This window comes from Schistocerca gregaria, unplaced genomic scaffold, assembly GCF_023897955.1.
Source record: "Schistocerca gregaria isolate iqSchGreg1 unplaced genomic scaffold, iqSchGreg1.2 ptg000387l, whole genome shotgun sequence".
NCBI lineage: Eukaryota > Metazoa > Arthropoda > Insecta > Orthoptera > Acrididae > Schistocerca > Schistocerca gregaria.
Window position 1 is genome coordinate 1,442,798 of NW_026061829.1, and position 72,089 is coordinate 1,514,886.

Sequence of the window (72,089 nt, forward strand, 5' to 3'; positions counted from 1 at the left end):
ATTCTCCCGTGCAACTCGGCTGCAAGTCCTCCTTTCATGCAGATTCTTAAGGTCCTAGCTCATGTCCAAGGGATCAAAGCCAGCTAAAAAGTCAATAATCAATACTTAAGCTTGAATTCTACTATTTCTTACTGGCTATTACATCAAATTAGAAGCTTCATCTGTGTTCTACTGTGGTGGTTTTAGTGTCTCCGCCTCCCGCAGCATACGACATAGCTTTGCAGACGATAAGTACAACCGTTTCAGAGAGAAGAGCGGCCAATGTGACGATCTGGCTTTAAGTCGATTCGATAACAAATGACGAAAACGGACGGATTTCTCTGGTTTTTATTACATATGAACACTTTTCACATTCTCCTGTGCAACTCGGCTGCTAGTCCTCCTTTCATGCAGAATCTTAAGGTCCTAGCTCATGTCTAAGGCACCAAAGCCAGCTAAAAAGTCAATAATCGATACCTAAAACTTGAATTGTACTACTTCTTACTGGCTATTACATCAACTTAGATGCCTCATCTGCGTTCTACTATGGTGATTTTAGTGTCTCCGCATACCGCAGCACGCGACATAACTTTGTAGACGATAAGTACAACCGTTTCAGAGAGAAGAGCGGCCAATGTGACGATCTGGCTTTAAGTCGATTCGATAACAAATGTCGAAAACGGACGGATTTCTCAGGTTTTTACTACATATGAACACTTTTCACATTCTCCCGTGCAACTCGGCTGCTAGTCCTCCTTTCATGCAGTATCTTAAGGTCCTAGCTCATGTCCAAGGCACCAAAGCCAGCTAAAAAGTCAATAATGAGTACCTAAAACTTGAATTGTACTACTTCTTACTGGCTATTACATCAACTTAGAAGCTTCATCTGTGTTCTACTATGGTGATTTTAGTATCTCCGCATACCGCAGCACGCGACATAGCTTTGCAGACGATAAGTAGAACCGTTTCAGAGAGAAGAGCGGCCAAGTGACGATCTGGCTTTAAGTCTATTCGATAACAAATGACGAAAACTGACGGATTTCTCAGGTTTTTACTACATATGAACACTCTTCACATTCTCCCCTGCAACTCGGCTGCTAGTCCTCTTTTCATGCGGAATCTTAAGGTCCTAGCTCATGTCCAAAGCACCAAAGCCAGCTAAAAAGTCAAAAATCGATACCTAAAACTTGAATTGTACTACTTCTTACTGGCCATTACATCATCTTAGAAGCTTCATCTGTGTTCTACTATGGTGATTTTAGTGTCTCCGCATACCGCAGCACGCGACATAGCTTTGCAGACGATAAGTACAACCGTTTCAGAGAGAAGAGCGGCCAATGTGACGATCGTTCTTTAAGTCGATTCGATAACAAATGACGAAAACGGACGGATTTCTCAGGTTTTTACTACATATGAACACTTTTCACATTCTCCCATGCAACTCGGCTGCTAATCCTCCTTTCATGCAGTATCTTAAGGTCCTAGCTCATGTCCAAGGCACGAAAGCCAGCTAAAAAGTCAATAATCGATACCTAAAACTTATATTGTACTACTTCTTACCGGCTATTACATCAACTTAGAAGCTTCATACGTGTTCTACTATGGTGCTTTTAGTGTCTCCTTATACCGCAGCAAGCGACATAGCTTTGCAGACGATAAGTACAACCGTTTCAGAAGGAAGAGCGCCAATGTGACGATCTGGCTTTAAGTCGATTCGATAACAAATGACGAAAACGGACGGATATCTCAGGTTTTTACTACGTATGAACACTTTTCACATTCTCCCGTGCAACTCGGCTGCTAGTCCTCCTTTCATGCAGAAACTTAAGGTCCTAGCTCATGTCCAAGGCACCAAAGCCAGCTAAAAAGTCAATAATCGATACCTAAAACTTGAATTGTACTACATCTTACTGGCTATTACATCAACTTAGAAGCTTCATCTGTGTTCTACTATGATGCTTTTAGTGTCTCCCCATACCGCAACACGCGACATAGCTTTGCAGACGATAAGTACAACCGTTTCAGAGAGAAGAGCGGCCAATGTGACGATCTGGCTTTAAGTCGATTCGATAACAAATGACGAAAACGGACGAATTTCTCAGGTTTTTACTACATATGAACACTTTTCACATTCTCCCGTGCAACTCGGCTGCAAGTCCTCCTTTCATGCAGATTCTTAAGGTCCTAGCTCATGTCCAAGGGATCAAAGCCAGCTAAAAAGTCAATAATCAATACTTAAGCTTGAATTCTACTATTTCTTACTGGCTATTACATCAAATTAGAAGCTTCATCTGTGTTCTACTGTGGTGGTTTTAGTGTCTCCGCCTCCCGCAGCATACGACATAGCTTTGCAGACGATAAGTACAACCGTTTCAGAGAGAAGAGCGGCCAATGTGACGATCTGGCTTTAAGTCGATTCGATAACAAGTGACGAAAACTGACGGATTTCTCAGGCTTTTACTACATATGAACACTTTTCACATTCTCCCGTGCAAATCGGCTGCTAGTCCTCCTTTCATGCAGAATCTTAAGGTCCTAGCTCATGTCCAGAGCACCAAAGCCAGCTAAGAAATCAATAATCGATACCTAAAACTTGAATTGTACTACGTCTTACTGGGTATTACATCATCTTAGAAGCTTCATCTGTGTTCTACTATGGTGATTTTTGTGTCTCCGCATACCGCAGCACGCGACATAGCTTTGCAGACGATAAGTACAACCGTTTCAGAGAGAAGAGCGGCCAATGTGACGATCTGGCTTTAAGTCGATTCGATAACAAATGTCGAAAACGGACGGATTTCTCAGGTTTTTACTACATATGAACACTTTTCACATTCTCCCGTGCAACTCGGCTGCTAGTCCTCCTTTCATGCAGTATCTTAAGGTCCTAGCTCATGTCCAAGGCACCAAAGCCAGCTAAAAAGTCAATAATGAGTACCTAAAACTTGAATTGTACTACTTCTTACTGGCTATTACATCAACTTAGAAGCTTCATCTGTGTTCTACTATGGTGATTTTAGTATCTCCGCATACCGCAGCACGCGACATAGCTTTGCAGACGATAAGTAGAACCGTTTCAGAGAGAAGAGCGGCCAAGTGACGATCTGGCTTTAAGTCTATTCGATAACAAATGACGAAAACTGACGGATTTCTCAGGTTTTTACTACATATGAACACTCTTCACATTCTCCCCTGCAACTCGGCTGCTAGTCCTCTTTTCATGCGGAATCTTAAGGTCCTAGCTCATGTCCAAAGCACCAAAGCCAGCTAAAAAGTCAAAAATCGATACCTAAAACTTGAATTGTACTACTTCTTACTGGCCATTACATCATCTTAGAAGCTTCATCTGTGTTCTACTATGGTGCCTTTAGTGTCTCCGCATACCGCAGCACGCGACAAAGCTTTCCAGACGATAAGTACAACCGTTTCAGAGAGATTAGCAGCCAATGTGACGATCTGGCTTTAAGTCGATTCGATAACAAATGACGAAAACGGACGGATTTCTCAGGCTTTTACTACATATGAACACATTTCACATTCTCCCGTACAACACGGCTGCACGTCCTCCTTTTGATGCAGCATCTTAAGGTCCTAGCTCATGTCCAAGGCATGAAAGCCAGCTAAAAAGTCAATAATCGAAACCTAAAACTTGTATTGTACAACTTCTTACCTGCTATTACATCAACTTAGAAGCTTCATCTGTGTTCTACTATGGTGCTTTTAGTGTCTCCGCATACCGCAGCAAAGCGACATAGCTTTGCAGACGATAAGTACAACCGTTTCAGGGAGAAGAGCGGCCAATGTGACGATCTGGCTTTAAGTCGATTCGATAACAAATGACGAAAACGGACGGATTTCTCAGGTTTTTACTACATATGAACACTTTTCACATTCTCCCGTGCAACTCGGCTGCTAGTCCTCCTTTCATGCAGAATCTTAAGGTTCTAGCTCATGTCCAAGGCACCAACGCCAGCTAAAAAGTCAATAATCGATACCTAAAACTTGAATTCTACTGCTTCTCACTGGCTATTACATCGACTTAGAAGCTTCATCTGTGTTCTACTATGGTGATTTTATTGTCTCCTCATACCGCAGCACGCGACATAGCTTTGCAGACGATAAGTACAACTGTTTCAGAGAGAAGAGCGGCCAATGTGACGATCTGGCTTTAAGTTGATTCGATAACAAATGACGATTACGGACGGATTTCTAAGGTTTATACTACATATGAACACTTTTCACATTCTCCCGTGCAACGCTGCTGCTAGTCCTCCTTTCATGCAGAATCTTAAGGTCCTAGCTCATGTCCAAGGCACCAAAGCCAGCTAAAAAGTCAAAAATCGATACCTAAAACTTGAATTGTACTACTTCTTACTGGCTATTACATCAACTTAGAAGCTTCATCTGTGTTCTACTATGGTGCTTTTAGTGTCTCCGCACACCGCTGCACGCGACATAGCTTTGCAGACGATAAGTACAACCGTTTCAGAGAAAAGAGGGGCCAATGTGACGATCTGGCTTTAAGTCGATTCGATAACAAATGACGAAAACGGACGGATTTCTCAGGTTTTTACTACATATGAACACTTTTCACATTCTCCCGTGCAACTCGGCTGCTAGTCCTCCTTTCATGCAGTATCTTAAGGTCCTAGCTCATGTCCAAGGCACCAAAGCCAGCTAAAAAGTCAATAATGAGTACCTAAAACTTTAATTGTACTGCTTCTTACTGGCTATTACATCAACTTAGAAGCTTCATCTGTGTTCTACTATGGTGCTTTTAGTATCTCCGCATACCGCAGCACGCGACATAGCTTTGCAGACGATAAGTAGAACCGTTTCAGAGAGAAGAGCGGCCAAGTGACGATCTGGCTTTAAGTCGATTCGATAACAAATGACGAAAACGGACGGATTTCTCAGGTTTTTACTACATATGAAGAGTTTTCACATTCTCCCGTGCAACTCGGCCGCTAGTCCTCCTTTCATGCAGAATCTTAAGGTCCTAGCTCATGTCCAAGGCACCAAAGCCAGCTAAGAAGTCAATAATCGATACCTAAAACTTGAATTGTACTTCTTCTTACTGGCTGTTACATCAACTTAGAAGCTTCATCTGTGTTCTACTATGGTATTTTTAGTGTCTCCGCATACCGCAGCAAGCGACATAGCTTTGCAGACGATAAGTACAACCGTTTCAGAGAGAAGAGCGGCCAATGTGACGATCTGGCTTTAAGTCTATTCGATAACAAATGACGAAAACGGACGGATTTCTCAGGTTTTTACTACATATGAACACTTTTCACATTCTCCCCTGTAACTCGGCTGCTAGTCCTCCTTTCATGCAGAATCTTAAGGTCCTAGCTCATGTCCAAAGCACCAAAGCCAGCTAAAAAGTCAATAATCGATACCTAAAACTTGAATTGTACTACTTCTTACTGGCTATTACATCATCTTAGAAGCTTCATCTGTGTTCTACTATGGTGCTTTTAGTGTCTCCGCATACCGAGGCACGCGACAAAGCTTTCCAGACGATAAGTACAACCGTTTCAGAGAGAAGAGTAGCCAATGTGACGATCTGGCTTTAAGTCGATTCGATAACAAATGACGAAAACGGACGGATTTCTCAGGTTTTTACTACATATGAATACTTTTCACATTATCCCGTGCAACTCGGCTGCTAGTCCTCCTTTAATGCAGAATCTTAAGGTCCTAGCTCATGTCCAAGGCACCAAAGCCAGCTAAAAAGTCAATAATCGATACCTAAAACTTGAATTGTACTACTTCTTACTGGCTATTACATCAACTTAGAAGCTTCATCTATGTTCTACTATGGTGCCTTTAGAGTCTGCGCATACCGCACAACGCGACATAGCTTTGCAGACGTTAAGTACAACCGTTTCAGAGAGAAGAGCGGCCAATGTGACGATCTGGCTTGAAGTCGATTCGATAACAAATGACGAAAACGGACGGATTTCTCATGTTTTTACTACATATGAACACTTTTCACATTCTCCCGTGCAACTCGGCCCCAGTCCTACTTTTGATGCAGAATCTTAAGGTCCTAGCTCATGTCCAAGGCACCAAAGAGAGCTAAAAAATCAATAATCGATACCTAAAACTTGAATTGTACTACTTCTTACTATCTATTACATCAACTTAGAAGCTTCATCTTTGTTCTACTATGGTGCTTTTAGTGTCTCCGCATACCGCAGCACGCGACATAGCTTTGAAGACGATACGTACAACCGTTTCAGAGAAAAGAGCGGCCAATGTGACGATCTGGCTTTAAGTCGATTCGATAACAAATGACGAAAACGGACGGATTTCTGAGGTTTTTACTACATATGAACACTTTTCACATTCTCCCGTGCACCTCGGCTGCTAGTCCTCCTTTCATGCAGAATCTTAAGGTCCTAGCTCATGTCCAAGGCAACAAAGCCAGCTAAAAAGTCAATAATCGATACCTAAAACTTGTATTGTACTACTTCTTACCGGCTATTACATCAACTTAGAAGCTTCATCCATGTTCTACTATGGTGCTTTTAGTGTCTCCGCATGCCGCAGCAAGCGACATAGCTTTGCAGACGATAAGTACAACCGTTTCAGAGAGAAGAGCGGCCAATGTGACGATCTGGCTTTAAGTCGATTCGATATCAAATGACGAAAACGGACGGATATCTCTGGTTTTTACTACATATGAACACTTTTCACATTCTCCCGTGCAACTCGGCTGCTAGTCCTCCTTTCATGCAGAATCTAAGGTCGTAGCTCATGTCCAAGGCACCAAAATCCAGCTGAAAAGTCAATAATCGATACCTAAAACTTGAATTGTACTACTTCTTACTGGCTATTACATCAACTTAGAAGCTTCATCTGTGTTCTACTATGGTGCTTTTAGTGTCTCCGCATACCGCATAACGCGACATAGCTTTGCAGACGATAAGTACAACCGTTTCAGAGAGAAGAGCGGCCAATGTGACGATCTGGCTTTAAGTCGATTCAATAACAAATGACGAAAACGGACGAATTTCTCAGGTTTTTACTACGTATGAACACTTTTCACATTCTCCCGTGCAACTCGGCTGCAAGTCCTCCTTTCATGCAGATTCTTAAGGTCCTAGCTCATGTCCAAGGCATCAAAGCCAGCTAAAAAGTCAATAATCAATACCTAAAACTTGAATTGTACTACTTCTTACTGGCTATTACATCAAATTAGAAGCTTCATCTGTGTTCTACTGTGGTGGTTTTAGTGTCTCCGCCTCCCGCAGCATACGACATAGCTTTGCAGACGATAAGTACAACCGTTTCAGAGAGAAGAGCGGCCAATGTGACGATCTGGCTTTAAGTCGATTCGATAACAAATGACGAAAACGGACGGATTTTTCAGGTTTTTACTACATATGAACACTTTTCACATTCTCCCGTGCAACTCGGCTGCTAGTCCTCCTTTCATGCAGAATCTTAAGGTCCTAGCTCATGTCCAGAGCAGCAAAGCCAGCTAAAAAGTCAATAATCGATACCTAAAACTTGAATTGTACTACGTCTTACTGGGTAGTACATCATCTTAGAAGCTTCATCTGTGTTCTACTATGGTGATTTTAGTGTGTCCGCATACCGCAGCACGCAACATAGCTTTCCAGACGATAAGTAGAACCGTTTCAGAGAGAAGAGCGGCCAATGTGACGATCTGGCTTTAAGTCGATTCGATAACAAATGACGATAACGGACGGATTTCTCAGGTTTTTACTACATATGAACACTTTTCACATTCTCCCGTGCAACTCGGCTGCTATTCCTCCTTTCATGCTGAATCTTAAGGTCCTAGCTCATGTCCAAGGCACCAAAGCCAGCTAAAATGTAAATAATCAGTACCTAAAACTTGTATTGTACTACTTCTTACCGGCTATTACATCAACTTAGAACTTTCATCTGTGTTCTACTATGGTGGTTTTAGTGTCTCCGCATACCGCAGCACGCGACATAGCTTTGCAGACGATAAGGACAACCGTTTCAGAGAGAAGAGCGGCCAAGTGACGATATGGCTTTAAGTCGATTCGATAGCAAATGACGAAAACGGACGGATTTCTCAGGTTCTTACTACATATGAACACTTTTCACATTCTCCCGTGCAACTCGGCTGCTAGTCCTCCTTTCATGCAGAATCTTAAGGTCCTAGCTCATGTCCAAAGCACCAAAGCCAAGTAAGATGTCAATAATCGATACCTAAAAATTGAATTGTACTACTTCTTACTGGCAATTACATCAACTTAGAAGCTTCATCTGTGTTCTACTATGGTGCTTTTAGTGTCTCCGCATACCGCAGCACGCGACATAGCTTTGAAGACGATACGTACAACCGTTTCAGAGAGAAGAGCGGCCAATGTGACGATCTGGCTTTAAGTCGATTCGATAACAAGTGACGAAAACGGACGGATTTCTCAGGTTTTTACTACATATGAACACTTTTCACATTCTCCCGTGCAACTCGGCTGCTAGTCCTCCTTTCATGCAGTATCTTAAGGTCCTAGCTCATGTCCAAGGCACGAAAGCCAGCTAAAAAGTAATAATCGATACCTAAAACTTGTATTGTACTACTTCTTACCGGCTATTACATCAACTTAGAAGCTTCATCCGTGTTCTACTATGGTGCTTTTAGTGTCTCCGCATACCGCAGCAAGCGACATAGCTTTGCAGACGATAAGTACAACCGTTTCAGAGAGAAGAGCGGCCAATGTGACGATCTGCCTTTAAGTCGATTCGATAACAAATGACGAAAACGGACGGATATCTCAGGTTTTTACTACATATGAACACCTTTCACATTCTCGCGTGCAACTCGACTGCAAGTCCTCCTTTCATGCAGATTCTTAAGGTCCTAGCTCATGTCCAAGGCATAAAAGACAGCTAAAAAGTCAATAATCAATACCTAAAACTTGAATTGTACTACTTCTTACTGGCTATTACATCAAATTAGAAGCTTCATCTGTGTTCTACTGTGGTGGTTTTAGTGTCTCCGCCTCCCGCAGCATACGACATAGCTTTGCAGACGATAAGTACAACCGTTTCAGAGAGAAGAGCGGCCAATGTGACGATCTGCCTTTAAGTCGATTCGATAACAAATGACGAAAACGGACGGATATCTCAGGTTTTTACTACATATGAACACTTTTCACATTCTCCCGTGCAACTCGGCTGCTAGTCCTCCTTTCATTCTGAATCTTAAGGTCCTAGCTCATGTCCAAAGCACCATAGCCAAGTAAGAAGTCAATAATCGATACCTAAAACTTGAATTGTACTACTTCTTACTGGCTATTACAGCAACTTAGAAGCTTCATCTGTGTTCTACTATGGTGCTTTTAGTGTCTCCGCATACCGCAGCACGCGACATAGCTTTGCAGACGATAAGTACAACCGTTTCAGAGAGAAGAGCGGCCAATGTGACGATCTGGCTTTAAGTCGATTCGATAACAAATGACGAAAACGGACGGATTTCTCAGGTTTTTACTACATATGAACACTTTTCACATTCTCCCATGCAACTCGGCTGCTCGTCCTACTTTCATGCAGAATCTTAAGGTCCTAGCTCATGTCCAAGGCACAAAAGCCAGCTAGAAAGTCAATAATCGATACTTAAAACTTGAATTGTACTACTTCTTACTGGCTATCACATCATCTTAGAAGCTTCATCTGTGTTCTACTATGGTGCTTTTAGTGTCTCCGCATACCGCAGCACGCGACACAGCTTTCCAGACGATAAGTACAACCGTTTCAGAGAGAAAAGCGGCCAATGTGACGATCTGGCTTTAAGTCGATTCGATAAAAAATGACGAAAACGGACGGATTTCTCAGGTTTTTACTACATATGAACACTTTTCACATTCTCCCGTGCAACTCGGCTGCAAGTCCTCCTTTCATGCAGAATCTTAAGGTCCTAGCTCATGCCCAAGGCACCCCAGCCAGCTAAAAAGTCAATAATCGATACCTAAAACTTGAATTGTACTACTTCTTATTGTCTATTACATCAACTTAGAAGCTTCATCTGTGTTCTACTATGGTGATTTTAGTGTCTCCACATACCGCAGCACGCGACATAGCTTTGCAGACGATAAGTACAACCGTTTCAGAGAGAAGAGCGGCCAATGCGACGATCGGGCTTTAAGTCGATTCGATAACAAATGACGAAAACGGACGGATTTCTCAGGTTTTTACTGCATATGAACACATTTCACATTCTCCTGTGCCACGCGGCTGCTAGACCTCCTTTCATGCAGAATCTGAAGGTCCTAGCTCATGTCCAAGGCACCAAAGCCAGCTAAAAAGTCAATAATCGATACCTAAAACTTGAATTGTACTACTTCTTACTGGCTATTACATCAACATAGAAGCTTCATCTGTGTTCTACTATGGTGCTTTTAGAGTCTCCGCATACCGCAGCACGCGACATAGCTTTGAAGACGATACGTACAACCGTTTCAGGGAGAAGAGCGGCCAATGTGACGATCTGGCTTTAAGTCGATTCGATAACAAATGACGATTTCTCAGGTTTTTACTACATATGAACATTTTTCACATTCTCCCGTGCAACTCGGCTGCTAGTCCTCCTTTCATGCAGTATCTTAAGGTCCTAGCTCATGTCCAAGGCACGAAAGCCAGCTAAAAAGTCAATAATCGATACCTAAAACTTGTATTGTACTACTTCTTACCGGCTATTACATCAACTTAGAAGCTTCATCCGTGTTCTACTATGGTGCTTTTAGTGTCTCCGCATACCGCAGCAAGCGACATAGCTTTGCAGACGATAAGTACAACCGTTTCAGAAGGAAGAGCGGCCAATGTGACGATCTGGCTTTAAGTCGATTCGATAACAAATGACGAAAACGGACGGATATCTCAGGTTTTTACTACGTATGAACACTTTTCACATTCTCCCGTGCAACTCGGCTGCTAGTCCTCCTTTCATGCAGATTCTTAAGGTCCTAGCTCATGTCCAAGGCACCAAAGCCAGCTAAAAAGTCAATAATCGATACCTAAAACTTGAATTGTACTACATCTTACTGGCTATTACATCAACTTAGAAGCTTCATCTGTGTTCTACTATGGTGCTATTAGTGTCTCCGCATACCGCAGCACGCGACATAGCTTTGCAGACGATAAGTACAACCGTTTCAGAGAGAAGAGCGGCCAATGTGACGATCTGGCTTTAAGTCGATTCGATAACAAATGACGAAAACGGACGGATTTCTCAGGTTTTTACTACATATGAACACTTTTCACATTTTCCCGTGCAACTCGGCTGCAAGTCCTCCTTTCATGCAGATTCTTAAGGTCCTAGCTCATGTCCAGAGCACCAAAGCCAGCTAAAAAGTCAATAATCGATACCTAAAACTTGAATTGTACTACGTCTTACTGGGTATTACATCATCTTAGAAGCTTTATCTGTGTTCTACTATGACGATTTTAGTGTCTCCGCAATCCGCAGCACGCAACATAGCTTTCCAGACGATAAGTAGAACCGTTTCAGAGAGAAGAGCGGCCAATGTGACGATCTGGCTTTAAGTCGATTCGATAACAAACGAAGAAAACGGACGGATTTCTCAGGTTTTTATTACATATGAACACTTTTCACATTCTCCCGTGCAACTCGGCTGCTAGTCCTCCTTTCATGCAGAATCTTAAGGTCCTAGCTCATGTCCAAGGCACCAAAGCCAGCTAAAAAGTCAATAATGAGTACCTAAAACTTGAATTGGACTACTTCTTACTGGCTATTACATCAACTTAGATGCCTCATCTGCGTTCTACTATGGTGATTTTAGTGTCTCCGCATACCGCAGCACGCGACATAGCTTTGTAGACGATAAGTACAACCGTTTCAGAGAGAAGAGCGGCCAATGTGACGATTTGGCTTTAGTCGATTCGATAACAAATGACGAAAACGGACGGATTTCTCAAGTTTTTATTACATATGAACACTTTTCACATTCTCCCGTGCAACTCGGCTGCTAGTCCTCCTTTCATGCAGAATGTTAAGGTCCTAGCTCATGTCCAAGGCACCAAAGCCAGCTAAAAAGTCAATAATCGATACCTAAAACTTGAACTGTACTACTTCTTACTGGCTATTACATCAACTTAGAAGCTTCATCTGTGTTCTACTATGGTGCTTTTAGTGTCTCCGCATACCGCAGCGCGCGACATATCTTTGCAGACGATAAGGACAACCGTTTCAGAGAGAAGAGCGGCCAATGTGACGATCTGGCTTTAAGTCGATTCGATAACAAATGACGAAAACGGACGGATATCTCAGGTTTTTACTACGTATGAACTCTTTTCACATTCTCCCGTGCAACTCGGCTGCAAGTCCTCCTTTCATGCAGATTCTTAAGGTCCTAGCTCATGTCCAAGGGATCAAAGCCAGCTAAAAAGTCAATAATCAATACCTAAAACTTGAATTCTACTACTTCTTACTGGCTATTACATCAAATTAGAAGCTTCATCTGTGTTCTACTATAGTGCTTTTAGTGTCTCCGCATACCGCAGCACGCGACATAGCTTTGAAGACGATACGTACAACCGTTTCAGAGAGAAGAGCGGCCAATGTGACGATCTGGCTTTAAGTCGATTCGATAACAAATGACGATTTCTCAGGTTTTTACTACATATGAACACTTTTCACATTCTCCCGTGCAACTCGGCTGCTAGTCCTCCTTTCATGCAGTATCTTAAGGTCCTAGCTCATGTCCAAGGCACGAAAGCCAGCTAAAAAGTCAATAATCGATACCTAAAACTTGTATTGTACTACTTCTAACCGGCTATTACATCAACTTAGAAGCTTCATCCGTGTTCTACTATGGTGCTTTTAGTGTCTCTGCATACCGCAGCAAGCGACATAGCTTTGCAGACGATAAGTACAACCGTTTCAGAAGGAAGAGCGGCCAATGTGACGATCTGGCTTTAAGTCGATTCGATAACAAATGACGAAAACGGACGGATATCTCAGGTTTTTACTACGTATGAACTCTTTTCACATTCTCCCGTGCAACTCGGCTGCAAGTCCTCCTTTCATGCAGATTCTTAAGGTCCTAGCTCATGTCCAAGGGATCAAAGCCAGCTAAAAAGTCAATAATCAATACCTAAAACTTGAATTCTACTACTTCTTACTGGCTATTACATCAAATTAGAAGCTTCATCTGTGTTCTACTATGGTGCTATTAGTGTCTCCGCATACCGCAGCACGCGACATAGCTTTGCAGACGATAAGTACAACCGTTTCAGAGAGAAGAGCGGCCAATGTGACGATCTGGCTTTAAGTCGATTCGATAACAAATGACGAAAACGGACGGATTTCTCAGGTTTTTACTACATATGAACACTTTTCACATTTTCCCGTGCAACTCGGCTGCAAGTCCTCCTTTCATGCAGATTCTTAAGGTCCTAGCTCATGTCCAGAGCACCAAAGCCAGCTAAAAAGTCAATAATCGATACCTAAAACTTGAATTGTACTACGTCTTACTGGGTATTACATCATCTTAGAAGCTTCATCTGTGTTCTACTATGACGATTTTAGTGTCTCCGCAATCCGCAGCACGCAACATAGCTTTCCAGACGATAAGTAGAACCGTTTCAGAGAGAAGAGCGGCCAATGTGACGATCTGGCTTTAAGTCGATTCGATAACAAACGAAGAAAACGGACGGATTTCTCAGGTTTTTATTACATATGAACACTTTTCACATTCTCCCGTGCAACTCGGCTGCTAGTCCTCCTTTCATGCAGAATCTTAAGGTCCTAGCTCATGTCCAAGGCACCAAAGCCAGCTAAAAAGTCAATAATGAGTACCTAAAACTTGAATTGGACTACTTCTTACTGGCTATTACATCAACTTAGATGCCTCATCTGCGTTCTACTATGGTGATTTTAGTGTCTCCGCATACCGCAGCACGCGACATAGCTTTGTAGACGATAAGTACAACCGTTTCAGAGAGAAGAGCGGCCAATGTGACGATCTGGCTTTAGTCGATTCGATAACAAATGACGAAAACGGACGGATTTCTCAAGTTTTTATTACATATGAACACTTTTCACATTCTCCCGTGCAACTCGGCTGCTAGTCCTCCTTTCATGCAGAATGTTAAGGTCCTAGCTCATGTCCAAGGCACCAAAGCCAGCTAAAAAGTCAATAATCGATACCTAAAACTTGAACTGTACTACTTCTTACTGGCTATTACATCAACTTAGAAGCTTCATCTGTGTTCTACTATGGTGCTTTTAGTGTCTCCGCATACCGCAGCGCGCGACATATCTTTGCAGACGATAAGGACAACCGTTTCAGAGAGAAGAGCGGCCAATGTGACGATCTGGCTTTAAGTCGATTCGATAACAAATGACGAAAACGGACGGATATCTCAGGTTTTTACTACGTATGAACTCTTTTCACATTCTCCCGTGCAACTCGGCTGCAAGTCCTCCTTTCATGCAGATTCTTAAGGTCCTAGCTCATGTCCAAGGGATCAAAGCCAGCTAAAAAGTCAATAATCAATACCTAAAACTTGAATTCTACTACTTCTTACTGGCTATTACATCAAATTAGAAGCTTCATCTGTGTTCTACTATAGTGCTTTTAGTGTCTCCGCATACCGCAGCACGCGACATAGCTTTGAAGACGATACGTACAACCGTTTCAGAGAGAAGAGCGGCCAATGTGACGATCTGGCTTTAAGTCGATTCGATAACAAATGACGATTTCTCAGGTTTTTACTACATATGAACACTTTTCACATTCTCCCGTGCAACTCGGCTGCTAGTCCTCCTTTCATGCAGTATCTTAAGGTCCTAGCTCATGTCCAAGGCACGAAAGCCAGCTAAAAAGTCAATAATCGATACCTAAAACTTGTATTGTACTACTTCTAACCGGCTATTACATCAACTTAGAAGCTTCATCCGTGTTCTACTATGGTGCTTTTAGTGTCTCTGCATACCGCAGCAAGCGACATAGCTTTGCAGACGATAAGTACAACCGTTTCAGAAGGAAGAGCGGCCAATGTGACGATCTGGCTTTAAGTCGATTCGATAACAAATGACGAAAACGGACGGATATCTCAGGTTTTTACTACGTATGAACTCTTTTCACATTCTCCCGTGCAACTCGGCTGCAAGTCCTCCTTTCATGCAGATTCTTAAGGTCCTAGCTCATGTCCAAGGGATCAAAGCCAGCTAAAAAGTCAATAATCAATACCTAAAACATGAATTCTACTACTTCTTACTGGCTATTACATCAAATTAGAAGCTTCATCTGTGTTCTACTGTGGTGGTTTTAGTGTCTCCGCCTCCCGCAGCATACGACATAGCTTTGCAGACGATAAGTACAACCGTTTCAGAGAGAAGAGCGGCCAATGTGACGATCAGGCTTTAAGTCGATTCGATAACAAGTGACGAAAACGGACGGATTTCTCAGGCTTTTACTACATATGAACACTTTTCACATTCTCCCGTGCAACTCGGCTGCTAGTCCTCCTTTCATGCAGAATCTTAAGGTCCTAGCTCATGTCCAGAGCACCAAAGCCAGCTAAAAAGTCAATAATCGATACCTAAAACTTGAATTGTACTACGTCTTACTGGGTATTACATCATCTTAGAAGCTTCATCTGTGTTCTACTATGGTGATTTTAGTGTCTCCGCAATCCGCAGCACGCAACATAGCTTTCCAGACGATAAGTAGAACCGTTTCAGAGAGAAGAGCGGCCAATGTGACGATCTGGCTATAAGTCGATTCGATAACAAATGAAGAAAACGGACGGATTTCTCAGGTTTTTATTACATATGAACTCTTTTCACATTCTCCCGTGCAACTCGGCTGCTAGTCCTCCTTTCATGCAGAATCTTAAGGTCCTAGCTCATGTCCAAGGCACCAGAGCCAGCTAAAAAGTCAATAATCGATACCTAAAACTTGAATTGGACTACTTCTTACTGGCTATTACATCAACTTAGATGCCTCATCTGCGTTCTACTATGGTGATTTTAGTGTCTCCGCATACCGCAGCGCGCGACATATCTTTGCAGACGATAAGGACAACCGTTTCAGAGAGAAGAGCGGCCAATGTGACGATCTGGCTTTAAGTCGATTCGATAACAAATGACGAAAACGGACGGATTTCTCAGGTTTTTACTACATATGAACACTTTTCACATTCTCCCATGCAACTCGGCTGCTAGTCCTCCTTTCATGCAGAATCTTAAGGTCCTAGCTCATGTCCAAGGCACAAAAGCCAGCTAGAAAGTCAATAATCGATACCTAAAACTTGAATTGTACTACTTCTTACCGGCTATCACATCATCTTAGAAGCTTCATCTGTGTTCTACTATGGTGCTTTTAGTGTCTCCGCATACCGCAGCACGCGACATAGCTTTGAAGACGATACGTACAACCGTTTCAGAGAGAAGAGCGGCCAATGTGACGATCTGGCTTTAAGTCGATTCGATAACAAATGACGATTTCTCAGGTTTTTACTACATATGAACACTTTTCACATTCTCCCGTGCAACTCGGCTGCTAGTCCTCCTTTCATGCAGTATCTTAAGGTCCTAGCTCATGTCCAAGGCACGAAAGCCAGCTAAAAAGTCAATAATCGATACCTAAAACTTGTATTGTACTACTTCTAACCGGCTTTTACATCAACTTAGAAGCTTCATCCGTGTTCTACTATGGTGCTTTTAGTGTCTCTGCATACCGCAGCAAGCGACATAGCTTTGCAGACGATAAGTACAACCGTTTCAGAAGGAAGAGCGGCCAATGTGACGATCTGGCTTTAAGTCGATTCGATAACAAATGACGAAAACGGACGGATATCTCAGGTTTTTACTACGTATGAACTCTTTTCACATTCTCCCGTGCAACTCGGCTGCAAGTCCTCCTTTCATGCAGATTCTTAAGGTCCTAGCTCATGTCCAAGGGATCAAAGCCAGCTAAAAAGTCAATAATCAATACCTAAAACTTGAATTCTACTACTTCTTACTGGCTATTACATCAAATTAGAAGCTTCATCTGTGTTCTACTGTGGTGGTTTTAGTGTCTCCGCCTCCCGCAGCATACGACATAGCTTTGCAGACGATAAGTACAACCGTTTCAGAGAGAAGAGCGGCCAATGTGACGATCTGGCTTTAAGTCGATTCGATAACAAGTGACGAAAACTGACGGATTTCTCAGGCTTTTACTACATATGAACACTTTTCACATTCTCCCGTGCAACTCGGCTGCTAGTCCTCCTTTCATGCAGAATCTTAAGGTCCTAGCTCATGTCCAGAGCACCAAAGCCAGCTAAAAAGTCAATAATCGATACCTAAAACTTGAATTGTACTACGTCTTACTGGGTATTACATCATCTTAGAAGCTTCATCTGTGTTCTACTATGGTGATTTTAGTGTCTCCGCAATCCGCAGCACGCAACATAGCTTTCCAGACGATAAGTAGAACCGTTTCAGAGAGAAGAGCGGCCAATGTGACGATCTGGCTATAAGTCGATTCGATAACAAATGAAGAAAACGGACGGATTTCTCAGGTTTTTATTACATATGAACTCTTTTCACATTCTCCCGTGCAACTCGGCTGCTAGTCCTCCTTTCATGCAGAATCTTAAGGTCCTAGCTCATGTCCAAGGCACCAGAGCCAGCTAAAAAGTCAATAATCGATACCTAAAACTTGAATTGGACTACTTCTTACTGGCTATTACATCAACTTAGATGCCTCATCTGCGTTCTACTATGGTGATTTTAGTGTCTCCGCATACCGCAGCACGCGACATAGCTTTGTAGACGATAAGTACAACCGTTTCAGAGAGAAGAGCGGCCAATGTGACGATCTGGCTTTAAGTCGATTCGATAACAAATGACGAAAACGGACGGATTTCTCATGTTTTTACTACATATGAACACTTTTCACATTCTCCCATGCAACTCGGCTGCTAGTCCTCCTTTCATGCAGAATCTTAAGGTCCTAGCTCATGTCCAAGGCACAAAAGCCAGCTAGAAAGTCAATAATCGATACCTAAAACTTGAATTGTACTACTTCTTACCGGCTATCACATCATCTTAGAAGCTTCATCTGTGTTCTACTATGGTGCTTTTAGTGTCTCCGCATACCGCAGCACGCGACATAGCTTTGCAGACGATAACTACAACCGTTTCAGAGAGAAGAGCGGCCAATGTGACGATCTGGCTTTAAGTCGATTCGATAACAAATGACGAAAACGGACGGATTTCTCAGGTATTTACTACATATGAACACTTTTCACATTCTCCCGTGCAACTCGGCTGCTAGTCCACCTTTCATGCAGAATCTTAAGGTCCTAGCTCATGCCCAAGGCACCAAAGCCAGCTAAAAAGTCAATAATCGATACCTAAAACTTGAATTGTACTACTTCTTATTGTCTATTACATCAACTTAGAAGCTTCCTCTGTGTTCTACTATGGTGATTTTAGTGTCTCCGTATAACGCAGCACGCGACATAGCTTTGCAGACGATAAGTACAACCGTTTCAGAGAGAAGAGCGGCCAATGTGTCGATCGGGCTTTAAGTCGATTCGATAACAAATGACGAAAACGGACGGATTTCTCAGGTATTTACTACATATGAAGACATTTCACATTCTCCTGTGCCACGCGGCTGCTAGTCATCCTTTCATGCAGAATCTTAAGGTCCTAGCTCATGTCCAAGGCACCAAAGCCAGCTAAAAAGTCAATAATCGATACCTAAAACTTGAATTGTACTACTTCTTACTGGCTATTACATCAACTTAGAAGCTTCATCTGTGTTCTACTATGGTGCTTTTAGTGTCTCCGCATACCGCAGCTCGCGACATAGTTTTGAAGACGATACGTACAACCGTTTCAGAGAGAAGAGCGGCCATTGTGACGATCTGGCTTTAAGTCGATTCGATAACAAATGACGAAAACGGACGGATTTCTCAGGTTTTTACTACATATGAACACTTTTCACATTCTCCCGTGCAACTCGGCTGCTAGTCCTCCTTTCATGCAGTATCTTAAGGTCCTAGCTCATGTCCAAGGCACCAAAGCCAGCTAAAAAGTCAATAATGAGTACCTAAAACTTGAATTGTACTACTTCTTACTGGCTATTACATCAACTTAGAATATTCATCTGTGTTCTACTATGGTGCTTTTAGTGTCTCCGCATACCGCAGCACGCGACATAGCTTTGAAGACGATAAGTACAACCGTTTCAGAGAGAAGAGCGGTCAATGTGACGATCTGGCTTTAAGTCGATTCGATAACAAATGACGAAAACGGACGGATTTCTCAGGTTTTTACTACATATGAACACTTTTCACATTCTCCCGTGCAACTCGGCTGCTAGTCCTCCTTTCATGCAGAATCTTAAGATCCTAGCTCACGTCCAAAGCACCAAAGCCAGGTAAGAAGTCAATAATCGATACCTAAAACTTGAATTGTACTACTTCTTACTGGCTATTACATCAACTTAGAAGCTTCATCTGTGTTCTACTATGGTGCTTTTAGTGTCTCCGCATACCGCAGCACGCGACATAGCTTTGCAGACGATAAGTACAACCGTTTCAGAGAGAAGAGCGGCCAATGTGACGATCTGGCTTTAAGTCGATTCGATAACAAATGACGAAAACGGACGGATTTCTCAGGTTTTTACTACATATGAACACTTTTCACATTCTCCCGTGCAACTCGGCTGCTAGTCCTCCTTTCATGCAGAATCTTAAGGTCCTAGCTCATGCCCAAGGCACCAAAGCCAGCTAAAAAGTCAATAATCGATACCTAAAACTTGAATTGTACTACTTCTTATTGTCTATTACATCAACTTAGAAGCTTCATCTGTGTTCTACTATGGTGATTTTAGTGTCTCCGCATACCGCAGCACGCGACATAGCTTTGAAGACGATACGTACAACCGTTTCAGAGAGAAGAGCGGCCAATGTGACGATCTGGCTTTAAGTCGATTCGATAACAAATGTCGAAAACGGACTGATTTCTCAGGTTTCTACTACATATGAACACTTTTCACTTTCTCCCGTGAAACTCGGCTTATAGTCCTCCTTTCATGCAGTATCTTAAGGTCCTAGCTCATGTCCAAGGCTTGAAAGCCAGCTAAAAAGTCAATAATCGATACCTAAAACTTGTATTGTACAACTTCTTACCGGCTATTACATCAACTTAGAAGCTTCATCTGTGTTCTACTATGGTGCTTTTAGTTACTCCGCACACCGCTGCACGCGACATAGCTTTGCAGACGATAAGTACAACCGTTTCAGTGAAAAGAGGGGCCAATGTGACGATCTGGCTTTAAGTCGATTCGATAACAAATGACGAAAACGGACGGATTTCTCAGGTTTTTACTACATATGAACACTTTTCACATTCTCCCGTGCAACTCGGCTGCTAGTCCTCCTTTCATGCAGTATCTTAAGGTCCTAGTTCATGTCCAAGGCACCAAAGCCAGCTAAAGAGTCAATAAAGAGTACCTAAAACATGAATTGTACTGCTTCTTACTGGCTATTACAACAACTTAGAAGCTTCATCTGTGTTCTACTATGGTGCTTTTAGTGTCTCCGCATACCGCAGCACGCGACATAGCTTTCCAGACGATAAGTACAAATGTTTCAGAGAGAAGAGTGGCCAATGTGACGATCTGGCTTTAAGTCGATTCGATAACAAATGACGAAAACGGACGGATTTCTCAGGTTTTTACTACATATGAACACTTTTCACATTCTCCCGTGCAACTCGGCTGCTAGTCCTCCTTTCATGCAGAATCTTAAGGTCCTAGCTCATGCCCAAGGAACCCAAAGCTAGCTAAAAAGTCAATAATCGATACCTAAAACTTGAATTGTACTACTTCTTATTGTCTATTACATCAACTTAGAAGCTTCATCTGTGTTCTACTATGGTGATTTTAGTGTCTCCGCATACCGCAGCACGCGACATAGCTTTGAAGACGATACGTACAACCGTTTCAGAGAGTAGAGCGGCCAATGTGACGATCTGGCTTTAAGTCGATTCGATAACAAATGTCGAAAGCGGACGGATTTCTCAGGTTTCTACTACATATGAACACTTTTCACATTCTCCCGTGCAACTCAGCTTATAGTCCTCCTTTCATGCAGTATCTTAAGGTCCTAGCTCATGTCCAAGGCTTGAAAGCCAGCTAAAAAGTCAATAATCGATACCTAAAACTTGTATTGTACAACTTCTTACCGGCTATTACATCAACTTAGAAGCTTCATCTGTGTTCTACTATGGTGCTTTTAGTGTCTCCGCACACCGCTGCACGCGACATAGCTTTGCAGACGATAAGTACAACCGTTTCAGAGAAAAGAGGGGCCAATGTGACGATCTGGCTTTAAGTCGATTCGATAACAAATGACGAAAACGGACGGATTTCTCAGGTTTTTACTACATATGAACACTTTTCACATTCTCCCGTGCAACTCGGCTGCTAGTCCTCCTTTCATGCAGTATCTTAAGGTCCTAGCTCATGTCCAAGGCACCAAAGCCAGCTAAAGAGTCAATAAAGAGTACCTAAAACTTGAATTGTACTGCTTCTTACTGGCTATTACAACAACTTAGAAGCTTCATCTGTGTTCTACTATGGTGCTTTTAGTATCTCCGCATACCGCAGCACGCGACATAGCTTTGCAGACGATAAGTACAACCGTTTCAGAGAGAAGAGCGGCCAAGTGACGATCTGGCTTTAAGTCGATTCGATAACAAATGACGAAAACGGACGGATTTCTCAGGTTTTTACTACATATGAAGAGTTTTCACATTCTCCCGTGCAACTCGGCTGCTAGTCCTCCTTTCATGCAGAATCTTAAGGTCCTAGCTCATGCCCAAGGCACCAAAGCCAGCTAAGAAGTCAATAATCGATACCTAAAACTTGAATTGTACTACTTCTTACTGGCTGTTACATCAACTTAGAAGCTTCATCTGTGTTCTACTATGGTATTTTTAGCGTCTCCGCATACCGCAGCACGCGACATAGCTTTGAAGACAATAAGTACAACCGTTTCAGAGAGAAGAGCGGCATATGTGACGATCTGGCTTTAAGTCGATTCGATAACAAATGACGAAAACTGACGGATTTATCAGGTTTTTACTACATATGAACACTTTTCACATTCTCCCCTGCAACTCGGCTGCTAGTCCTCCTTTCATGCAGAATCTTAAGGTCCTAGCTCATGTTCAAAGCACCAAAGCCAGCTAAAAAGTCAATAATCGATACATAAAACTTGAATTGTACTACTTCTTACTGGCTATTACATCATCTTAGAAGCTTCATCTGTGTTCTACTATGGTGCTTTTAGTGTCTCCGCATACCGCAGCACGCGACAAAGCTTTCCAGACGATAAGTACAACCGTTTCAGAGAGAAGAGCAGCCAATGTGACGATCTGGCTTTAAGTCGATTCGATAACAAATGACGAAAACGGACGGATTTCTCAGGTTTTTACTACATATGAATACTTTTCACTTTATCCCGTGCAACTCGGCTGCTAGTCCTCCTTTAATGCAGAATCTTAAGGTCCTAGCTCATGTCCAAGGCACCAAAGCCAGCTAAAAAGTCAATAATCGATAACTAAAACTTGAATTGTACTACTTCTTACTGGCTATTACATCAACTTAGAAGCTTCATCTGTGTTCTACTATGGTGCTTTTAGAGTCTCCGCATACCGCACCACGCGACATAGCTTTGCAGACGATAAGTACAACCGTTTCAGAGAGAAGAGCGGCCAATGTGACGATCTGGCTTTAAGTCGATTCGATAACAAATGACGAAAACGGACGGATTTCTAATGTTTTTACTACATATGAACACTTTTCACATTCTCCCGTGCAACTCGGCCCTAGTCCTCCTTTTGATGCAGGATCTTAAGGTCCTAGCTCATGTCCAAGGCACCAAAATCCAGCTGAAAAGTCAATAATCGATACTTAAAACTTGAATTGTACTACTTCTTACTGGCTATTACATCAACTTAGAAGCTTCATCTGTGTTCTACTATGGTGCTCTTAGTGTCTCCGCATACCGCATCACGCGACATAGCTTTGCAGACGATAAGTACAACCGTTTCAGAGAGAAGAGCGGCCAATGTGACGATCTGGCTTTAAGTCGATTCGATAACAAATGACGAAAACGGACGGATTACTCAGGTTTTTACTACATATGAACACTTTTCACATACTCCCGTGCAACTCGGCTGCAAGTCCTCCTTTCATGCAGATTCTTAAGGTCCTAGCTCATGTCCAAGGCACAAAAGCCAGCTAAAAAGTCAATAATCAATACCTAAAACTTGAATTGTACTACTTCTTACTGGCTATTACATCAAATTAGAAGCTTCATCTGTGTTCTACTATGGTGCTTTTAGTGTCTCCGCATACCGCAGCATAGCGACATAGCTTTGCAGACGATAAGTACAACCGTTTCAGGCAGAAGAGCGGCCAATGTGACGATGTGGCTTTAAGTCGATTCGATAACAAATGACGAAAACGGACGTATTTCTCAGGTTTTTACTACATACGAACACTTTTCACATTCTCCCGTGCAACTCGGCTGCTAGTCCTCCTTTCATGCAGTATCTTAAGGTCCTAGCTCATGTCCAAGGCACCAAAGCCAGCTAAAAAGTCAATAATGAGTACCTAAAACTTGAATTGTACTACTTCTTATTGTCTATTACATCAACTTAGAAGCTTCATCTGTGTTCTACTGTGGTGGTTTTAGTGTCTCCGCCTCCCGCAGCATACGACATAGCTTTGCAGACGATAAGTACAATCGTTTCAGAGAGAAGAGCGGCCAATGTGACGATCTGGCTTTAAGTCGATTCGATAACAAATGACGAAAACGGACGGATTTCTCAGGTTTTTACTACATATGAACACTTTTCACATTCTCCCGTCCAACTCGGCTGCTAGTCCTCCTTTCATGCAGAATCTTAAGGACATAGCTCATGTCCAAGGCACCAAAGCCAGCTAAAAAGTCAATAATCGATATCTAAAACTTGAATTGTACTACTTCTTACTGGCTATTACATCAACTTTGAAGCTTCATCTGTGTTCTACTATGGTGCTTTCAGTGTCTCTGAATACTGCAGCACGCGACATAGCTTTGCAGACAATAAGTACAACCGTTTCAGAGAGAAGAGCGGCCAATGTGACGCACTGCTTTAAGTCATTTAGATAATAAATTACGAAAGCGGACGGATTTCTCTGGTTTTTACTACATATGAACACTTTTCGTATCCTCCCGTGCAACTCGGCTGCTAGTCCTCCTTTCATGCAGAATCTTAAGGTCCTAGCTCATGTCCAAGGCACAAAAGCCAGCTAGAAAGTCAATAATGAGTACCTAAAACTTGAATTGTACTGCTTCTTACTGGCTATCACATCATCTTAGAAGTTTCATCTGTGTTCTACTATGGTGCTTTTAGTGTCTCCGCATACCGCAGCACACGACATAGCTTTCCAGACGATAAGTACAACCGTTTCAGAGAGAAGAGTGGCCAATGTGACGATCTGGCTTTAAGTCGATTCGATAACAAATGACGAAAACGGACGGATTTCTCAGGTTTTTACTACATATGAACACTTTTCACATTCTCCCGTGCAACTCGGCTGCTAGTCCTCCTTTCATGCAGAATCTTAAGGTCCTAGCTCATGCCCAAGGCACCAAAGCCAGCTAAAAAGTCAATAATCGATACCTAAAACTTGAATTGTACTACTTCTTATTGTCTATTACATCAACTTAGAAGCTTCATCTGTGTTCTACTATGGTGATTTTAGTGTCTCCGCATACCGCAGCACGCAACATAGCTTTGAAGACGACACGTACAACCGTTTCAGAGAGAAGAGCGGCCAATGTGACGATCTGGCTTTAAGTCGATTCGATAACAAATGTCGAAAGCGGACGGATTTCTCAGGTTTCTACTACATATGAACACTTTTCACATTCTCCCGTGCAACTCGGCTTATAGTCCTCCTTTCATGCAGTATCTTAAGGTCCTAGCTCATGTCCAAGGCTTGAAAGCCAGCTAAAAAGTCAATAATCGATACCTGAAACTTGTATTGTACAACTTCTTACCGGCTATTACATCAACTTAGAAGCTTCATCTGTGTTCTACTATGGTGCTTTTAGTGTCTCCGCACACCGCTGCACGCGACATAGCTTTGCAGACGATAAGTACAATCGTTTCAGAGAAAAGAGGGGCCAATGTGACGAACTGGCTTTAAGTCGATTCGATAACAAATGACGAAAACGGACGGATTTCTCAGGCTTTTACTACATATGAACACTTTTCACATTCTCCCCTGCAACTCGGCTGCTAGTCCTCCTTTCATGCAGTATCTTAAGGTCCTAGCTCATGTCCAAGGCACCAAAGCCAGCTAAAAAGTCAATAATGAGTACCTAAAACTTGAATTGTACTGCTTCTTACTGGCTATTACAACAACTTAGAAGCTTCATCTGTGTTCTACTATGGTGCTTTTAGTATCTCCGCATACCGCAGCACGCGACATAGCTTTGCAGACGATAAGTAGAATCGTTTCAGAGAGAAGAGCGGCCAAGTGACGATCTGGCTTTAAGTCGATTCGATAACAAATGACGAAAACGGACGGATTTCTCAGGTTTTTACTACATATGAAGAGTTTTCACATTCTCCCGTGCAACTCGGCTGCTAGTCCTCCTTTCATGCAGAATCTTAAGGTCCTAGCTCATGTCAAAGGCACCAAAGCCAGCTAAGAGGTCAATAATCGATACCTAAAACTTGAATTGTACTACTTCTTACTGGCTGTTACATCAACTTAGAAGCTTCATCTGTGTTCTACTATGGTATTTTTAGTGTCTCCGCATACCGCAGCACGCGACATAGCTTTGAAGACAATAAGTACAACCGTTTCAGAGAGAAGAGCGGCCAATGTGACGATCTGGCTTTAAGTCGATTCGATAACAAATGACGAAAACTGACGGATTTCTCAGGTTTTCACTACATATGAACACTTTTCACATTCTCCCCTGCAACTCGGCTGCTAGTCCTCCTTTCATGCAGAATCTTAAGGTCCTAGCTCATGTCCAAAGCACCAAAGCCAGCTAAAAAGTCAATAATCGATACCTAAAACTTGAATTGTACTACTTCTTACTGGCTATTACATCATCTTAGAAGCTTCATCTGTGTTCTACTATGGTGCTTTTAGTGTCTCCGCATACCGCAGCACGCGACAAAGCTTTCCAGACGATAACTACAACCGTTTCAGAGAGAAGAGCAGCCAATGTGACGATCTGGCTTTAAGTCGATTCGATAACAAATGACGAAAACGGACGGATTTCTCAGGTTTTTACTACATATGAATACTTTTCACTTTATCCCGTGCAACTCGGCTGCTAGTCCTCCTTTAATGCAGAATCTTAAGGTCCTAGCTCATGTCCAAGGCACCAAAGCCAGCTAAAAAGTCAATAATCGATACCTAAAACTTGAATTGTACTACTTCCTACTGGCTATTACATCAACTTAGAAGCTTCATCTGTGTTCTACTATGGTGCTTTTAGAGTCTCCGCATACCGCACCACGCGACATAGCTTTGCAGACGATAAGTACAACCGTTTCAGAGAGAAGAGCGGCCAATGTGACGATCTGGCTTTAAGTCGATTCGATAACAAATGACGAAAACGGACGGATTTCTCAGGTTTTTACTACATATGAACACTTTTCACATTCTCCCGTGCAACTCGGCTGCTAGTCCTCCTTTCATGCAGAATCTTAAGGTCCTAGCTCATGTCCAAGGCACCAACGCCAGCTAAAAAGTCAATAATCGATACCTAAAACTTGAATTGCACTACATCTCACTGGCTATTACATCGACTTAGAAGCTTCATCTGTGTTCTACTATGGTGATTTTATTGTCTCCGCATACCGCAGCACGCGACATAGCTTTGCAGACGATAAGTAGAACCGTTTCAGAGAGAAGAGCGGCCAAGTGACGATATGGCTTTAAGTCGATTCGATAACAAATGACGAAAACGGACGGATTTCTCAGGTTTTTACTACATATGAAGAGTTTTCACATTCTCCCGTGCAACTCGGCTGCTAGTCCTCCTTTCATGCAGAATCTTAAGGTCCTAGCTCATGTCCAAGGCACCAAAGCCAGCTAAGAAGTCAATAATCGATACCTAAAACTTGTATTGTACTACTTCTTACTGGCTATTACATCAACTTAGAAGCTTCATCTGTGTTCTACTATGGTGCTTTTAGTGTCTCCGCATACCGCAGCACGCGACATAGCTTTGAAGACGATAAGTACAACCGTTTCAGAGAGAAGAGCGGTCAATGTGACGATCTGGCTTTAAGTCGATTCGATAACAAATGACGAAAACGGACGGATTTCTCAGGTTTTTACTACATATGAATACTTTTCACATTCTCCCGTGCAACTCGGCTGCTAGTCCTCCTTTAATGCAGAATCTTAAGGTCCTAGCTCATGTCCAAGGCACCAAAGCCAGCTAAAAAGTCAATAATCGATACCTAAAACTTGAATTGTACTACTTCTTACTGGCTATTACATCAACTTAGAAGCTTCATCTGTGTTCTACTATGGTGCTTTTAGAGTCTCCGCATACTGCAGCACGCGACATAGCTTTGCAGACGATAAGTACAACCGTTCCAGAGAGAAGAGCGGCCAATGTGACGATCTGGCTTTAAGTCGATTCGATAACAAATGACGAAAACGGACGGATTTCTCATGTTTTTACTACATATGAACACTTTTCACATTCTCCCGTGCAACTCGGCCCTAGTCCTCCTTTCATGCAGATTGTTAAGGTCCTAGCTCATGTCCAAGGCATCAAAGCCAGCTAAAAAGTCAATATTCAATACCTAAAACTTGAATTGTACTACTTCTCACTAGCTATTACATCAAATTAGAAGCTTCATCTCTGTTCTACTATGGTGCTTTTAGTGTCTCCGCCTACCGCAGCACGCGACATAGCTTTCCAGACGATAAGTACAACCGTTTCAGAGAGAAGAGCGGCCAATGTGACGATCTGGCTTTAAGTCGATTCGATAACAAATGACGAAAACGGACGGATTTCTCAGGTTTTTACTACATATGAACACTTTTCACATTCTCCCATGCAACTCGGCTGCTAGTCCTCATTTCATGCAGTATCTTAAGGTCCTAGCTCATGTCCAAGGCACGAACGCCAGCTAAAAAGTCAATAATCGATACCTAAAACTTGTATTGTACAACTTCTTACCGGCTATTACATCAACTTAGAAGCTTCATCCGTGTTCTAATATGGTGCTTTTAGTGTCTCCGCATACCGCAGCAAAGCGACATAGCTTTGCAGACGATAAGTACAACCGTTTCAGGGAGAAGAGCGGCCAATGTGACGATCTGGCTTTAAGTCGATTCGATAACAAATGCGAAGACGGACGGATTTCTCAGGTTTTTACTACATATGAACACTTTTCACATTCTCCCGTGCAACTCGGCTGCTAGTCCTCCTTTCATGCAGAATCTTAAGGTCCTAGCTCATGACCAAGGCACCAACGACAGCTAAAAAGTCAATAATCGATACCTAAAACTTGAATTGTACTACTTCTTACTGGGTATTACATCAACTTAGAAGCTTCATCTGTGTTCTACTATGGTGCTTTTAGTGTTTCCGCACACCGCAGCACGCGACATAGCTTTGCAGACGATAAGTACAACCGTTTCAGAGAGAAGAGCGGCCAATGTGACGATCTGGCTTTAAGTCGATTCGATAACAAATGACGAAAACGGACAGATTTCTCAGGTTTTTACTACATATGAACACTTTTCACATTCTCCCGTGCAACTCGGCTGCGAGTCCTCATTTCATGCAGAATCTTAAGGTCCTAGCTCATGTCCAAGGCACCAAAGCCAGCTAAAATGTCAATAATGAGTACCTAAAACTTGAATTGTACTACTTCTTACTGGCTATTACATCAACTTAGAAGCTTCATCTGTGTTCTACTATGGTGCTTTTAGTATCTCCGGATACCGCAGTACGCGACATAGCTTTGCAGACGATAAGTAGAACCGTTTCAGAGAGAAGAGCGGCCAAGTGACGATCTGGCTTTAAGTCGATTCGATAACAATTGACGAAAACGGACGGATTTCTCAGGTTTTTACTACATATGAAGAGTTTTCACATTCTCCCGTGCAACTCGGCTGCTAGTCCTCCTTTCATGCAGAATCTTAAGGTCCTAGGTCATGTCCAATGCACCAAAGCCAGCTAAGAAGTCAAAAATCGATACTTAAAACTTGAATTGTACTACTTCTTACTGGCTGTTACATCAACTTAGAAGCTTCATCTGTGTTCTACTATGGTATTTTTAGTGTCTCCGCATACCGCAGCACGCGACATAGCTTCGCAGACGATAAGTACAACCGTTTCAGAGAAAAGAGCGGCCAATGTGACGATCTGGCTTTAAGTCGATTCGATAACAAATGACGAAAACGGACGGATTTCTCAGGTTCTTACTACATATGAACACTTTTCACATTCTCCCCTGCAACTCGGCTGCTAGTCCTTCTTTCATGCAGAATCTTAAGGTCCTAGCTCATGTCCAAGTCACCAAAGCCAGCTAAAAAGTCAATAATCGATACCTAAAACTTGAATTGTACTATTTCTTACTGGCTATTACATCATCTTAGGAGCTTCATCTGTGTTCTACTATGGTGCTTTTAGTGTCTCCGCATACCGCAGAACGCGACAAAGCTTTCCAGACGATAAGTACAACCGTTTCAGAGAGAAGAGCGTTCAATGTGACGATCTGGCTTTAAGTCGATTCGATAACAAATGACGAAAACGGACGGATTTCTCAGGTTTTTACTACATATGAATACTTTTCACATTCTCCCGTGCAACTCGGCTGCTAGTCCTCCTTTCATGCAGAATCTTAAGGTCCTAGCTCATGTCCAAGGCACCAAAGCCAGCTAAAAAGTCAATAATCGATACCTAAAACTTGAATTGTACTACTTCTTACTGGCTATTACATCAACTTAGAAGCTTCATCTGTGTTCTACTATGGTGCTTTTAGAGTCTCCGCATACCGCAGCACGCGACATAGCTTTGCAGACGATAAGTACAACCGTTTCAGAGAGAAGAGCGGCCAATGTGACGATCTGGCTTTAAGTCGATTCGATAACAAATGACGAAAACGGACGGATTTCTCATGTTTTTACTACATATGAACACTTTTCACATTCTCCCGTGCAACTCGGCCCTATTCCTACTTTCATGTAGATTCTTAAGGTCCTAGCTCATGTCCAAGGCATCAAAGCCAGCTAAAAAGTCAATAATCAATACCTAAAACTTGAATTGTACTACTTCTTACTGGCTATTACATCAAATTAGAAGCTTCATCTGTGTTCTACTGTGGTGCTTTTAGTGTCTCCGCCTACCGCAGCATACGACATAGCTTTGCAGACTATAAGTACAACCGTTTCAGAGAGAAGAGCGGCCAATGTGACGATCTGGCTTTAAGTCGATTCGATAACAAATGACGAAAACGGACGGATTTCTCAGGTATTTACTACATATGAACACTTTTCACATTCTCCCGTGCAACTCGGCTGCTAGTCCTCCTTTCATGCAGAAACTTAAGGTCCTAGCTCATGTCCAAGGCACGAAAGCCAGCTAAAAAGTCAATAATCGATACCTAAAACTTGAATTGTACAACTTCTTACTGGCTATTACATCAACTTAGAAGCTTCATCTGTGTTCTACTCAGGTGCTTTTAGTGTCTCCGCATACCGCAGCACGCGACATAGATTTGCAGACGATAAGTACAACCGTTTCAGATAGAAGAGCGGCCAATGTGACGATCTGGCTTTAAGTCGATTCGATAACAAATGACGAAGACGGACGGATTTCTCAGGTTTTTACTACATATGAACACTTTTCACATTCTCCCGTGCAACTCGGCTGCTAGTCCTCCTTTCATGCAGAATCTTAAGGTCCTAGCTCATGGCCAAGGCACCAAAGCCAGCTAAAAAGTAAATAATCAGTACATAAAACTTGAATTGTACTACTTCTTACTGGCTATTACATCAACTTAGAAGCTTCATCTGTGTTCTACTATGGTGCTTTTAGTGTCTCCGCATACCGCAGCACGCGACATAGCTTTGCAGACGATAAGTAGAACCGTTTCAGAGAGAAGAGCGGCCAAGTGACGATCTGGCTTTAAGTCGATTCGATAACAAATGACGAAAACGGACGGATTTCTCAGGTTTTTACTACATATGAACACTTTTCACATTCTCCCGTGCAACTCGGCTGCTAGTCCTCCTTTCACGCAGAATCTTAAGGTCCTAGCTCATGTCCAAGGCACCAAAGCCAGCTAAAAAGTCAATAATCGATACCTAAAACTTGAATTGTACTACTTCTTACTGGCTATCACATCAAGTTAGAAGCTTCATCTGTGTTCTACTATGGTGCTTTTAGTGTCTCCGCATACCGCAGCACGCGACATAGCTTTGCAGACGATAAGTACAACCGTTTCAGAGAGAAGAGCGGCCAATGTGACGATCTGGCTTTAAGTCGATTCGATAACAAATTACGAAAAGGGACGGATTTCTCAGGTTTTTACTACTTATGAACACTTTTCACATTGTCCCGTGCAACTCGGCTGCTAGTCCTCCTTTTGATGCAGAATCTTCAGGTCCTAGCTCATGTCCAAGGCACCAAAACCAGCTAAAAAATCAATAATCGATACCTTAAACTTGAATTGTACTACATCTTACTGGCTATTACATCAACTTAGAAGCTTCATCTGTGTTCTACTGTGGTGCTTTTAGAGTCTCCTCATACCGCAGCACGCGACATAGCTTTGCAGACGATAAGTACAACCGTTTCAGAGAGAAGAGCGGCCAATGTGACGATCTGGCTTTAAGTCGATTCGATAACAAATGACGAAAACGGACTAATTACTCAGGTTTTTACTACATATGAACACTTTTCACATTCTCCCGTGCAACTCGGCTGCTAGTCCTCCTTTCATGCAGAATCTTAAGGTCCTAGCTCATGTCCAAGGCATCAAAGCCAGCTAAAAAGTCAATAATCAATACCTTAAAACTAGAATTGTACTACTTCTTACTGGCTATCACATCAAATTAGAAGCTTCATCTGTGTTCTACTGTGGTGGTTTTAGTGTCTCCGCCTACCGCAGCATACGACATAGCTTTGCAGACGATAAGTACAACCGTTTCAGAGAGAAGAGCGGCCAATGTGACGATCTGGTTTTAAGTCGATTCGATAACAAATGACGAAAACGGACGGATTTCTCAGGTTTCTACTACATATGAACACATTTCACATTCTCCCGTGCAACTCGGCTGCTAGTCCTCCTTTCATGCGGAATCTTAAGGTCCTAGCTCATGTCCAAGGCACCAAAGCCAGCTAAAAAGTCAATAATGAGTACCTAAAACTTGAATTGTACTACTTCTTACTGGCTATTGCATCAACTTAGAAGCTTTATATGTGTTCTACTAGGGTGCTTTTAGTATCTCCGCATACCGCAGCACGCGACATAGCTTTGCAGACTATAAGTACAACCGTTTCAGAGAGAAGAGCGGCCAAGTGACGATCTGGCTTTAAGTCGATTCGATAACAAATGACGAAAACGGACGGATTTCTAAGGTTTTTACTACATATGAAGAGTTTTCACATTCTCCCGTGCAACTCGGCTGCTAGTCCTCCTTTCACGCAGAATCTTAAGGTCCTAGGTCATGTCCAATGCACCAAAGCCAGCTAAGAAGTCAAAAATCGATACTTAAAACTTGAATTGTACTACTTCTTACTGGCTGTTCCATCAACTTAGAAGCTTCATCTGTGTTCTACTATGGTATTTTTAGTGTCTCCGCATACCGCAGCACGCGACATAGCTTTGCAGACGATAAGTACAACCGTTTCAGAGAAAAGAGCGGCCAATGTGACGATCTGGCTTTAAGTCGATTCGATAACAAATGACGAAAACGGACGGATTTCTCAGGTTTTTACTACATATGAACACTTTTCACATTCTCCCCTGCAACTCGGCTGCTAGTCCTTCTTTCATGCAGAATCTTAAGGTCCTAGCTCATGTCCAAGTCACCAAAGCCAGCTAAAAAGTCAATAATCGATACCTAAAACTTGAATTGTACTATTTCTTACTGGCTATTACATCATCTTAGGAGCTTCATCTGTGTTCTACTATGGTGCTTTTAGTGTCTCCGCATACCGCAGAACGCGACAAAGCTTTCCAGACGATAAGTACAACCGTTTCAGAGAGAAGAGCGGTCAATGTGACGATCTGGCTTTAAGTCGATTCGATAACAAATGACGAAAACGGACGGATTTCTCAGGTTTTTACTACATATGAATACTTTTCACATTCTCCCGTGCAACTCGGCTGCTAGTCCTCCTTTCATGCAGAATCTTAAGGTCCTAGCTCATGTCCAAGGCACCAAAGCCAGCTAAAAAGTCAATAATCGATACCTAAAACTTGAATTGTACTACTTCTTACTGGCTATTACATCAACTTAGAAGCTTCATCTGTGTTCTACTATGGTGCTTTTAGAGTCTCCGCATACCGCAGCACGCGACATAGCTTTGCAGACGATAAGTACAACCGTTTCAGAGAGAAGAGCGGCCAATGTGACGATCTGGCTTTAAGTCGATTCGATAACAAATGACGAAAACGGACGGATTTCTCATGTTTTTACTACATATGAACACTTTTCACATTCTCCCGTGCAACTCGGCCCTATTCCTACTTTCATGTAGATTCTTAAGGTCCTAGCTCATGTCCAAGGCATCAAAGCCAGCTAAAAAGTCAATAATCAATACCTAAAACTTGAATTGTACTACTTCTTACTGGCTATTACATCAAATTAGAAGCTTCATCTGTGTTCTACTGTGGTGCTTTTAGTGTCTCCGCCTACCGCAGCATACGACATAGCTTTGCAGACTATAAGTACAACCGTTTCAGAGAGAAGAGCGGCCAATGTGACGATCTGGCTTTAAGTCGATTCGATAACAAATGACGAAAACGGACGGATTTCTCAGGTATTTACTACATATGAACACTTTTCACATTCTCCCGTGCAACTCGGCTGCTAGTCCTCCTTTCATGCAGAAACTTAAGGTCCTAGCTCATGTCCAAGGCACGAAAGCCAGCTAAAAAGTCAATAATCGATACCTAAAACTTGAATTGCACAACTTCTTACTGGCTATTACATCAACTTAGAAGCTTCATCTGTGTTCTACTCAGGTGCTTTTAGTGTCTCCGCATACCGCAGCACGCGACATAGATTTGCAGACGATAAGTACAACCGTTTCAGATAGAAGAGCGGCCAATGTGACGATCTGGCTTTAAGTCGATTCGATAACAAATGACGAAGACGGACGGATTTCTCAGGTTTTTACTACATATGAACACTTTTCACATTCTCCCGTGCAACTCGGCTGCTAGTCCTCCTTTCATGCAGAATCTTAAGGTCCTAGCTCATGGCCAAGGCACCAAAGCCAGCTAAAAAGTAAATAATCAGTACATAAAACTTGAATTGTACTACTTCTTACTGGCTATTACATCAACTTAGAAGCTTCATCTGTGTTCTACTATGGTGCTTTTAGTGTCTCCGCATACCGCAGCACGCGACATAGCTTTGCAGACGATAAGTAGAACCGTTTCAGAGAGAAGAGCGGCCAAGTGACGATCTGGCTTTAAGTCGATTCGATAACAAATGACGAAAACGGACGGATTTCTCAGGTTTTTACTACATATGAACACTTTTCACATTCTCCCGTGCAACTCGGCTGCTAGTCCTCCTTTCACGCAGAATCTTAAGGTCCTAGCTCATGTCCAAGGCACCAAAGCCAGCTAAAAAGTCAATAATCGATACCTAAAACTTGAATTGTACTACTTCTTACTGGCTATGACATCAACTTAGAAGCTTCATCTGTGTTCTACTATGGTGCTTTTAGTGTCTCCGCATACCGCAGCACGCGACATAGCTTTGCAGACGATAAGTACAACCGTTTCAGAGAGAAGAGCGGCCAATGTGACGATCTGGCTTTAAGTCGATTCGATAACAAATTACGAAAAGGGACGGATTTCTCAGGTTTTTACTACTTATGAACACTTTTCACATTGTTCCGTGCAACTCGGCTGCTAGTCCTCCTTTTGATGCAGAATCTTCAGGTCCTAGCTCATGTCCAAGGCACCAAAACCAGCTAAAAAATCAATAATCGATACCTTAAACTTGAATTGTACTACATCTTACTGGCTATTACATCAACTTAGAAGCTTCATCTGTGTTCTACTGTGGTGCTTTTAGAGTCTCCTCATACCGCAGCACGCGACATAGCTTTGCAGACGATAAGTACAACCGTTTCAGAGAGAAGAGCGGCCAATGTGACGATCTGGCTTTAAGTCGATTCGATAACAAATGACGAAAACGGACTAATTACTCAGGTTTTTACTACATATGAACACTTTTCACATTCTCCCGTGCAACTCGGCTGCTAGTCCTCCTTTCATGCAGAATCTTAAGGTCCTAGCTCATGTCCAAGGCATCAAAGCCAGCTAAAAAGTCAATAATCAATACCTTAAAACTAGAATTGTACTACTTCTTACTGGCTATCACATCAAATTAGAAGCTTCATCTGTGTTCTACTGTGGTGGTTTTAGTGTCTCCGCCTACCGCAGCATACGACATAGCTTTGCAGACGATAAGTACAACCGTTTCAGAGAGAAGAGCGGCCAATGTGACGATCTGGTTTTAAGTCGATTCGATAACAAATGACGAAAACGGACGGATTTCTCAGGTTTCTACTACATATGAACACATTTCACATTCTCCCGTGCAACTCGGCTGCTAGTCCTCCTTTCATGCGGAATCTTAAGGTCCTAGCTCATGTCCAAGGCACCAAAGCCAGCTAAAAAGTCAATAATGAGTACCTAAAACTTGAATTGTACTACTTCTTACTGGCTATTGCATCAACTTAGAAGCTTTATATGTGTTCTACTAGGGTGCTTTTAGTGTCTCCGCATCCCGCAGCACGCGACATAGCTTTGCAGACGATAAGTACAACCGTTTCAGAGAGAAGGGCGGCCAATGTGACGATCTGGCTTTAAGTCGATTCGATAACAAATGACGAAAACGGACGGATTTCTCAGGTTTTTACTACATATGAACACTTTGCACATTCTCCCATGCAACTCGGCTGCTAGTCCTCCTGTCATGCAGAATCTTAAGGTCTTAGCTCATGTCCAAGGCACAAAAGCCAGCTAGAAAGTCAATAATCGATACCTAAAACTTGAATTGTACTACTTCTTACTGGCTATCACATCATCTTAGAAGCTTCATCTGTGTTCTACTATGGTGCTTTTAGTGTCTCCGCATACCGCAGCACGCGACATAGCTTTCCAGACGATAAGTACAACCGTTTCAGAGAGAAGAGCGGCCAATGTGACGATCAGGCTTTAAGTCGATTCGATAACAAATAACGAAAACGGACGGATTTCTCAGGTTTTTACTACATATGAGCACTTTTCACATTCTCCCGTGCAACTCGGCTGCTAGTCCTCCTTTCATGCAGAATCTTAAGGTCCTAGCTCATGTCCAAGGCACCAAAGCCAGCTAAAAAGTCAATAATCGATACCTAAAACTTGAATTGTACTACTTCTTACTGGCTATTACATCAACTTAGAAGCTTCATCTGTGTTCTACTATGGTGCTTTTAGTGTCTCCGCATACCGCAGCACGCGACATAGCTTTGAAGACGATACGTACAACTGTTTCAGAGAGAAGAGCGGCCAATGTGACGATCTGGCTTTAAGTCGATTCGATAACAAATGTCGAAAACGGACGGATTTCTCAGGGTTTTACTACATATGAACACTTTTCACATTCTCCCGTGCAACTCGGCTGGTAGTCCTCCTTTCATGCAGTATCTTAAGGTCCTAGCTCATGTCCAAGACACGAAAGCCAGCTAAAAAGTCAATAATCGATACCTAAAACTTGAATTGTATTACTTCTTACTGGCTACTGCATCAACTTAGAAGCTTCATCTGTGTTCTACTAGGGTGCTTTTAGTATCTCCGCATACCGCAGCACGCGACATAGCTTTGCAGACTATAAGTACAACCGTTTCAGAGAGAAGAGCGGCCAAGTGACGATCTGGCTTTAAGTCGATTCGATAACAAATGACGAAAACGGACGGATTTCTCGGGTTTTTACTACATATGAAGAGTTTTTACATTCTCCCGTGCAACTCGGCTGCTAGTCCTCCTTTCATGCAGAATCTTAAGGTCCTAGCTCATGTCCAAGGCACTAAAGCCTGGTAAGAAGTCAATAATCGATACCTAAAACTTGAATTGTACTACTTCTTACTGGCTATTACATCAACTAAGAAGCTTCATCTGTGTTCTACTATGGTGCTTTTAGTGTCTCCGCATACCGCAGCACGCGACATAGCTTTGCAGACGATAAGTACAACCGTTTCAGAGAGAAGGGCGGCCAATGTGCCGATCTGGCTTTAAGTCGATTCGATAACAAATGACGAAAACGGACGGATTTCTCAGGTTTTTACTACATATGAGCACTTTTCACATTCTCCCGTGCAACTCGGCTGCTAGTCCTCCTTTCATGCAGAATCTTAAGGTCCTAGCTCATGTCCAAGGCACCAAAGCCAGCTAAAAAGTCAACAATCGATACCTAAAACTTGAATTGTACTACTTCTTACTGGCTATTACATCAACTTAGAAGCTTCATCTGTGTTCTACTATGGTGCTTTTAGTGTCTCCGCATACCGCAGCACGCGACATAGCTTTGAAGACGATACGTACAACTGTTTCAGAGAGAAGAGCGGCCATTGTGACGATCTGGCTTTAAGTCGATTCGATAAAAAATGTCGAAAACGGACGGATTTCTCAGGTTTTTACTACATATGAACACTTTTCACATTCTCCCGTGCAACTCGGCTGGTAGTCCTCCTTTCATGCAGTATCATAAGGTCCTAGCTCATGTCCAAGGCACGAAAGCCAGCTAAAAAGTCAATAATCGATACCTAAAACTTGTATTGTACAACTTCTTACCGGCTATTACATCAACTTAGAAGCTTCATCCTTGTTCTACTATGGTGCTTTTAGTGTCTCCGCATACCGCAGCAAAGCGACATAGCTTTGCAGACGATAAGTACAATCGTTTCAGGGAGAAGAGCGGCCAATGTGACGATCTGGCTTTAAGTCGATTCGATAACAAATGCGAAGACGGACGGATTTCTCAGGTTTTTACTACATATGAACACTTTTCACATTGTCCCGTGCAACTCGGCTGCTAGTCCTCCTTTCATGCAGAATCTTAAGGTCCTAGCTCATGTCCAAGGCACCAAAGCCAGCTAAGAAGTCAAAAATCGATACCTAAAACTTGAATTGTACTACTTCTTACTGGCTATTACATCATCTTAGAAGCTTCATCTGTGTTCTACTACGGTGCTTTTAGTGTCTCCGCATACCGCAGCACGCGACAAAGCTTTCCAGACGATAAGTACAACCGTTTCAGAGAGAAGAGCAGCCAATGTGACGATCTGGCTTTAAGACGATTCGATAACAAATGACGAAAACGGACGGATTTCTCAGGTTTTTACTACATATGAACACATTTCACATTCTCCCGTACAACGCGGCTGCTAGTCCTCCTTTCATGCAGAATCTTAAGGTCCTAGCTCATGTCCAAGGCACCAAAGCCAGCTAAAAAGTCAATAATCAATACCTAAAACTTGAATTGTACTACTTCTTACTGGCCATCATATCAGCTTAGAAGCTTCATCTGTGTTCTACTATGGTGCTTTTAGTGTCTCCGCATACCGCAGCACGCGACATAGCTTTGCAGACGATAAGTACAACCGTTTCAGAGAGAAGAGCGGAAAATGTGACGATCTGGCTTTAAGTCGATTCGATAACAAATTACGAAAAGGGACGGATTTCTCTGGTTTTTACTACGTATGAACACTTTTCACATTCTCCCGTGCAACTCGGCTGCTAGTCCTCCTTTCATGCAGAATCTTAAGGTCCTAGCTCATGTCCAAGGCATCAAAGCCAGCTAAAAAGTCAATAATCAATAGCTAAAACTTGAATTGTACTACTTCTTACTGGCTATCACATCAAATTAGAAGCTTCATCTGTGTTCTACTATGGTGCTTCTAGTGTCTCCGCCTACCGCAGCATACGACATAGCTTTGCAGACGATAAGTACAACCGTTTCAGAGACAAGAGCGGCCAATGTGACGATCTGGCTTTAAGTCGATTCGATAACAAATGACGAAAACGGACGGATTTCTCAGGTTTTTACTACATATGAACACTTTTCACATTCTCCCGTGCCACTCGGCTGCTAGTCCTCCTTTCATGCAGAATCTTAAGGTAATAGCTCATGTCCAAGGCACCAAAGCCAGCTAAAAAGTCAATAATCGATACCTAAAACTTGAATTGTACTACTTCTTACTGGGAATTACATCATCATAGAAGCTTCATATGTGTTCTACTATGGTGCTTTTAGTGTCTCCGCATACCGCAGCACGCGACATAGCTTTGCAGACGATAAGTACAACCGTTTCAGAGAGAAGAGCGGCCAATGTGACGATCTGGCTTTAAGTCGATTCGATAACAAATGACGAAAACGGACGGATTTCTGAGGTTTTTACTACATATGAACACTTTGCACATTCTCCCATGCAACTCGGCTGCTAGTCCTCCTTTCATGCAGAATCTTAAGGTCCTAGCTCATGTCCAAGGCACAAAAGCCAGCTAGAAAGTCAATAATCGATACCTAAAACTTGAATTGTACTACTTCTTACTGGCTATCACATCAAATTAGAAGCTTCATCTGTGTTCTACTATGGTGCTTTTAGTGTCTCCGCCATACTGCAGCATACGACATAGCTTTGCAGACGATAAGTACAACCGTTTCAGAGACAAGAGCGGCCAATGTGACGATCTGGCTTTAAGTCGATTCGATAACAAATGACGAAAACGGACGGATTTCTCAGGTTTTTACTACATATGAACACTTTTCACATTCTCCCGTGCCACTCGGCTGCTAGTCCTCCTTTCATGCAGAATCTTAAGGTAATAGCTCATGTCCAAGGCACCAAAGCCAGCTAAAAAGTCAATAATCGATACCTAAAACTTGAATTGTACTACTTCTTACTGGGTATTCCATCATCATAGAAGCTTCATATGTGTTCTACTATGGTGCTTTTAGTGTCTCCGCATACCGCAGCACGCGACATAGCTTTGCAGACGATAAGTACAACCGTTTCAGAGAGAAGAGCGGCCAAGTGACGATCTGGCTTTAAGTCGATTCGATAACAAATGACGTAAACGGACGGATTTCTCAGGTTTTTACTACATATGAACACTTTTCACATTCTCCCGTGCAAGTCGGCTGCTAGTCCTCCTTTCACGCAGAATCTTAAGGTCCTAGCTCATGTCCAAGGCACCAAAGCCAGCTAAAAAGTCAATAATCAATACCTAAAACTTGAATTGTACTACTTCTTACTGGCCATCACATCAACTTAGAAGCTTCATCTATGTTCTACTATGGTGCTTTTAGTGTCTCCGCATACCGCAGCACGCGACATAGCTTTGCAGACGATAAGTACAACCGTTTCAGAGAGAAGAGCGTCCAATGTGACGATCTGGCTTTAAGTCGATTCGATAACAAATGACGAAAACGGACTAATTACTCAGGTTTTTACTACATATGAACACTTTTCACATTCTCCCGTGCAACTCGGCTGCTAGTCCTCCTTTCATGCAGATTCTTAAGGTCCTAGCTCATGTCCAAGGCATCAAAGCCAGCTAAAAACTCAATAATCAATACCTAAAACTTGAATTGTACTACTTCTTACTGGCTATCACATCAAATTAGAAGCTTCATCTGTGTTCTACTGTGGTGGTTTTAGTGTCTCCGCCTACCGCAGCATACGACATAGCTTTGCAGACGATAAGTACAACCGTTTCAGAGAGAAGAGCTGCCAATGTGACGATCTGGCTTTAAGTCGATTCGATAACAAATGACGAAAACGGACTAATTTCTCAGGTTTTTACTACATATGAACACTTTTCACATTCTCCCGTGCAACTCGGCTGCTAGTCCTCCTTTCATGCAGATTCTTAAGGTCCTAGCTCATGTCCAAGGCATCAAAGCCAGCTAAAAAGTCAATAATCAATACCTAAAACTTGAATTGTACTACTTCTTACTGGCTATCACATCAAATTAGAAGCTTCATCTGTGTTCTACTATGGTGCTTTTAGTGTCTCCGCCTACCGCAGCATACGACATAGCTTTGCAGACGATAAGTACAACCGTTTCAGAGACAAGAGCGGCCAATGTGACGATCTGGCTTTAAGTCGATTCGATAACAAATGACGAAAACGGACGGATTTCTCAGGTTTTTACTACATATGAACACTTTTCACATTCTCCCGTGCCACTCGGCTGCTAGTCCTCCTTTCATGCAGAATCTTAAGGTAATAGCTCATGTCCAAGGCACCAAAGCCAGCTAAGAAGTCAATAATCGATACCTACAACTTGAATTGTACTACTTCTTACTGGGTATTACATCATCATAGAAGCTTCATATGTGTTCTACTATGGTGCTTTTAGTGTCTCCGCATACCGCAGCACGCGACATAGCTTTGCAGACGATAAGTACAACCGTTTCAGAGACAAGAGCGGCCAATGTGACGATCTGGCTTTAAGTCGATTCGATAAGAAATGACGAAAACGGACGGATTTCTCAGGTTTTTACTACATATGAACACTTTTCACATTCTCCCGTGCCACTCGGCTGCTAGTCCTCCTTTCATGCAGAATCTTAAGGTAATAGCTCATGTCCAAGGCACCAAAGCCAGCTAAAAAGTCAATAATCGATACCTAAAACTTGAATTGTACTACTTCTTACTGGGTATTACATCATCATAGAAGCTTCATATGTGTTCTACAATGGTGCTTTTAGTGTTTCCGCATACCGCAGCACGCGACATAGCTTTGCAGACGATAAGTACAACCGTTTCAGAGAGAAGAGTGGCCAAGTGACGATCTGGCTTTAAGTCGATTCGATAACAAATGACGTAAACGGACGGATTTCTCAGGTTTTTACTACATATGAACACTTTTCACATTCTCCCGTGCAACTCGGCTGCTAGTCCTCCTTTCACGCAGAATCTTAAGGTCCTAGCTCATGTCCAAGGCACCAAAGCCAGCTAAAAAGTCAATAATCGATACCTAAAACTTGAATTGTACTACTTCTTACTGGCTATTACATCATCCTAGAAGCTTCATCTGTGTTCTACTATGGTTCTTTTAGTGTCTCCGCATACCGCAGCACGCGACAAAGCTTTCCAGACGATAAGTACAACCGTTTCAGAGAGAAGAGCAGCCAATGTGACGATCTGGCTTTAAGTCGATTCGATAACAAATGACGAAAACGGACGGATTTCTCAGGTTTTTACTACATATGAACACATTTCACATTCTTCCGTACAACGCGGCTGCTAGTCCTCCTTTCATGCAGAATCTTAAGGTCCTAGCTCATGTCCAAGGCACCAAAGCCAGCTAAAAAGTCAATAATCAATACCTAAAACTTGAATTGTACTACTTCTTACTGGCCATCACATCAACTTAGAAGCTTCATCTGTGTTCTACTATGGTGCTTTTAGTGTCTCCGCATACCGCAGCACGCGACATAGCTTTGCAGACGATAAGTACAACCGTTTCAGAGAGAAGAGCGGCCAATGTGACGATCTGGCTTTAAGTCGATTCGATAACAAATTACGAAAAGGGACGGATTTCTCTGGTTTTTACTACGTATGTACACTTTTCACATTGTCCCGTGCAACTCGGCTGCAAGTCCTCCTTTTGATGCAGAATCTTAAGGTCCTAGCTCATGTCCAAGGCACCAAAACCAGCTAAAAAATCTATAATCGATACCTAAAACATGAATTGTACTACATCTTACTGGGTATTACATCAACTTAGAAGCTTCATCTATGTTCTACTATGGTGCTTTTAGAGTCTCCGCATACCGCAGCACGCGACATAGCTTTGCAGACGATAAGTACAACCGTTTCAGAGAGAAGAGCGGCCAATGTGACGATCTGGCTTTAAGTCGATTCGATAACAAATGACGAAAACGGACGGATTTCTGAGGTTTTTACTACATATGAACACATTTCACATTCTCCCGTACAACGCGGCTGCTAGTCCTCCTTTCATGCAGAATCTTAAGGTCCTAGCTCATGTACAAGGCACCAAAGCCAGCTAAAAAGTCAATAATCAATACCTAAAACTTGAATTGTACTACTTCTTACTGGCCATCACATCAACTTAGAAGCTTCATCTGTGTTCTACTATGGTGCTTTTAGTGTCTCCGCATACCGCAGCACGCGACATAGCTTTGCAGACGATAAGTACAACCGTTTCAGAAAGAAGAGCGGCCAATGTGACGATCTGGCTTTAAGTCGATTCGATAACAAATTACGAAAAGGGACGGATTTCTCTGGTTTTTACTACGTATGAACACTTTTCACATTCTCCCGTGCAACTGGGCTGCTAGTCCTCCTTTCACGCAGATTCTTAAGGTCCTAGCTCATGTCCAAGGCATCAAAGCCAGCTAAAAAGTCAATAATCAATACCTAACACTTGTACCTTCTTACTGGCTATCACATCAAATTAGAAGCTTCATCTGTGTTCTACTGTGGTGCTTTTAGTGTCTCCGCCTACTGCAGCATACGACATAGCTTTGCAGACGATAAGTACAACCGTTTCAGAGACAAGAGCGGCCAATGTGACGATCTGGCTTTAAGTCGATTCGATAACAAATGACGAAAACGGACGGATTTCTCAGGTTTTTACTACATATGAACACTTTTCACATTCTCCCGTGCCACTCGGCTGCTAGTCCTCCTTTCATGCAGAATCTTAAGGTAATAGCTCATGTCCAAGGCACCAAAGCCAGCTAAAAAGTCAATAATCGATACCTAAAACTTGAATTGTACTACTTCTTACTGGGTATTCCATCATCATAGAAGCTTCATATGTGTTCTACTATGGTGCTTTTAGTGTCTCCGCATACCGCAGCACGCGACATAGCTTTGCAGACGATAAGTACAACCGTTTCAGAGAGAAGAGCGGCCAAGTGACGATCTGGCTTTAAGTCGATTCGATAACAAATGACGTAAACGGACGGATTTCTCAGGTTTTTACTACATATGAACACTTTTCACATTCTCCCGTGCAACTGGGCTGCTAGTCCTCCTTTCACGCAGAATCTTAAGGTCCTAGCTCATGTCCAAGGCACCAAAGCCAGCTAAAAAGTCAATAATCAATACCTAAAACTTGAATTGTACTACTTCTTACTGGCCATCACATCAACTTAGAAGCTTCATCTGTGTTCTACTATGGTGCTTTTAGTGTCTCCGCATACCGCAGCACGCGACATAGCTTTGCAGACGATAAGTACAACCGTTTCAGAGAGAAGAGCGGCCAATGTGACGATCTGGCTTTAAGTCGATTCGATAACAAATTACGAAAAGGGACGGATTTCTCTGGTTTTTACTACGTATGAACACTTTTCACATTGTCCCGTGCAACTCGGCTGCTAGTCCTCCTTTTGATGCAGAATCTTAAGGTCCTAGCTCATGTCCAAGGCACCAAGACCAGCTAAAAAATCAATAATCGATACCTAAAACTTGAATTGTACTACATCTTACTGGGTATTACATCAACTTAGAAGCTTCATCTGTGTTCTGCTATGGTGCTTTTAGAGTCTCCGCATACCGCAGCACGCGACATAGCTTTGCAGACGATAAGTACAACCGTTTCAGAGAGAAGAGCGTCCAATGTGACGATCTGGCTTTAAGTCGATTCGATAACAAATGACGAAAACGGACTAATTACTCAGGTTTTTACTACATATGAACACTTTTCACATTCTCCCGTGCAACTCGGCTGCTAGTCCTCCTTTCATGCAGATTCTTAAGGTCCTAGCTCATGTCCAAGGCATCAAAGCCAGCTAAAAAGTCAATAATCAATACCTAAAACTTGAATTGTACTACTTCTTACTGGCTATCACGTCAAATTAGAAGCTTCATCTGTGTCCTACTGTGGTGGTTTTAGTGTCTCCGCCTACCGCAGCATACGACATAGCTTTGCAGACGATAAGTACAACCGTTTCAGAGAGAAGAGCTGCCAATGTGACGATCTGGCTTTAAGTCGATTCGATAACAAATGACGAAAACGGACTAATTTCTCAGGTTTTTACTACATATGAACACTTTTCACATTCTCCCGTGCAACTCGGCTGCTAGTCCTCCTTTCATGCAGATTCTTAAGGTCCTAGCTCATGTCCAAGGCATCAAAGCCAGCTAAAAAGTCAATAATCAATACCTAAAACTTGAATTGTACTACTTCTTACTGGCTATCACTTCAAATTAGAAGCTTCATCTGTGTTCTACTATGGTGCTTTTAGTGTCTCCGCCTACCGCAGCATACGACATAGCTTTGCAGACGATAAGTACAACCGTTTCAGAGAGAAGAGCGGCCAATGTGACGATCTGGCTTTAAGTCGATTCGATAACAAATGACGAAAACGGACGGATTTCTCAGGTTTTTACTACATATGAACACTTTTCACATTCTCCCGTGCAACTCGGCTGCTAGTCCTCCTTTCATGCAGAATCTTAAGGTAATAGCTCATGTCCAAGGCACCAAAGCCAGCTAAGAAGTCAATAATCGATACCTACAACTTGAATTGTACTACTTCTTACTGGGTATTACATCATCATTGAAGCTTCATATGTGTTCTACTATTGTGCTTTTAGTGTCTCCGCATACCGCAGCACGCGACATAGCTTTGCAGACGATAAGTACAACCGTTTCAGAGAGAAGAGCGGCCAATGTGACGATCTGGCTTTAAGTCGATTCGATAACAAACGACTAAAACGGACGGATTTCTCAGGTTTTTACTACATATGAACACTTTTCACATTCTCCCGTACAACTCGGCTGCTAGTCCTCCTTTCATGCAGAATCTTAAGGTCCTAGCTCATGTCCAAGGCACCAAATCGATCTAAGAAGTCAATAATCGATACCTTAAACTTGAATTGTACTACTTCTTACTGGCTATTACATCAACTTAGAAGCTTCATCTGTGTTCTACTATGGTGCTTTTAGTGTCTCCGCACACCGCTGCACGCGACATAGCTTTGCAGACGATAAGTACAACCGTTTCAGAGAAAAGAGGGGCCAATGTGACGATCTGGCTTTAAGTCGATTCGATAACAAATGACGAAAACGGACGGATTTCTCACGTTTTTACTACATACGAACATTTTTCACATTCTCCCGTGCAACTCGGCTGCGAGTCCTCCTTTCATGCAGAATCTTAAGGTCCTAGCTCATGTCCAAGGCACCAAAGCCAGCTAAAATGTCAATAATGAGTACCTAAAACTTGAATTGTACTACTTCTTACTGGCTATTACATCAACTTTGAAGCTTCATCTGTGTTCTACTATGGTGCTTTTAGTATCTCCGCATACCGCAGTACGCGACATAGCTTTGCAGACGATAAGTACAACCGTTTCAGAGAGAAGAGCGGCCAAGTGACGATCTGGCTTTAAGTCGATTCGACAACAAATGACGAAAACGGACGGATTTCTCAGGTTTTTACTACATATGAAGAGTTTTCACATTCTCCCGTGCAACTCGGCTGCTAGTCCTCCTTTCATGCAGAATCTTAAGGTCCGAGCTCATGTCCAAGGCACCAAAGCCAGCTAAGAGGTCAATAATCGATACCTAAAACTTGAATTGTACTACTTCTTACTGGCTGTTACATCAACTTAGAAGCATCATCTGTGTTCTACTATGGTATTTTTACTGTCTCCGCATACCGCAGCACGCGACATAGCTTTGCAGACGATAAGTACAACCGTTTCAGAGAGAAGAGCGGCCAAGTGACGATCTGGCTTTAAGTCGATTCGATAACAAATGACGAAAACGGACGGATTTCTCATGTTTTTACTACACATGAACACTTTTCACATTCTCCCGTGCAACTCGGCCCTATTCCTCCTTTCATGCAGATTCTTAAGGTCCTAGCTCATGTCCAAGGCATCAAAGCCAGCTAAAAATCAATAATCAATACCTAAAACTTGAATTGTACTACTTCTTACTGGCTATTACATCAAATTAGAAGCTTCATCTGTGTTCTACTGTGGTGCTTTTAGTGTCTCCGCATACCGCAGCACGCGACATAGCTTTGCAGACGATAAGTAGAACCGTTTCAGAGAGAAGAGCGGCCAAGTGACGATCTGGCTTTAAGTCGATTCGATAACAAATGACGAAAACGGACGGATTTCTCAGGTTTTTACTACATATGAACACTTTTCACATTCTCCCGTGCAACTCGGCTGCTAGTCCTCCTTTCACGCAGAATCTTAAGGTCCTAGCTCATGTCCAAGGCACCAAAGCCAGCTAAAAAGTCAATAATCGATACCTAAAACTTGAATTGCACTACTTCTTACTGGCTATCACATCAAATTAGAAGCTTCATCTGTGTTCTACTATGGTGCTTTTAGTGTCTCCGCCTACCGCAGCATACGACATAGCTTTGCAGACGATAAGTACAACCGTTTCAGAGAGAAGAGGGGCCAATGTGACGATCTGGCTTTAAGTCGATTCGATAACAAATGACGAAAACGGACGGATTTCTCAGGTTTTTACTACATATGAACACTTTTCACATTCTCCCGTGCAACTCGGCTGCTAGTCCTCCTTTCATGCAGATTCTTAAGGTCCTAGCTCATGTCCAAGGCATCAAAGATAGCTAAAAAGTCAATAATCAATACCTAAAACTTGAATTGTACTACTTCTTACTGGCTATCACATCAAATTAGAAGCTTCATCTGTGTTCTACTGTGGTGATTTTAGTGTCTCCACCTACCGCAGCATACGACATAGCTTTGCAGACGATAAGTACAACCGTTTCAGAGAGAAGAGCTGCCAATGTGACGATCTGGCTTTAAGTCGATTCGATAACAAATGACGAAAACGGACTAATTTCTCAGGTTTTTACTACATATGAACACTTTTCACATTCTCCCGTGCAACTCGGCTGCTAGTCCTCCTTTCATGCAGATTCTTAAGGTCCTAGCTCATGTCCAAGGCATCAAAGCCAGCCTAAAGTCAATAATCAATACCTAAAACTTGAATTGTACTACTTCTTACTGGCTATCACATCAAATTAGAAGCTTCATCTGTGTTCTACTATGGTGCTTTTAGTGTCTCCGCCTACCGCAGCATACGACATAGCTTTGCAGACGATAAGTACAACCGTTTTAGAGAGAAGAGCGGCCAATGTGACGATCTGGCTTTAAGTCGATTCGATAACAAATGACGAAAACGGACGGATTTCTCAGTTTTTTACAACATATGAACACTTTTCACATTCTCCCGTGCCACTCGGCTGCTAGTCCTCCTTTCATGCAGAATCTTAAGGTAATAGCTCATGTCCAAGGCACCAAAGCCAGCTAAGAAGTCAATAATCGATACCTAAAACTTGAATTGTACTACTTGTTACTGGGTATTACATCATCATAGGAGCTTCATATGTGTTCTACTATGGTGCTTTTAGTGTCTCCGCATACCGCAGCACGCGACATAGCTTTGCAGACGATAAGTACAACCGTTTCAGAGAGAAGAGCGGCCAATGTGACGATCTGGCTTTAAGTCGATTCGATAACAAATGACGAAAACGGACGGATTTCTCAGGTTTTTACTACATATGAACACTTTTCACATTCTCCCGTACAACTCGGCCGCTCGTCCTCCTTTCATGCAGAATCTTAAGGTCCTAGCTCATGTCCAAGGCACCAAATCGATTTAAGAAGTCAATAATCGATACCTTAAACTTGAATTGTACTACTTCTTACTGGCTATTACATCAACTTAGAAGCTTCATCTGTGTTCTACTATGGTGCTTTTAGTGTCTCCGCACACCGCTGCACGCGACATAGCTTTGCAGACGATAAGTACAACCGTTTCAGAGAAAAGAGGGGCCAATGTGACGATCTGGCTTTAAGTCGATTCGATAACAAATGACGAAAACGGACGGATTTCTCACGTTTTTACTATATATGAACAATTTCCACATTCTCCCGTTCAACTCGGCTGCGAGTCCTCCTTTCATGCAGAATCTTAAGGTCCTAGCTCATGTCCAAGGCACCAAAGCCAGCTAAAATGTCAATTATGAGTACCTAAAACTTGAATTGTACTACTTCTTACTGGCTATTACATCAACTTAGAAGCTTCATCTGTGTTCTACTATGGTGCTTTTAGTATCTCCGCATACCGCAGTACGCGACATAGCTTTGCAGACGATAAGTACAACCGTTTCAGAGAGAAGAGCGGCCAAGTGACGATCTGACTTTTAGTCGATTCGATAACAAATGACGAAAACGGACGGACTTCTCAGGTTTTTACTACATATGAAGAGTTTTCACATTCTCCCGTGCAACTCGGCTGCTAGTCCTCCTTTCATGCAGAATCTTAAGGTAATAGCTCATGCCCAAGGCACCAAAGCCAGCTAAGAAGTCAATAATCGATACCTAAAACTTGAATTGTACTACTTCTTACTGGCTGTTACATCAACTTAGAAGCTTCATCTGTGTTCTACTATGGTATTTTTAGTGTCTCCGCATACCGCAGCACGCGACATAGCTTTGCAGACGATAAGTACAACCGTTTCAGAGAAAACAGCGGCCAATGTGACGATCTGGCTTTAAGTCGATTCGATAACAAATGACGAAAACGGACGGATTTCTCATGTTTTTACTACACATGAACACTTTTCACATTCTCCCGTGCAACTCGGCCCTATTCCTCCTTTCATGCAGATTCCTAAGGTCCTAGCTCATGTCCAAGGCATCAAAGCCAGCTAAAAAGTCAATAATCAATACCTAAAACTTGAATTGTACTACTTCTTACTGGCTATTACATCAAATTAGAAGCTTCATCTGTGTTCTACTGTGGTGCCTTTAGTGTCTCCGCATACCGCAGCACGCGACATAGCTTTGCAGACGATAAGTACAACCGTTACAGAGAAAAGAGGGGCCAATGTGACGATCTGGCTTTAAGTCGATTCGATAACAAATGACGAAAACGGACGGATTTCTCAGGTTTTTACTACATATGAACATTTTTCACATTCTCCCGTGCAACTCGGCTGCTAGTCCTCTTTTCATGCAGAATCTTAAGGTCCTAGCTCATGGCCAAGGCACCAAAGCCAGCTAAAAAGTAAATAATGAGTACCTAAAACTTGAATTGTACTACTTCTTACTGGCTATTACATCAACTTAGAAGCTTCATCTGTGTTCTACTATGGGGCTTTTAGTGTCTCCGCATACCGCAGCACGCGACATAGCTTTGCAGACGATAAGTAGAACCGTTTCAGAGAGAAGAGCGGCCAAGTGACGATCTGGCTTTAAGTCGATTCGATAACAAATGACGAAAACGGACGGATTTCTCAGGTTTTTACTACATATGAACACTTTTCACATTCTCTCGTGCAACTCGGCTGCTAGTCCTCCTTTCACGCAGAATCTTAAGGTCCTAGCTCATGTCCAAGGCACCAAAGCCAGCTAAAAAGTCAATAATCGATACCTAAAACTTGAATTGTACTACTTCTTACTGGCTATTACATCATCTTAGAAGCTTCATCTGTGTTCTACTATGGTGCTTTTAGTGTCTCCGCATACCGCAGCACGCGACAAAGCTTTCCAGACGATAAGTAGAACCGTTTTAGAGAGAATTGCAGCCAATGTGACGATCTGGCTTTAATTCGATTCGATAACAAATGACGAAAACGGACGGATTTCTCAGGTTTTTACTACATATGAACACATTTCACATTCTCCCGTACGACGCGGCTACTAGTCCTCCTTTCATGCAGAATCTTAAGGTCCTAGCTCATGTCCAAGGCACCAAAGCCAGCTAAAATGTCAATAATGAGTACCTAAAACTTGAATTGTACTACTTCTTACTGGCTATTACATCAACTTTGAAGCTTCATCTGTGTTCTACTATGGTGCTTTTAGTATCTCCGCATACCGCAGTACGCGACATAGCTTTGCAAACGATAAGTACAACCGTTTCAGAGAGAAGAGCGGCTAAGTGACGATCTGGCTTTAAGTCGATTCGATAACAAATGACGAAAACGGACGGATTTCTCAGGTTTTTACTACATATGAAGAGTTTTCACATTCTCCCGTGCAACTCGGCTGCTAGTCCTCCTTTCATGCAGAATCTTAAGGTCCGAGCTCATGTCCAAGGCACCAAAGCCAGCTAAGAAGTCAATAATCGATACCTAAAACTTGAATTGTACTACTTCTTACTGGCTGTTACATCAACTTAGAAGCTTCATCTGTGTTCTACTATGGTACTTTTACTGTCTCCGCATACCGCAGCACGCGACATAGCTTTGCAGACGATAAGTACAACCGTTTCAGAGAGAAGAGCGGCCAAGTGACGATCTGGCTTTAAGTCGATTCGATAACAAATGACGAAAACGGACGGATTTCTCATGTTTTTACTACACATGAACACTTTTCACATTCTCCCGTGCAACTCGGCCCTATTCCTCCTTTCATGCAGATTCTTAAGGTCCTAGCTCATGTCCAAGGCATCAAAGCCAGCTAAAAATCAATAATCAATACCTAAAACTTGAATTGTACTACTTCTTACTGGCTATTACATCAAATTAGAAGCTTCATCTGTGTTCTACTGTGGTGCTTTTAGTGTCTCCGCATACCGCAGCACGCGACATAGCTTTGCAGACGATAAGTAGAACCGTTTCAGAGAGAAGAGCGGCCAAGTGACGATCTGGCTTTAAGTCGATTCGATAACAAATGACGAAAACGGACGGATTTCTCAGGTTTTTACTACATATGAACACTTTTCACATTCTCCCGTGCAACTCGGCTGCTAGTCCTCCTTTCACGCAGAATCTTAAGGTCCTAGCTCATGTCCAAGGCACCAAAGCCAGCTAAAAAGTCAATAATCGATACCTAAAACTTGAATTGTACTACTTCTTACTGGCTATCACATCAAATTAGAAGCTTCATCTGTGTTCTACTATGGTGCTTTTAGTGTCTCCGCCTACCGCAGCATACGACATAGCTTTGCAGACGATAAGTACAACCGTTTCAGAGAGAAGAGGGGCCAATGTGACGATCTGGCTTTAAGTCGATTCGATAACAAATGTCGAAAACGGACGGATTTCTCAGGTTTTTACTACATATGAACACTTTTCACATTCTCCCGTGCAACTCGGCTGCTAGTCCTCCTTTCATGCAGATTCTTAAGGTCCTAGCTCATGTCCAAGGCATCAAAGCCAGCTAAAAAGTCAATAATCAATACCTAAAACTTGAATTGTACTACTTCTTACTGGCTATCACATCGAATTAGAAGCTTCATCTGTGTTCTACTGTGGTGGTTTTAGTGTCTCCGCCTACCGCAGCATACGACATAGCTTTGCAGACGATAAGTACAACCGTTTCAGAGAGAAGAGCTGCCAATGTGACGATCTGGCTTTAAGTCGATTCGATAACAAATGACGAAAACGGACTAATTTCTCAGGTTTTTACTACATATGAACACTTTTCACACTCTCCCGTGCAACTCGGCTGCTAGTCCTCCTTTCATGCAGATTCTTAAGGTCCTAGCTCATGTCCAAGGCATCAAAGCCAGCTAAAAAGTCAATAATCAATACCTAAAACTTGAATTGTACTACTTCTTACTGGCTATCACATCAAATTAGAAGCTTCATCTGTGTTCTACTATGGTGCTTTTAGTGTCTCCGCCTACCGCAGCATACGACATAGCTTTGCAGACGATAAGTACAACCGTTTCAGAGAGAAGAGCGGCCAATGTGACGATCTGGCTTTAAGTCGATTCGATAACAAATGACGAAAACGGACGGATTTCTCAGGTTTTTACAACATATGAACACTTTTCACATTCTCCCGTGCCACTCGGCTGCTAGTCCTCTTTTCATGCAGAATCTTAAGGTAATAGCTCATGTCCAAGGCACCAAAGCCAGCTAAGAAGTCAATAATCGATACCTAAAACTTGAATTGTACTACTTGTTACTGGGTATTACATCATCATAGGAGCTTCATATGTGTTCTACTATGGTGCTTTTAGTGTCTCCGCATACCGCAGCACGCGACATAGCTTTGCAGACGATAAGTACAACCGTTTCAGAGAATAGAGGGGCCAATGTGACGATCTGGCTTTAAGTCGATTCGATAACAAATGACGAAAACGGACGGATTTCTCACGTTTTTACTATATATGAACATTTTTCACATTCTCAAGTTCAACTCGGCTGCGAGTCCTCCTTTCATGCAGAATCTTAAGGTCCTAGCTCATGTCCAAGGCACCAAAGCCAGCTAAAATGTCAATAGTGAGTACCTAAAACTTGAATTGTACTACTTCTTACTGGCTATTACATCAACTTAGAAGCTTCATCTGTGTTCTACTATGGTGCTTTTAGTATCTCCGCATACCGCAGTACGCGACATAGCTTTGCAGACGATAAGTACAACCGTTTCAGAGAGAAGAGCGGCCAAGTGAAGATCTGGCTTTAAGTCGATTCGATAACAAATGAAGAAAACGGACGGACTTCTCAGGTTTTTACTACATATGAAGAGTTTTCACATTCTCCCGTGCAACTCGGCTGCTAGTCCTCCTTTCATGCAGAATCTTAAGGTCCTAGCTCATGTCCAAGGCACCAAAGCCAGCTAAGAAGTCAATAATCGATACCTAAAACTTGAATTGTACTACTTCTTACTGGCTGTTACATCAACTTAGAAGCTTCATCTGTGTTCTACTATGGTATTTTTAGTGTCTCCGCATACCGCAGCACGCGACATAGCTTTGCAGACGATAAGTACAACCGTTTCAGAGAAAAGAGCGGCCAATGTGACGATCTGGCTTTAAGTCGATTCGATAACAAATGACGAAAACGGACGGATTTCTCAGGTTTTTACTACATATGAACACTTTTCACATTCTCTCGTGCAACTCGGCTGCTAGTCCTCCTTTCACGCAGAATCTTAAGGTCCTAGCTCATGTCCAAGGCACCAAAGCCAGCTAAAAAGTCAATAATCCATACCTAAAACTTGAATTGTACTACTTCTTACTGGCTATTACATCAACTTAGAAGCTTCATCTGTGTTCTACTATGGTGCTTTTAGTGTCTCCGCACACCGCTGCACGCGACATAGCTTTGCAGACGATAAGTACAACCGTTTCAGAGAAAAGAGGGGCCAATGTGACGATCTGGCTTTAAGTCGATTCGATAACAAATGACGAAAACGGACGGATTTCTCACGTTTTTACTACATACGAACATTTTTCACATTCTCCCGTGCAACTCGGCTGCGAGTCCTCCTTTCATGCAGAATCTTAAGGTCCTAGCTCAAGTCCAAGGCACCAAAGCCAGCTAAAATGTCAATAATGAGTACCTAAAACTTGAATTGTACTACTTCTTACTGGCTATTACATCAACTTTGAAGCTTCATCTGTGTTCTACTATGGTGCTTTTAGTATCTCCGCATACCGCAGTACGCGACATAGCTTTGCAGACGATAAGTACAACCGTTTCAGAGAGAAGAGCGGCCAAGTGACGATCTGGCTTTAAGTCGATTCGATAACAAATGACGAAAACGGACGGATTTCTCAGGTTTTTACTACATATGAAGAGTTTTCACATTCTCCCGTGCAACTCGGCTGCTAGTCCTCCTTTCATGCAGAATCTTAAGGTCCGAGCTCATGTCCAAGGCACCAAAGCCAGCTAAGAAGTCAATAATCGATACCTAAAACTTGAATTGTACTACTTCTCACTGGCTGTTACATCAACTTAGAAGCTTCATCTGTGTTCTACTATGGTATTTTTACTGTCTCCGCATACCGCAGCACGCGACATAGCTTTGCAGACGATAAGTACAACCGTTTCAGAGAGAAGAGCGGCCAAGTGACGATCTGGCTTTAAGTCGATTCGATAACAAATGAAAAAAACGGACTAATTACTCAGGTTTTTACTACATATGAACACTTTTCACATTCTCCCGTGCAACTCGGCTGCTAGTCCTCCTTTCATGCAGATTCTTAAGGTCCTAGCTCATGTCCAAGGCATCAAAGCCAGCTAAAAAGTCAATAATCAATACCTAAAACTTGAATTTTACTACTTCTTACTGGCTATCACATCAAATTAGAAGCTTCATCTGTGTTCTACTGTGGTGGTTTTAGTGTCTCCGCCTACCGCAGCATACGACATAGCTTTGCAGACGATAAGTACAACCGTTTCAGAGAGAAGAGCGGCCAATGTGACGATCTGGCTTTAAGTCGATTCGATAACAAAAGACGAAAACGGACGGACTTCTCAGGTTTTTACTACATATGAAGAGTTTTCACATTCTCCCGTGCAACTCGGCTGCTAGTCCTGCTTTCATGCAGAATCTTAAGGTCCTAGCTCATGTCCAAGGCACCAAATCGATTTAAGAAGTCAATAATCGATACCTTAAACTTGAATTGTACTACTTCTTACTGGCTATTACATCAACTTAGAAGCTTCATCTGTGTTCTACTATGGTGCTTTTAGTGTCTCCGCACACCGCTGCACGCGACATAGCTTTGCAGACGATAAGTACAACCGTTTCAGAGAAAAGAGGGGCCAATGTGACGATCTGGCTTTAAGTCGATTCGATAACAAATGACGAAAACGGACGGATTTCTCACGTTTTTACTATATATGAACATTTTTCACATTCTCCCGTTCAACTCGGCTGCGAGTCCTCCTTTCATGCAGAATCTTAAGGTCCTAGCTCATGTCCAAGGCACCAAAGCCAGCTAAAATGTCAATAATGAGTACCTAAAACTTGAATTGTACTACTTCTTACTGGCTATTACATCAACTTAGAAGCTTCATCTGTGTTCTACTATGGTGCTTTTAGTATCTCCGCATACCGCAGTACGCGACATAGCTTTGCAGACGATAAGTACAACCGTTTCAGAGAGAAGAGCGGCCAAGTGACGATCTGGCTTTAAGTCGATTCGATAACAAATGACGAAAACGGACGGACTTCTCAGGTTTTTACTACATATGAAGAGTTTTCACATTCTCCCGTGCAACTCGGCTGCTAGTCCTCCTTTCATGCAGAATCTTAAGGTCCTAGCTCATGTCCAAGGCACCAAAGCCAGCTAAGAAGTCAATAATCGATACCTAAAACTTGAATTGTACTACTTCTTACTGGCTGTTACATCAACTTAGAAGCTTCATCTGTGTTCTACTATGGTATTTTTAGTGTCTCCGCATACCGCAGCACGCGACATAGCTTTGCAGACGATAAGTACAACCGTTTCAGAGAAAAGAGCGGCCAATGTGACGATCTGGCTTTAAGTCGATTCGATAACAAATGACGAAAACGGACGGATTTCTCATGTTTTTACTACACATGAACACTTTTCACATTCTCCCGTGCAACTCGGCCCTATTCCTCCTTTCATGCAGATTCTTAAGGTCCTAGCTCATGTCCAAGGCATCAAAGCCAGCTAAAAAGTCAATAATCAATACCTAAAACTTGAATTGTACTACTTCTTACTGGCTATTACATCAAATTAGAAGCTTCATCTGTGTTCTACTGTGGTGCCTTTAGTGTCTCCGCATACCGCAGCACGCGACATAGCTTTGCAGACGATAAGTACAACCGTTTCAGAGAAAAGAGGGGCCAATGTGACGATCTGGCTTTAAGTCGATTCGATAACAAATGACGAAAACGGACGGATTTCTCAGGTTTTTACTACATATGAACATTTTTCATATTCTCCCGTGCAACTCGGCTGCTAGTCCTCCTTTCATGCAGAATCTTAAGGTCCTAGCTCATGGCCAAGGCACCAAAGCCAGCTAAAAAGTAAATAATGAGTACCTAAAACTTGAATTGTACTACTTCTTACTGGCTATTACATCAACTTAGAAGCTTCATCTGTGTTCTACTATGGTGCTTTTAGTGTCTCCGCATACCGCAGCACGCGACATAGCTTTGCAGACGATAAGTAGAACCGTTTCAGAGAGAAGAGCGGCCAAGTGACGATCTGGCTTTAAGTCGATTCGATAACAAATGACGAAAACGGACGGATTTCTCAGGTTTTTACTACATATGAACACTTTTCACATTCTCTCGTGCAACTCGGCTGCTAGTCCTCCTTTCATGCAGAATCTTAAGGTCCTAGATCATGTCCAAGGCACCAAAGCCAGCTAAAAAGTCAATAATCGATACCTAAAACATGAATTGTACTACTTCTTACTGGCTATCACATCAACTTAGAAGCTTCATCTGTGTTCTACTATGGTGCTTTTACTGTCTCCGCATACCGCAGCACGCGACATAGCTTTGCAGACGATAAGTACAACCGTTTCAGAGAGAAGAGCGGCCAATGTGACGATCTGGCTTTAAGGCGATTCGATAACAAATGACGAAAAGGGACGGATTTCTCAGATTTTTACTACGTATGAACACTTTTCATATTGTCCCGTGCAACTCAGCTGCTAGTCCTCCTTTCATGCAGAATCTTAAGGTCCTAGCTCATGTCCAAGGCACCAAATCGATCTAAGAAGTCAATAATCGATACCTTAAACATGAATTGTACTACTTCTTACTGGCTATTACATCAACTTAGAAGCTTCATCTGTGTTCTACTATGGTGCTTTTAGTGTCTCCGCACACCGCAGCACGCGACATAGCTTTGCAGACGATAAGTACAACCGTTTCAGAGAGAAGAGCGGCCAATGTGACGATCTGGCTTTAAGTCGATTCGATAACAAATGACGAAAACGGACGGATTTCTCAGGTTTTTACTACATATGAACACTTTTCACATTCTCCCGTGCAACTCGGCTGCTAGTCCTCCTTTCATGCAGATTCTTAACGTCCTAGCTCATGTCCAAGGCATCAAAGCCAGCTAAAAAGTCAATAATCAATACCTAAAACTTGAATTGTACTACTTCTTACTGGCTATTACATCAAATTAGAAGCTTCATCTGTGTTCTACTGTGGTGGTTTTAGTGTCTCCGCCTACCGCAGCATACGACATAGCTTTGCAGACGATAAGTACAACCGTTTCAGAGAGAAGAGCGGCCAATGTGACGATCTGGCTTTAAGTCGATTCGATAACAAATGACGAAAACGGACGGATTTCTCAGGTTTTTACTACATATGAACACTTTTCACATTCTCCCGTGCAACTCGGCTGCTAGTCCTCCTTTCATGCAGAATCTTAAGGTCCTAGCTCATGTCCAAGGCACCAAAGCCAGCTAGAAAGTCAATTATCGATACCTAAAACTTGAATTGTACTACTTCTTACTGGCTATTACATCAACTTAGAAGCTTAATCTGTGTTCTACTATGGTGCTTTTAGTGTCTCCGCATACCGCAGCACGCGACATAGCTTTGCAGACGATAAGTACAACCGTTTCAGAGAGAAGAGCGGCCAAGTGACGATCTGGCTTTAAGGCGATTCGATAAAAATGACGAAAACGGACGGATTTCTCATGTTTTTACTACATATGAACACCTTTCATATTGTCCTGTGCAACTCGGATGCTAGTTCTCCTTTCATGCAGAATGGTAAGGTCCTAGCTCATGTCCAAGGCACCAAATCGATCTAAGAAGTCAATAATCGATACCTTAAACTTGAATTGTACTACTTCTTACTGGCTATTAGATCAACTTAGAAGCTTCATCTGTGTTCTACTATGGTGCTTTTAGTGTCTCCGCATACCGCAGCACGCGACATAGCTCTTCAGACGATAAGTACAACCGTTTCAGAGAGAAGAGCGGCCAAGTGACGATCTGGGTTTAAGGCGATTCGATAACAAATGACGAAAACGGACCTATTTTTCAGGTTTTTACTACATATGAACACTTTTCATATTGTCCCGTGCAACTCGGCTGCTAGTCCTCCTTTCATGCAGAATCTTAAGGTCCTAGCTCATGTCCAAGGCACCAAATTTATCTAAGAAGTCAATAATCGATACCTTAAACTTGAATTGTACTACTTCTTACTGGCTATTACATCAACTTAGAAGCTTCATCTGTGTTCTACTATGGTGCTTTTAGTGTCTCCGCACACCGCAGCACGAGACATAGCTTTGCAGACGATAAGTACAACCGTTTCAGAGAGAAGAGCGGCCAATGTGACGATCTGGCTTTAAGTAGATTGGATAACAAATGACGAAAACGGACGGATTTCTCAGGTTTTTACTACATATGAACACTTTTCACATTCTCCTGTGCAACTTGGCTGCTAGTCCTCCTTTTGATGCAGAATCTTTAGGTCCTAGCTCATGTCCAAGGCACCAAAGCCAGCTAAAAAATCAATAATCGATACCTAAAACTTGAATTGTACTACTTCTTACTGGCTATTACATCAACTTAGAAGCTTCATCTGTGTTCTACTATGGTGCTTTTAGTGTCTCCGCATACCGCAGCACGCGACATAGCTTTGCAGACGATAAGTACAACCGTTTCAGAGAGAAGGGCGGCCAATGTGACGATCTGGCTTTAAGTCGATTCGATAACAAATGACGAAAACGGTCGGATTTCTCAGGTTTTTACTACATATGAACACTTTGCACATTCTCCCATGCAACTCGGCTGCTAGTCCTCCTTTCATGCAGAATCTTAAGGTCCTAGCTCATGTCCAAGGCACAAAAGCCAGCTAGAAAGTCAATAATCGATACCTAAAACTTGAATTTTACTACTTCTCACTGGCTATTACATCGACTTAGAAGCTTCATCTGTGTTCTACTATGGTGATTTTATTGTCTCCGCATACCGCAGCACGCGACATAGCTTTGCAGACGATAAGTACAACCGTTTCAGAGAGAAGAGCGGCCAATGTGACGATCTGGCTTTAAGTCGATTCGATAACAAATGACGAAAACGGACGGATTTCTCAGGTTTTTACTACATATGAACACTTTTCACATTCTCCCGTGCCGCTCGGCTGCTAGTCCTCCTTTCATGCAGAATCTTAAGGTAATAGCTCATGTCCAAGGCACCAAAGCCAGCTAAAAAGTCAATAATCGATACCTAAAACTTGAATTGTACTACTTCTTACTGGGTATTACATCATCATAGAAGCTTCATATGTGTTCTACTATGGTGCTTTTAGTGTCTCCGCATACCGCAGCACGCGACATAGCTTTGCAGACGATAAGTACAACCGTTTCAGAGAGAAGAGCGGCCAATGTGACGATCTGGCTTTAAGTCGATTCGATAACAAATGACGAAAACGGACGGATTTCTCAGGTTTTTACTACATATGAACACTTTTCACATTCTCCCGTGCAACTCGGCTGCTAGTCCTCCTTTCATGCAGAATCTTAAGGTCCTAGATCATGTCCAAGGCACCAAAGCCAGCTAAAAAGTCAATAATCGATACCTAAAACTTGAATTGTACTACTTCTTACTGGCTATCACATCAACTTAGAAGCTTCATCTGTGTTCTACTATGGTGCTTTTAGTGTCTCCGCATACCGCAGCACGCGACATAGCTTTGCAGACGATAAGTACAACCGTTTCAGAGAGAAGAGCGGCCAATGTGACGATCTGGCTTTAAGGCGATTCGATAACAAATGACGAAAAGGGACGGATTTCTCAGATTTTTACTACGTATGAACACTTTTCATATTGTCCCGTGCAACTCAGCTGCTAGTCCTCCTTTCATGCAGAATCTTAAGGTCCTAGCTCATGTCCAAGGCACCAAATCGATCTAAGAAGTCAATAATCGATACCTTAAACATGAATTGTACTACTTCTTACTGGCTATTACATCAACTTAGAAGCTTCATCTGTGTTCTACTATGGTGCTTTTAGTGTCTCCGCACACCGCAGCACGCGACATAGCTTTGCAGACGATAAGTACAACCGTTTCAGAGAGAAGAGCGGCCAATGTGACGATCTGGCTTTAAGTCGATTCGATAACAAATGACGAAAACGGACGGATTTCTCAGGTTTTTACTACATATGAACACTTTTCACATTCTCCCGTGCAACTCGGCTGCTAGTCCTCCTTTCATGCAGATTCTTAACGTCCTAGCTCATGTCCAAGGCATCAAAGCCAGCTAAAAAGTCAATAATCAATACCTAAAACTTGAATTGTACTACTTCTTACTGGCTATTACATCAAATTAGAAGCTTCATCTGTGTTCTACTGTGGTGGTTTTAGTGTCTCCGCCTACCGCAGCATACGACATAGCTTTGCAGACGATAAGTACAACCGTTTCAAAGAGAAGAGCGGCCAATGTGACGATCTGGCTTTAAGTCGATTCGATAACAAATGACGAAAACGGACGGATTTCTCAGGTTTTTACTACATATGAACACTTTTCACATTCTCCCGTGCCGCTCGGCTGCTAGTCCTCCTTTCATGCAGAATCTTAAGGTAATAGCTCATGTCCAAGGCACCAAAGCCAGCTAAAAAGTCAATAATCGATACCTAAAACTTGAATTGTACTACTTCTTACTGGGTATTACATCATCATAGAAGCTTCATATGTGTTCTACTATGGTGCTTTTAGTGTCTCCGCATACCGCAGCACGCGACATAGCTTTGCAGACGATAAGTACAACCGTTTCAGAGAGAAGAGCGGCCAATGTGACGATCTGGCTTTAAGTCGATTCGATAACAAATGACGAAAACGGACGGATTTCTCAGGTTTTTACTACATATGAACACTTTTCACATTCTCCCGTGCAACTCGGCTGCTAGTCCTCCTTTCATGCAGAATCTTAAGGTCCTAGATCATGTCCAAGGCACCGAAGCCAGCTAAAAAGTCAATAATCGATACCTAAAACTTGAATTGTACTACTTCTTACTGGCTATCACATCAACTTAGAAGCTTCATCTGTGTTCTACTATGGTGCTTTTAGTGTCTCCGCATACCGCAGCACGCGACATAGCTTTGCAGACGATAAGTACAACCGTTTCAGAGAGAAGAGCGGCCAATGTGACGATCTGGCTTTAAGGCGATTCGATAACAAATGACGAAAAGGGACGGATTTCTCAGATTTTTACTACGTATGAACACTTTTCATATTGTCCCGTGCAACTCAGCTGCTAGTCCTCCTTTCATGCAGAATCTTAAGGTCCTAGCTCATGTCCAAGGCACCAAATCGATCTAAGAAGTCAATAATCGATACCTTAAACATGAATTGTACTACTTCTTACTGGCTATTACATCAACTTAGAAGCTTCATCTGTGTTCTACTATGGTGCTTTTAGTGTCTCCGCACACCGCAGCACGCGACATAGCTTTGCAGACGATAAGTACAACCGTTTCAGAGAGAAGAGCGGCCAATGTGACGATCTGGCTTTAAGTCGATTCGATAACAAATGACGAAAACGGACGGATTTCTCAGGTTTTTACTACATATGAACACTTTTCACATTCTCCCGTGCAACTCGGCTGCTAGTCCTCCTTTCATGCAGATTCTTAACGTCCTAGCTCATGTCCAAGGCATCAAAGCCAGCTAAAAAGTCAATAATCAATACCTAAAACTTGAATTGTACTACTTCTTACTGGCTATTACATCAAATTAGAAGCTTCATCTGTGTTCTACTGTGGTGGTTTTAGTGTCTCCGCCTACCGCAGCATACGACATAGCTTTGCAAACGATAAGTACAACCGTTTCAGAGAGAAGAGCGGCCAATGTGACGATCTGGCATTAAGTCGATTCGATAACAAATGACGAAAACAGACGGATTTCTCAGGTTTTTACTACATATGAACACTTTTCACATTCTCCCGTGCAACTCGGCTGCTAGTCCTCCTTTCATGCAGAATCTTAAGGTCCTAGCTCATGTCCAAGTCACCAAAGCCAGCTAAAAAGTCAATAATCAATACCTAAAACTTGAATTGTACTACTTCTTACTGGCCATCACATGAGCTTAGAAGCTTCATCTGTGTTCTACTATGGTGCTTTTAGTGTCTCCGCATACCGCAGCACGCGACATAGCTTTGCAGACGATAAGTACAACCGTTTCAGAGAGAAGAGCGGCCAATGTGACGATCTGGCTTTAAGTCTATTCGATAACAAATTACGAAAAGGGACGGATTTCTCTGGTTTTTACTACGTATGAACACTTTTCACATTCTCCCGTGCAACTGGGCTGCTAGTCCTCCTTTCATGCAGATTCTTAAGGTCCTAGCTCATGTCCAATGCATCAAAGCCAGCTAAAAAGTCAATAATCAATACCTAAAACTTGAATTGTACTACTTCTTACTGGCTATCACATCAAATTAGAAGCTTCATCTGTGTTCTACTATGGTGCTTTTAGTGTCTCCGCATACCGCAGCACGCGACATAGCTTTTCAGACGATAAGTACAACCGTTTCAGAGAGAAGAGCGGCCAAGTGACGATCTGGGTTTAAGGCGATTCGATAACAAATGACGAAAACGGACCTATTTCTCAGGTTTTTACTACATATGAACACTTTTCATATTGTCCCGTGCAACTCGGCTGCTATTCCTCCTTTCATGCAGAATCTTAAGGTCCTAGCTCATGTCCAAGGCACCAAATTTATCTAAGAAGTCAATAATCGATACCTTAAACTTGAATTGTACTACTTCTTACTGGCTATTACATCAACTTAGAAGCTTCATCTGTGTTCTACTATGGTGCTTTTAGTGTCTCCGCACACCGCAGCACGAGACATAGCTTTGCAGACGATAAGTACAACCGTTTCAGAGAGAAGAGCGGCCAATGTGACGATCTGGCTTTAAGTAGATTGGATAACAAATGACGAAAACGGACGGATTTCTCAGGTTTTTACTACATATGAACACTTTTCACATTCTCCTGTGCAAGTCGGCTGCTAGTCCTCCTTTTGATGCAGAATCTTTAGGTCCTAGCTCATGTCCAAGGCACCAAAGCCAGCTAAAAAATCAATAATCGATACCTAAAACTTGAATTGTACTACTTCTTACTGGCTATTACATCAACTTAGAAGCTTCATCTGTGTTCTACTATGGTGCTTTTAGTGTCTCCGCATACCGCAGCACGCGACATAGCTTTGCAGACGATAAGTACAACCGTTTCAGAGAGAAGGGCGGCCAATGTGACGATCTGGCTTTAAGTCGATTCGATAACAAATGACGAAAACGGTCGGATTTCTCAGGTTTTTACTACATATGAACACTTTGCACATTCTCCCATGCAACTCGGCTGCTAGTCCTCCTTTCATGCAGAATCTTAAGGTCCTAGCTCATGTCCAAGGCACAAAAGCCAGCTAGAAAGTCAATAATCGATACCTAAAACTTGAATTATACTACTTCTCACTGGCTATTACATCGACTTAGAAGCTTCATCTGTGTTCTACTATGGTGATTTTATTGTCTCCGCATACCGCAGCACGCGACATAGCTTTGCAGACGATAAGTACAACCGTTTCAGAGAGAAGAGCGGCCAATGTGACGATCTGGCTTTAAGTCGATTCGATAACAAATGACGAAAACGGACGGATTTCTCAGGTTTTTACTACATATGAACACTTTTCACATTCTCCCGTGCCACTCGGCTGCTAGTCCTCCTTTCATGCAGAATCTTAAGGTAATAGCTCATGTCCAAGGCACCAAAGCCAGCTAAAAAGTCAATAATCGATACCTAAAACTTGAATTGTACTACTTCTTACTGGGTATTACATCATCATTGAAGCTTCATATGTGTTCTACTATGGTGCTTTTAGTGTCTCCGCATACCGCAGCACGCGACATAGCTTTGCAGACGATAAGTACAACCGTTTCAGAGAGAAGAGCGGCCAATGTGACGATCTGGCTTTAAGTCGATTCGATAACAAATGACGAAAACGGACGGATTTCTCAGGTTTTTACTACATATGACCACTTTTCACATTCTCCCGTGCAACTCGGCTGCTAGTCCTCCTTTCATGCAGAATCTTAAGGTCCTAGATCATGTCCAAGGCACCAAAGCCAGCTAAAAAGTCAATAATCGATACCTAAAACTTGAATTGTACTACTTCTTACTGGCTATCACATCAACTTAGAAGCTTCATCTGTGTTCTACTATGGTGCTTTTAGTGTCTCCGCATACCGCAGCACGCGACATAGCTTTGCAGACGATAAGTACAACCGTTTCAGAGAGAAGAGCGGCCAATGTGACGATCTGGCTCTAAGGCGATTCGATAACAAATGACGAAAAGGGACGGATTTCTCAGATTTTTACTACGTATGAACACTTTTCATATTGTCCCGTGCAACTCAGCTGCTAGTCCTCCTTTCATGCAGAATCTGAAGGTCCTAGCTCATGTCCAAGGCACCAAATCGATCTAAGAAGTCAATAATCGATACCTTAAACATGAATTGTACTACTTCTTACTGGCTATTACATCAACTTAGAAGCTTCATCTGTGTTCTACTATGGTGCTTTTAGTGTCTCCGCACACCGCAGCACGCGACATAGCTTTGCAGACGATAAGTACAACCGTTTCAGAGAGAAGAGCGGCCAATGTGACGATCTGGCTTTAAGTCGATTCGATAACAAATGACGAAAACGGACGGATTTCTCAGGTTTTTACTACATATGAACACTTTTCACATTCTCCCGTGCAACTCGGCTGCTAGTCCTCCTTTCATGCAGATTCTTAACGTCCTAGCTCATGTCCAAGGCATCAAAGCCAGCTAAAAAGTCAATAATCAATACCTAAAACTTGAATTGTACTACTTCTTACTGGCTATTACATCAAATTAGAAGCTTCATCTGTGTTCTACTGTGGTGGTTTTAGTGTCTCCGCCTACCGCAGCATACGACATAGCTTTGCAGACGATAAGTACAACCGTTTCAGAGAGAAGAGCGGCCAATGTGACGATCTGGCATTAAGTCGATTCGATAACAAATGACGAAAACAGACGGATTTCTCAGGTTTTTACTACATATGAACACTTTTCACATTCTCCCGTGCAACTCGGCTGCTAGTCCTCCTTTCATGCAGAATCTTAAGGTCCTAGCTCATGTCCAAGGCACCAAAGCCAGCTAAAAAGTCAATAATCGATACCTAAAACTTGAATTGTACTACTTCTTATTGGCTATTACATCAACTTAGAAGCTTCATCTGTGTTCTACTATGGTGCTTTTAGTGTCTCCACATACCGCATCACGCGACATAGCTTTTCAGACGATAAGTACAACCGTTTCAGAGAGAAGAGCGGCCAATGTGACGATCTGGCTTTAAGTCATTTCGATAACAAATGACGAAAACGGACGGATTTCCCAGGTTTTTACTACATATGAACACTTTTCACATTCTCCCGTGCAACTCGGCTGCTAGTCCTCCTTTCATGTAGAATCTTAAGGTCCTAGCTCATGTCCAAGGCACCAAAGCCAGCTAGAAAGTCAATAATCGATACCTAAAACTTGAATTGTACTACTTCTTACTGGCTATTACATCAACTTAGAAGCTTCATCTGTGTTCTACTATGGTGCTTTTAGTGTCTCCGCATACCGCATCACGCGACATAGCTTTGCAGACGATAAGTACAACCGTTTCAGAGAGAAGAGCGGCCAATGTGACGATCTGGCTTTAAGTCGATTCGATAACAAATGACGAAAACGGACGGATTTCTCAGGTTTTTACTACATATGAACACTTTTCACATTCTCCCGTGCAACTCGGCTGCTAGTCCTCCTTTCATGCAGAATCTTAAGGTCCTAGCTCATGTCCAAGGCACCAAAGCCAGCTAAAAAGTCAATAATCAGTACCTAAAACTTGAATTGTACTACTTCTTACTGGCTATTACATCAACTTAGAAGCTTAATCTGTGTTCTACTATGGTGCTTTAAGTGTCTCCGCATACCGCAGCACGCGACGTAGCTTTGCAGACGATAAGTACAACCGTTTCAGAGAGAAGAGCGGCCAAGTGACGATCTGGCTTTAAGGCGATTCGATAAAAATGACGAAAACGGACGGATTTCTCATGTTTTTACTACATATGAACACCTTTCATATTGTCCTGTGCAACTCGGATGCTAGTTCTCCTTTCATGCAGAATGGTAAGGTCCTAGCTCATGTCCAAGGCACCAAATCGATCTAAGAAGTCAATAATCGATACCTTAAACTTGAATTGTACTACTTCTTACTGGCTATTAGATCAACTTAGAAGCTTCATCTGTGTTCTACTATGGTGCTTTTAGTGTCTCCGCATACCGCAGCACGCGACATAGCCTTTCAGACGATAAGTACAACCGTTTCAGAGAGAAGAGCGGCCAAGTGACGATCTGGGTTTAAGGCGATTCGATAACAAATGACGAAAACGGACCTATTTCTCAGGTTTTTACTACATATGAACACTTTTCATATTGTCCCGTGCAACTCGGCTGCTAGTCCTCCTTTCATGCAGAATCTTAAGGTCCTAGCTCATGTCCAAGGCACCAAATTTATCTAAGAAGTCAATAATCGATACCTTAAACTTGAATTGTACTACTTCTTACTGGCTATTACATCAACTTAGAAGCTTCATCTGTGTTCTACTATGGTGCTTTTAGTGTCTCCGCACACCGCAGCACGAGACATAGCTTTGCAGACGATAAGTACAACCGTTTCAGAGAGAAGAGCGGCCAATGTGACGATCTGGCTTTAAGTAGATTGGATAACAAATGACGAAAACGGACGGATTTCTCAGGTTTTTACTACGTATGAACACTTTTCACATTCTCCTGTGCAACTCGGCTGCTAGTCCTCCTTTTGATGCAGAATCTTTAGGTCCTAGCTCATGTCCAAGGCACCAAAGCCAGCTAAAAAATCAATAATCGATACCTAAAACTTGAATTGTACTACTTCTTACTGGCTATTACATCAACTTAGAAGCTTCATCTGTGTTCTACTATGGTGCTTTTAGTGTCTCCGCATACCGCAGCACGCGACATAGCTTTGCAGACGATAAGTACAACCGTTTCAGAGAGAAGGGCGGCCAATGTGACCATCTGGCTTTAAGTCGATTCGATAACAAATGACGAAAACGGTCGGATTTCTCAGGTTTTTACTACATATGAACACTTTGCACATTCTCCCATGCAACTCGGCTGCTAGTCCTCCTTTCATGCAGAATCTTAAGGTCCTAGCTCATGTCCAAGGCACAAAAGCCAGCTAGAAAGTCAATAATCGATACCTAAAACTTGAATTATACTACTTCTCACTGGCTATTACATCGACTTAGAAGCTTCATCTGTGTTCTACTATGGTGATTTTATTGTCTCCGCATACCGCAGCACGCGACATAGCTTTGCAGACGATAAGTACAACCGTTTCAGAGAGAAGAGCGGCCAATGTGACGATCTGGCTTTAAGGCGATTCGATAACAAATGACGAAAAGGGACGGATTTCTCAGATTTTTACTACGTATGAACACTTTTCATATTGTCCCGTGCAACTCAGCTGCTAGTCCTCCTTTCATGCAGAATCTTAAGGTCCTAGCTCATGTCCAAGGCACCAAATCGATCTAAGAAGTCAATAATCGATACCTTAAACATGAATTGTACTACTTCTTACTGGCTATTACATCAACTTAGAAGCTTCATCTGTGTTCTACTATGGTGCTTTTAGTGTCTCCGCACACCGCAGCACGCGACATAGCTTTGCAGACGATAAGTACAACCGTTTCAGAGAGAAGAGCGGCCAATGTGACGATCTGGCTTTAAGTCGATTCGATAACAAATGACGAAAACGGACGGATTTCTCAGGTTTTTACTACATATGAACACTTTTCACATTCTCCCGTGCAACTCGGCTGCTAGTCCGCCTTTCATGCAGATTCTTAACGTCCTAGCTCATGTCCAAGGCATCAAAGCCAGCTAAAAAGTCAATAATCAATACCTAAAACTTGAATTGTACTACTTCTTACTGGCTATTACATCAAATTAGAAGCTTCATCTGTGTTCTACTGTGGTGGTTTTAGTGTCTCCGCCTACCGCAGCATACGACATAGCTTTGCAGACGATAAGTACAACCGTTTCAAAGAGAAGAGCGGCCAATGTGACGATCTGGCATTAAGTCGATTCGATAACAAATGACGAAAACAGACGGATTTCTCAGGTTTTTACTACATATGAACACTTTTCACATTCTCCCGTGCAACTCGGCTGCTAGTCCTCCTTTCATGCAGAATCTTAAGGTCCTAGCTCATGTCCAAGGCACCAAAGCCAGCTAAAAAGTCAATAATCGATACCTAAAACTTGAATTGTACTACTTCTTATTCGCTATTACATCAACTTAGAAGCTTCATCTGTGTTCTACTATGGTGCTCTTAGTGTCTCCACATACCGCATCACGCGACATAGCTTTTCAGACGATAAGTACAACCGTTTCAGAGAGAAGAGCGGCCAATGTGACGATCTGGCTTTAAGTCATTTCGATAACAAATGACGAAAACGGACGGATTTCCCAGGTTTTTACTACATATGAACACTTTTCACATTCTCCCGTGCCACTCGGCTGCTAGTCCTCCTTTCATGCAGAATCTTAAGGTAATAGCTCATGTCCAAGGCACCAATGCCAGCTAAAAAGTCAATAATCGATACCTAAAACTCGAATACTTCTTCTTACTGGGTATTACATCATCATAGAAGCTTCATCTGTGTTCTACTATGGTGCTTTTAGTGTCTCCGCATGCCGCAGCACGCGACATAGCTTTGCAGACGATAAGTACAACCGTTTCAGAGAGAAGAGCGGCCAATGTGACGATCTGGCTTTAAGTCGATTCGATATCAAATGACGAAAACGGACGGATTACTCAGGTTTTTACAACATATGAACACTTTTCACATTCTCCCGTGCAACTCGGCTGCTAGTCCTCCTTTCATGCAGAATCTTAAGGTCCTAGCTCATGTCCAAGGTACCAAAGCCAGCTAAAAAGTCAATAATCGGTACCTAAAACGTGAATTGTACTACTTCTTACTGGCTATTACATCACCTTAGAAGCTTCATCTGTGTTCTACTATGGTGCTTTTAGTGTCTCCGCATACCGCAGCAGGCGACATAGCTTTGCAGACGATAAGTACAACCGTTTCAGAGAGAAGAGCGGCCAATGTGCCGATCTGGCTTTAAGTCGATTCGATAACAAATGACGAAAAGGGACGGATTTCTCAGGTTTTTACTACATATGAACACTTTTCACATTCTCCCGTGCAACTCGGCTGCTAGTCCTTCTTTCATGTAGAATCTTAAGGTCCTAGCTCATGTCCAAGGCACCAAAGCCAGCTAGAAAGTCAATAATCGATACCTAAAACTTGAATTGTACTACTTCTTACTGGCTATTACATCAACTTAGAAGCTTCATCTGTGTTCTACTATGGTGCTTTTAGTGTCTCCGCATACCGCATCACGTGACATAGCTTTGCAGACGATAAGTACAACCGTTTCAGAGAGAAGAGCGGCCAATGTGACGATCTGGCTTTAAGTCGATTCGATAACAAATGACGAAAACGGACGGATTTCTCAGGTTTTTACTACATATGAACACTTTTCACATTCTCCCGTGCAACTCGGCTGCTAGTCCTCCTTTCATGCAGAATCTTAAGGTCCTAGCTCATGTCCAAGGCACCAAAGCCAGCTAAAAAGTCAATAATCAGTACCTAAAACTTGAATTGTACTACTTCTTACTGGCTATTACATCAACTTAGAAGCTTCATCTGTGTTCTACTATGGTGCTTTTAGTGTCTCCGCATACCGCAGCACGCGACATAGCTTTGCAGACGATAAGTACAACCGTTTCAGAGAGAAGAGCGGCCAAGTGACGATCTGGCTTTAAGGCGATTCGATAAAAATGACGAAAACGGACGGAGTTCTCATGTTTTTACTACATATGAACACCTTTCATATTGTCCTGTGCAACTCGGATGCTAGTTCTCCTTTCATGCAGAATGGTAAGGTCCTAGCTCATGTCCAAGGCACCAAATCGATCTAAGAAGTCAATAATCGATACCTTAAACTTGAATTGTACTACTTCTTACTGGCTATTAGATCAACTTAGAAGCTTCATCTGTGTTCTACTATGGTGCTTTTAGTGTCTCCGCATACCGCAGCACGCGACATAGCTTTGCAGACGATAAGTACAACCGTTTCAGAGAGAAGAGCGGCCAAGTGACGATCTGGGTTTAAGGCGATTCGATAACAAATGACGAAAACGGACCTATTTCTCAGGTTTTTACTACATATGAACACTTTTCATATTGTCCCGTGCAACTCGGCTGCTAGTCCTCCTTTCATGCAGAATCTTAAGGTCCTAGCTCATGTCCAAGGCACCAAATTTATCTGAGAAGTCAATAATCGATACCTTAAACTTGAATTGTACTACTTCTTACTGGCTATTACATCAACTTAGAAGCTTCATCTGTGTTCTACTATGGTGCTTTTAGTGTCTCCGCACACCGCAGCACGAGACATAGCTTTGCAGACGATAAGTACAACCGTTTCAGAGAGAAGAGCGGCCAATGTGACGATCTGGCTTTAAGTAGATTGGATAACAAATGACGAAAACGGACGGATTTCTCAGGTTTTTACTACATATGAACACTTTTCACATTCTCCTGTGCAAGTCGGCTGCTAGTCCTCCTTTTGATGCAGAATCTTTAGGTCCTAGCTCATGTCCAAGGCACCAAAGCCAGCTAAAAAATCAATAATCGATACCTAAAACTTGAATTGTACTACTTCTTACTGGCTATTACATCAACTTAGAAGCTTCATCTGTGTTCTACTATGGTGCTTTTAGTGTCTCCGCATACCGCAGCACGCGACATAGCTTTGCAGACGATAAGTACAACCGTTTCAGAGAGAAGAGCGGCCAATGTGACGATCTGGCTTTAAGTCGATTCGATAACAAATGACGAAAACGGACGGATTTCTCAGGTTTTTACTACATATGAACACATTTCACATTCTCCCGTGCAACTCGGCTG